At 37.2% G+C, this 72,089-nt stretch overlaps 1 protein-coding gene across 9 annotated transcripts; it reads right to left on the bottom strand.

The window, feature by feature from the left end:
- Window positions 1–28,418: 28,418 nt before the first annotated feature.
- POSTN (periostin) lies at window positions 28,419–66,610 on the bottom strand. 9 transcript variants are annotated; one of them, XM_074861017.1, is made up of 24 exons: window positions 66,478–66,610; window positions 64,865–64,963; window positions 58,408–58,472; window positions 57,010–57,167; window positions 56,218–56,382; window positions 55,232–55,378; window positions 52,524–52,665; window positions 51,145–51,357; window positions 50,850–50,984; window positions 49,846–49,994; window positions 49,173–49,309; window positions 48,238–48,368; window positions 45,284–45,414; window positions 45,011–45,113; window positions 44,570–44,637; window positions 43,947–43,992; window positions 40,879–40,926; window positions 37,465–37,560; window positions 36,763–36,852; window positions 35,072–35,149; window positions 34,574–34,654; window positions 32,292–32,378; window positions 30,200–30,241; window positions 28,419–29,648 (listed from the first exon to the last, which is right to left on the bottom strand). In XM_074861017.1, exons 1-24 carry the CDS (start codon window positions 66,597–66,599, stop codon window positions 29,608–29,610), a joined length of 2,574 nt encoding a protein of 857 aa, XP_074717118.1. In that variant the 5' UTR covers window positions 66,600–66,610; the 3' UTR covers window positions 28,419–29,607. The 9 variants fall into 9 exon arrangements, with proteins under 9 accessions (XP_074717118.1, XP_074717109.1, XP_074717110.1 ...); XM_074861008.1 differs by lacking the exon at window positions 32,292–32,378; XM_074861009.1 differs by lacking the exon at window positions 32,292–32,378 and having other exon boundaries at window positions 30,200–30,238.
- Between the last annotated feature and the right edge of the window lie 5,479 nt (window positions 66,611–72,089).

Raw genomic sequence — 72,089 nt, 5'->3', positions numbered from 1 at the left:
GCTTTCAGTGATGCACCAGGAAATGGTAGCCCTGTGCACAGCTTTGTAAAGAAACTGTATTTAAGTTATTTGATTTCTGAGAAAGCACAGAGCTCCCTTCTATGCAGTGGGTTGTCTGGAGATTGTTCTAAAAAGAATGTCAGCAGAAATAACTTCTGAAGTCATTCTTATATAGAGGTACAATTAGAACATCTTAAGCTTACTGTAATGTAGATGAAAGAGAACAAAAGTGAAGTGGGCGATTCCCAGTTGGTGAACTTGTCAAACGTGACTGAGAGAATTATGGGTGGTAGTCAGGAAAAAATGTAAAAGGCTTGCTGTGTCACTAGCCTGCTGCTTTGCTAGACTTGTTGAAGATTATCAGTGCCTTTGTCAGATGGAAAGATTAAATGAATGCTTTTATCATCCATAGTTATGCAGCAGTTTGCAAAGGACTGGCAATCCTGGTAAGCTGGCACGGCTCAATGTGTGACACCTCGAGACATCTGAGCTATCTCCAAATGTACCTGTATTTATTTTCTGATGTTGTCAGTGTAAGACACCCAGGGTAAACAGGATCAACCTTCCTTTATAGTAGGAAGCCTTCTCTTCTCCAGGCTGAACAGTCCCAGCTCTCTCAGCCTTTCCTCATAGGAGAGGTGCTCCCATCCCTTAATCATCTTCATGACCCTTTGCTGGACTATCTCTGGTATGTCCACGTGTCTTTAGTACTGGAGAACCCAGCACTGCACCCAGTACTTCATATTTGTCTCACCAGTGCTGAGTAGGAAAAGATCACCTCCCTTGACCTTCTGGTGATGCCTATTGCTAAATAAAAGCTGCAGTTGCCAGGGTATTTTGGGAGGAATTCAGTCTGATGTGTCACATCATCTCAGATGTGTTTGGCCTTTTGGGTGTTTAGAAGGAAGATGTCATTCTCGCAGGCAGAGTCAGCTGTAGGACATTTCCCTTGCCAAGACTGAGGTATCTTCTGACCTACTCAGAATTTCACATGCTGGGGCAATAGTCAATTTGTACAGTAAAAAATTGCTGTGCAGTTTAGCAGCCTTCAATATTTAGCAGGAATTTAGGATGAAGGTAGGAATGATAACTCTGGATATAGGGGCCTTATTTCTGCTCGAGTACCATTTTCCATAAGTGAACACCTATGTAAAACCTGGTTGTTGATCATGAGTTCAGTAATACTGGCAAACTGTCAGCTAGCATAGAGATTTCTGAGTTATATTACTAATGTTTTAGAAAAGGCTGGCAGACAGTGCCAGTAATGCAATTGTTGTTCATTAGTTCATTCTCTTTTGCTGGTGTTTGGAAAAGGGTAAATTCTATTTTTACCCCTCTTTAAATGGGAAAGGTTTTGATTTCCTTTCTACTAAGACACGGGTAATGTATTACTATTTGTAAAAATATTATCTTATGAAAGGTTAGAATATTTATCTACCTTTGTAACTGAATTTTTTAATCTAGACATATATTTTGAATTACAAATCTTGATTTATTAAGGCTTCTGGAAAATTGAACCATGACATTCTATTAATCATTAATTAAATACTTTTTGCAGATCATTTCAAATGAAGAAAGATCGTGTCCTTCTTTGGTGAAATGACAATGAAACATTATCTTTGCCAACTTCATAAACTTTGTGAGATTTTTAAAAGACCTCTGAAACCTCTGGTGCTGAGCTGAGGCCAATGTACTTAAAATGTGTTTACACAGTTCTGTGTCCAGAAATTTGCTCATTCTATAGATGAAGTGTCTAATTAGACTACAGTGGGACCACCAATGAATTCTTGGTGTGCGAGTGACTGAGTGACTAAAATACATAAAACTGTACTTGCAGTCATATTATGACCTAATTTGTTTTTTTCCCCAATAACTATTACATAAAAAATCATTATAATATATTATTATAGCAGGCAGGTAGTCTACCAGTTTGTATAACTGTGTGTCTTTTCACATGGTACTATGAAAATGCAGTTAAGGCTGTGCTAATGATTAACTTCTGGTTAATAAGCTGTGTTGAAAAAATTATTAAGGTATGAATCAACATAAAATGGAGCTCTTTTTGTTTTCTTTGTGAAATGAAAAACTAAAAATAGTATCTCCAGGTTCATTAAAAAAAATTGATAAGAAAACCCTTTGTTATTTTCAGCTGTTATTTAACCAAATTTTGTCACTTTTTGTTCTGAAATGTCTTTTTAAAACACAATCTGAAAAATCTAAAAATGCTGAAATATACACTTCTTCCATTTTAAATCAAAATTATTGTGTGAGCTTGATATTGATTTACATTGAGAATTAATCAAAATAAAATAACAGGACTTGGTTTACTATATTTGTTATTCATCTGCATACATCTCCCCCTTTCATTAAATACCATTTTAGCTTCATTAATTTTGGTCCTTTGAAGTTTTAAGATCATATCAGTAATGCAGAGATCAGCTGGTGTGACTACAAATACATGGAGACAAGAGATTACAAGGTTCTTGAAGAATCTGCAGCAGTATGACAATTGACTGATGAAGTTTTTTGTGTCCCAACACACTCTTGTATGGAATTAATGAGACAGAGATATTGGTCTGACCATTAAAATGGATCACCTGAGATTTCTGGGATTTTTTTGGAAGGCTTTTTCTCAAAGTATTTTTTGCATCCTTACTGCACTTTCTTTATAATCAATATAGTTTAAGTTAAGAAAGTTTAGCTTGATGGGCCCTCCACATGACCTAGAAAATATCCATACTAGAAGCAAATAAATTCAAGTTACCTATTCATTTCTTTGCTTTCCTGCTTTCATTTTCCTCAACAGCATGATCTGGGAGCATATCACTTAAACTTCATTCTATAAACTGGAGATTGTCTTTTAAAACATTTCCTTCCTCTTCATCCAACGAACTGTCAAGTGATTTCAGAAATACATTAGTAGCCAAAAACTGGAAAAATTGCTATTGCACTCAATGCTGAAATGCCTAGAAGTCTGGTTCCTGGCTCTGGGATGAGGAGTTATGATACTGGCTCCTATGGAGGAAGGAGGACTCCATCTGGACCAGGAGGACTCAGACTGGTTTCCTGTCTACCCTGTGAGAGACCTAACACAAAACCTGTGTTTTGAGCTGGACACAGGGTTGTTGGGTGCTGGGTCAACAAGCTACGTACTCTGGAAGACATTGCTAGTCCAGCCTTTGAGTTGATACCTTTAAAGTTCTATGGCCCAGTGGGAGAAAGCAGATGACTATTGGAGGCTGGAGGGAGGGGTCTGCTGAAGTAATCACCTGCCACCTTACTCACTAGGTCTCCTATGGTTATGCAAGCGCTGCAGTTGAAATCTCTTCCTTGTATTTGAGAAACTCCAGGCTCTTTGAATGATTTATGGGGTTATGTGAAGCTATAAATCTTCTGCTGCCGCTAAATGCAACAATGATACTGTTTGTATAATAACTTGCGTCAGCTTTGCTTGACCACATCTGTGTCAATGCCAAATTGCTGAATGACTGAGTAACAGCTGTGTGGAGAGCGTGACTGAAATAACACCAGGTTCTCTGGCCACAGAGGAGGACTGTCCCAGCTTCAGTTGGCTCCTGAGGAATTACCAGAATTTTTATAAACAGAGCCACCAGAGCTCCAGTTAACTGCTAGCAAAGCGACCTCATTTGAAAAAACTAAAATAAAAAAAATCAAAACTTACCTAGAAGAAATATCCACCAGTAATGTCCAGCTGACCTCTCCTTAAGGAAGATCATTCCCCTTCACAGTGTGGCATACGTTTCTCTCCTGCCAACCACCACCAGTGTCTGGGCCATAAAGCCAGAAAAACATCAAGAGCTCATTCTCTTTTGTCAGTGGCAAACTTAAACTGAAAATTCTTCAGCGTTTTTGGGGCTCAAATTTTTCTTTTTCACCTCTGAATTTTGGATTGGAGCCAAAAGAAGAAATACTTGACTACCATGAGGTGCTCTATTTAGCTTTTTCCCAGCTGACAACAGAAGTGCCAGAAAACATGTAAGAAATATTGTACTTGGTGAAATTTACAACCTGCTTCTGTAAACTCGTAAACACTTGGATAAATATAACATTTGGATGAGCTTTTGTTTTAGAATAAAATATTTGGCCTGTAGGAGAGATGTGTGTGATTTAATGGATATGCGCTAAGACCAGTCTTTGACAAAATAAACGTATTTTCAAATGGTTCATAAGCTGCCCATATGATACCTAATTGCAGAAGCAAAACAGTAAATTTGCGACTGGATCAGTGCAGATTATTTCAAAGGCATGTCAATAAAAACTTTTCCTATGCAACACACCATCTTACATTTTTTTGTACAGTGTGTATATAACATAAGGAAATTGTTTTAGGAATGTTTAGACAGTTTGCAAGAGAATAGTGGCAATGTTATTTTTAATGTGGCCCTCCTCTTGTATCCAGAAAGTCTGTTACCTAGAAAAAAACCCCATTTTTTGGACATGAGTTGTAATTACAGAATCACAGAATCGTCTGAGTTGGAAAGGACCTTGAACATCATCTAGTCCAACCGTTAACCTAGCACTGACAGTTCCCAACTACACCATATCCCTCAGCGCTATGTCAACCCGACTCTCAAGCACCTCCAGGGATGGGGACTCCACCACCTCCCTGGGCAGCCCATTCCAACGCCTAACAACCCGTTCTGTAAAGAAATGCTTCCTAATATCTAGTCTAAACCTTCCCTGGTGCAACTTGACGCCATTACCTCTTGTCCTATTGCTTGTTACTTGGTTAAAGAGACTCATCCCCAGCTCTCTGCAACCTCCTTTCAGGTAGTTGTAGAGGGCGATGAGGTCTCCCCTCAGCCTCCTCTTCTCCAGACTAAACAACGCCAGTTCCCTCAGCCGCTCCTCGTACCACATGTGCTCCAGACCCTGCACCAGCTTCGTTGCCCTTCTTTGGACACGCTCGAGTAATTCAATGTCCTTTTTGTAGTGAGGGGCCCAAAACTGAACACAGTAATCGAGGTGCGGCCTCACCAGTGCCGAGTACAGGGGTAAGATCACTTCCCTGTCCCTGCTGGCCACGCTATTTCTGATGCAAGCCAGGATGCCATTGGCCTTCTTGGCCACCTGGGCACACTGCTGGCTCATGTTCAGCCAGTTGTCAATCAACACCCCCAGGTCCCTCTCTGACTGGCAGCTCTCCAGCCACTCCTCCCCAAGCCTGTAGCGCTGCTGGGGGTTGTTGTGGCCCAAGTGCAGCACCCGGCATTTGGCCTTATTGAACCTCATACAGTTGGCCTTAGCCCATCACTCCAGCCTGTCTCTCTGCAGAGCCTCCCTACCCTCAAGCAGATCAACACTCCCACCCAGCTTGGTGTCATCTGCAAACTTACTGAGGGTGCACTCGATCCCCTCGTCTAGATCATCAATAAAGATGTTAAACAGGAGTGGCCCCAAAACCGAGCCCTGGGGGACACCACTCGTGACCGGCCTCCAACTGGATTTAACTCCATTCAGCACAACTCTTTGGGCCCGGCCATCCAGCCAGTTTTTTACCCAGCAAAGCGTGTGCCCATCCAAGCCATGAGCAGCCAGTTTTGCCAGGAGAATGCTGTGGGAAATGGTGTCAAAGGCCTTACTGAAGTCAAGGTAAACAACATCCACAGCCTTTCCCTCATCCAATAAGCGGGTCACCCTGTCGTAGAAGGAGATCGGGTTTGTCAAGCAGGACCTGCTTTTCATAAACCCATGCTGACTGGGCCTGATCATCCGGTTGTCCCGCATGTGTTGTGTGATGGTACTCTGGATGAGCTGCTCCATCAGCTTCCTGGGCACCGACGTCAAGCTGACAGGCCTGCATTGGCCATGTTCTAATTCATGGTTCTCTTTGTTATTTACTATATACTAAAAGACTCTTTCCTCCAGAAGTCCTCCAGGATTGAAGTCTCTTTTTCAGGATTGGACTGAATTCTATCCAATCAATAGGACTGAAAATTCATATTTTCTGTTTTGTCCCATTTTAGAAACACTTCTCCCAGTGTTCCAGTACTTCACTCTTCTCCAAAAACTCTTCAAGATAATCTCTTTTTCTTCTGAGATTATGCCAGTTTCTTTTATCTCCTAGAATGAGATTCATCAGGTCCAACCAATTTGAAGACATTCAATTCTCAAAGTACTTTTTTGTTCTGCTCTAGAGAATGACATTTGCTCTTTGTGACTGGAGTTAATTTTGATAGGCAGAAGTCTGACCTACACAGGGAGCACTATTGCAAAGGATTGCAAAAAACTTCAGGTTGACTGGCAGTTTCCCCCTTCAGTGTGACTGTAGACCAACATTTCCATCACTCTGTCTGCTGCTTAGGAACTCAGAAATTACATCCTGGTGCTCTCATGGTGTTAGTCTAATTTAGTTTTTACCTTGTCTTTTCATATATTCACTCTGAATGGTTGGATTATTTTTTAGTAATTGTTAACACTTTCATCTTATTTCCACTGTCTGTGTGTTTGCTGCTTGTGCTGAAGGGGAATGAAGAATTTATATGCAAGTCAAGTTACTGTCTTACTGCATTTTCTATTTTTTTAAGCTTAGGCACAATCTGTACTTCTGTTGTTCCCTTTATTTAGTCTGTGGAAATGCCACCTCCTTTAGCTTATTTTTCACACTTTTATATTTCATTTATCAATACTTTCACTTGTCACTGTCCAAATGATGAGAGCAAAGACATTGCTCTCCAGTTAATAAACTTAGACCTGAAGCTTATATGGTCTATTGAAATAAAGTGGGTTTTGTCATCGCTTAATTTGAGAAGAGAATAGAAACCCAAGAGGTAAAAAACCCCTATTGATGAACATTTTAGGAGTAAAAATTAAATTCTTAAACAGGGAAGGATTTTATTGATATGAAATAACACATGGCAACAAACAGGGAAAATTAGATTAAATGCAAATAATGGATATAAACCCAATATTTCTCAGTAAGCAATAGTTATGACTTAGTGAATTGTACAACCCAAAACAGGCAGAACAAATACAACAAAGCATTTAATTACACTGTTGTTATCTATTATAATATATTTATTTATATTGTATCTTTAAGCCAGCAAACACACACACAGTGTAAACCAAAAACTGCGGAAAACTGCCAGATGTGGCTGTTCAAGAAGCTGAAAGATGACAATGAAGGTATATGAAGTAATGAGAGATTTTTAAAGGACCTGGCTGGTGTTTCAACAGCAGCTGAAAGTACCCATCACATTGCACAGCGGAAGCATGTACTTCTTATAAATGTAGAGGTAAACAAATAGTACCATGAATGTATGAGTCCTGATGCTTGTGACTTTCTCCTGTGTTCTTTCTATCTGTATAATGAAATATTTGAATTCATAACAGAGGAATCACATTGGTTTAAGCCTGCCTGGAGAAGTAAGGTGGGTATTTTTAATCATACACCTTTATCGTTAAAATAAGACATGTTCTCCTATCTCTTTGAGCTCCTGTGGTGAGAAGTCTGATGGAGGAAGACTTGATTGATTTAGGTAAAAGTACTAAATAAGAAGCAATGAAGGGGAAGTTTGAAGCACTAAGCATTTTATAGGGCACTGACAGATTTCTGTGTATTTCCTGGAACTGCATCACTGAATTTCAGGCACTAAAATCCATATAAACTCGTGCTAATAATTTGAAAAAAAAAATCACACCAGAACAAATATACAACTCATAAGGACTTGATAAATCCCAAATTTTTAGCAGAGAAACATTTAACCAGATACTTTTAAGTCTGATGTGTTCTTTGGCAATATATAAATAATTCCAGAAAGTCTTCAGTACAGTTTGATGAAGTGTTTTATAAAGTATTTTGCTGATTTCAAGTGTGAAACTACAAATCATTTCTTTGAAATTATATTTGTGGCATGTAAAATCAGAAATCAAGGTTATTGATTTCCCAAAGGTCCCTAGGGATGGAAAGGGAGGATTACACAGAAAAGTTCTATAAAATTGGAAGAATAAAATCACATGTGGTGACAATCTGTTTGTCTAAAATTCAGGGCAAAAATAAAACTGCATAAACACATTTTCTCATAGAAAGTTTCAATTTCTTTGGGGGAAAAATGGAATTATTCTGCACAAGCACAAAATATGTTGGCTGAGAAACTCCCATGGTGATCTCTCCTGGAAACTGAGCATAGATACCTCACACAACTGTCCTCCTGCTCCAAAGTCAGGAAAATAGACTTGTACTACCCGTGAAACACTGCAACAAAAAACATTTCCATCAGCAATTTTTGACCACTGCTTGGTGACTCCTTTACTGGGCAATTTACTTTTATGGGGAGACTGTGTATAGTCATCTATAATTAATGATTCTGATTGCTGTAGGGTTTACTGTCTTCTGCACTGACAAGGGAAAATAGCCCTGGAGGACCACATTTTTTTGCACATCTTAGGGGTAAGATAATGGACCGTTGTGGAAAAGTACAGAAACAAAACACTCCAAGATACTGAATGGCTCCATGAAGCTCCTGGTATCCCAGCTGTCTCTTATCTTTCCTAAGAGTTTTTTTAGTTACTATTATTACTGTTATTCAGTGTTACCTTGTGATTTTGTAAAGAAATTTTAATTTGGTTACTAAATATTTATAGTTTATGTAAGGAAAAAATGTAATTCAATAGAATTGATCTCTTCATGATAAAAAAACTTATTTAAAGAATATGATCTGATAAAAGAGGAAAAAATAGCTTGCTTTCTATATAAACATGATAAGAACTTTCTTGGATGAGGGTAAATACAGGTCCTTTTCCATTACGAAACACTTTTTAGACATTGCAAAATCTCAGAGAGGCCAATTAAGTTTAAAGAGGTGTTTTCTCGGGACAGACATGATTGGTGATTGTAAGTGAGAACTATAAAAATTAAATGCACAATAGAGGCTAAAGAGTGGACTGTTAACATTAAAATGTAGACAGATCACCTGTTCAGCACGATTGCCTGTGTCGGACAAATGTCTTCAATGTCATGCAGGAAATGAAATCAGTTTGCAACAAAGGGTGCACTTCAAAAAAAAAAGGAGACTATCTGGTTGAAGGTGAAAGTTTAGAAATGATCACCAGTTATTTAAATGAATAAAACACTTAGTAGTAACAGAATTTAAAATGACAGTCTTTATACTGAAAGAGAAACATTCAGACTCGTTCTATGAACATATCAGCTCTGATATTTTTATACCCAGTTTTAGTCCACATAAATCATTGTGACTCATTTTAAAGCTTCCTGTTACTACTACCTAGGTAAAAAGCTTGAACAGCTTGTAAAATATGCAAATCAAAATTATACAACATGTGAATTAAATGGAATCTTTTACAGCAGATTTTTCTTTACAGAAAGATTGATAATAGTGGAAACTACTATGACCAAAACACTGCAGGTGTCTGCATTTTTGTTGAAGTCTGTGAATTGGGTATTATCCAATTAATTAGTGCTATGTCTAAAATCCTTCACACTAGAAAAACCCTTGAATAGTGAAGTATACTCTCTCTATTGTCTATCGTGGCAGCTATTTTGAGATGAATTGTCGGAGTGCTCAAGAAAAAACTTACCTTTATTTTCTCTCACAATCAGGGATCAGACTCCACTGGCAGGACATTGTGGCACTTGAGGTGAAGACCAAAGGACATGAGGAACTGAGAGATGGGAGAGATTTTCTGGTGAAACAGTCAAACTGACCAATTGTCAAATTTGGCAAAGAAAGTCCCATCAGAGAGACCCTCATGCTTTTTCTGTCTGCATATGGCAGTACTTCGAACTCCTACCTGAAGGAAATATATGATAATGATATTTTTATCTTAACTAAATCTAAGCTTGTTCTTTACAGTCTTTTCCTTCATTTGTTTATCCTTAAAGACACAGACAGCTCTTGGAGCTTGACTGTCATTCAAAAGTCAGTGAGAGCTAAGTGCCTAAATGTTCTGTATTCCTTCAAAACATATATCCTGAAATGCCAAATGTCAGAATCTTCCTTTTATATTGACTGCAATCCTGTTAGTCAATTATCATGAGGATAATTTAGGAAATTCTCTATGAATTTTCATTCTTTGGAAAATGCTGATATCCATAAATAATATTGTGAAAAGTACCAATATGGCAGGTTTCCTTAACTGGTCCATTACGAAATCTGCTTTAGACTAAAGTTTCTATATACAGTCTTGGCTTTTTTCTCACATCTTTGTAGAAACTGTTTAGAACTGTTTAACATCTTTGTTGGCGACATGGGCAGTGGGATTGAGTGCACCCTCAGCAAGTTTGCTGATGACACCAAGTTGTGTGGTACAGTCCACATGCTGGAGGGATGGAATGTCAACCAGAGTGACAGGCTTGAGAGGTGGGCCCGTGCAAACCTCATGAAGTTCAACAAGGCCAAGTGCAAGGTCCTGCACATGGGTCAGTGTGGGTGTGCATGATGGCTTACTGAACTTTCCGCCCACACTGACAATGGAAAAGTAAAACCAGCACTCCGGAAGATTAACGACATCTGAAAACGAGAAATAGTTACAAGAAGGCCAGAAGAAAAGAATGTGCTTGTTAAGGAAGAAACTGATAAAGAAGGGACCTTTTGGAATTGCAAAAGCAGGAACTTATCTACTGGCTGTGTGCGGGTAGCAATGTTTGTGGAAAGTACCAAGGGGAGATGTTTTTAGAATGCACAACGGTATATAAGGGCTTGCTGCTATTTTTAGAAGGCACAAGAGTATATAAGGGCTTGCTTGCTAATAAAGCTTTGAGCTTGACTTCCAACCATATTGATTGTCTGTGGTCTTGTCTCCTGTGGCCTGCACGGGATTTCGTCCCCACAGGTCGGGGCAATCCCAGGCACAAATACAGGCTGGGTGATGAGTGGATTGAGAGCAGCCCTGAGGAGAAGGAATAGGGGGTGTTGGTTGACAAGAAGTTCAACATGACCTGGCAATGTGTGTTTGCAGCCCAGAAAGTCAATTGCATCCTGGGCTGCATCAAGAAAAGTATGGCCAGCAGGTTGAGAGAGGTGGTTCTCCCCCTCTACTTCGCTCTTGTGAGACTCCACCTGGAGTACTGTGCCCAGATCTAGGGCCCCCAACGTAAGGACATGGACCTGCTTGAGTGGGTCCAAAGGAGGGTCAAAAAGGTGATCAGAGGACTGGAACACCTCCCCTATGAAGACAGTCTGAGAGAGTTGAAGATGTTCAGCCTGGAGAAGAAAAGGCTCCAGGGAGATCTTATAGCAGCATTCCAGTACTTAAAGTGGTCCTACAGGAAAGTTGGAGAGGGACTTTAACAAGTGCATGTAGTGATAAGACAAGGGGTAATGGCTTTAAACTGAGAGGTTAGATGTAGATTAGATATAAGGAAGAAATTCTTTACTATGAGTGTGGTGAGACACTGGAACAGATTGCCCAAAAAAGTTGTGGCTGCCCCCTCCCTGGAAATGTTCAAGGCCAGGTTGGATGGGGCTTTGAGCAACCTGGTCTAGTGGAAGGTGTCCCTGCCCATGGCAGGGGGGTTGGAACTAAGTAATATTTAAGGTCCCTTCCAACTCAAACCATTCTATGATTCTGTGAAACTAATATTCCTTATGGCAGAGCTGTCAATTAAAAAAATATAGTGGAAATTTCCTGACCTCTCTCTCCTTTCAACAGAGATTTTTTTTGTCCTTACTCTTTGCATGTGGCATATACTCTCTTACTCAATATGAAGAGCACATATGTTGTGAACGGTTCAACATTTCATTTAAACAAGAAGGCAAGCAGTATCTTTTATAGTTTCCCTCTTTAACAAGATAAGATGATGCCTGAACCAGACATGGTCATAACTTTTGCACATGTAATGTGTATATAAAGTTTTTGTATCAGTGACCTCTAAGTATTTTTTGAGGCCATGAGGATTTATTATTATTATTAGACTGCAGATAATACTCTTTACCAGAAACAACAGAAACAATGCTTTCTTCTTATTATTAATTATGTGTATAGGACTTGTTGGCTACCTTTCTTCATACAATTTCAAATTATAAACACTCCCTCGAACTTTTTTACATTTTTACAGCTAGTTAAAAATTCAGTCTGTCTAAATGTTTTGGAAATTAAGTCTAAATACTAAAGATTAATTCTGACACTGGATACCTTAAAAGACTTTAATGAAGATAGCCGAATAGTGTGCACTCTGTGCATCACGCTTATGTTCATTACAATGTGTCTTCCTTTTTTGGGTGAAGAACACTCACTCAGGGTAAGTGAGACAAAGCAAATTCCCAATTTAGAAACATGAAATATTCCCTGGATAACTCAAGTGTTTTTGTTACTGTGAGAGACTGAAATGTCAAAAGATCACCTCGAAGCTTGCTTGTATGTGTGCTTTGAGTCACGGGGTAGTGTAAGTAATGCCTCAAACATTCATCAAGGACCAGCTGTGGCCTTTGTAATTAGTCTAAGGAATGTCATCCAAGGAAGCAGGACTGTATCAAAGGAAGCACCCTCCCACTCCCTTGCAGTTGTATTGACAAACCCCTTAGATAAGCCTTAAAGAGGGGGAAACATGGATTGAGTGAAACTAGGTGTTTCTCATCAAGCACAAGGACCACTGATCACTGGTTCCATTGTGTAAACCCGATGCTTAGTGGCTCTATTGTGTATGCCAGATGACATGCATACCTTGCAAACGACTTTGCGACTTCACCAGTGAGGAGGTGATAAGAACTGATAAGGGGTGATCATTTTTGCCCCAGAAGCCAGATGATTGCTCAAGAAGCATGAAGTCAGCAGATCTGTGTGAACTGAGGCAAAAACAAAGCTGGGCAGAGCGAGCACAACCACTGATTCAATTGTACAACGTGTGGTGCACCCCATTCCCCCTCAATGTATACTCAGAACTCGTGCTCCACGTTTTTCCTCATCTGTCATGGAAATGAGTTCATGGAATACCTGCCTCTCTTTGTCTAGTATGCAAATCAGCTGATAAAATGAGCTTAAAAGGCATCAGAGAGCTTTGCTGTGTGTGCACCCACAATCGAAGAACTGAAGACTGAGGACCGATGGGATGTTGCTGGATCCGTGGTGGTGACTATTCTTTTGACTATTCTGGATGCTTGCTTGGTTTCTGTCTTTTCCTTCCATTCTGTCCTATGGCTACCACTCTTCACTTTTAATAATAAAAACTGGTTTGGGTGTACAGCATTTGACCTCATTTGTGTCTTAATCTTGCTCTTAGGATCATATTGAAACCTCCCCTGACATTGGATCAGGACAATTACTTACTAAAAAGGAGAATGAATTCACTATACAGAGCTTCACTCTTGCACAGATTTGAGCACAGCAGAAAGCCTTATTACCAACGGTTAGTGTGCCAAAGGCTTTCTACTGGCCCAGGCTGTCTGTATCTGCAGGCAGAGGTACACAGGGTGATCACACCAGCAGCTGCACTTCCACTGGTTTGTGGAAACAGTCAGAAAGTGTTGAAGAGTGATTACATGAACACATTCATGTTGGTCTGCAAATCACTCAAAACTACCATTTCGGCTAGCACCACGTATGGTGCATTTTCATCTGAGACCAACTTGTGCATTGAGTCTAACCTAACTACTGATGTGTGGAAACAAACTCTACAACTCGGGGTGAGTTATAAAGTAGGTATGTTTATTCTGGCACCGGGGTGTAAGGGGATTTCTCTACAAAGCTTGCACACCAACAGCACATTTTACCAGAAACTTATAGAGTGTGGACATACATATTCATTGGATTACATAATACAGATATACATATGCATAAGTAAGGCTGAGTTAGTTCAAAAGGCTGGTGTCAGCAGTTTATGTTATCTTTGCGCCTGCGCATTGCCTCCTGGTGGTCATCTTCGGGGGTCTTTTGGAGGAAGGCTTACAGTCTTCTTCACCTTGTACTTTTCCTCGGAGCATGTGCAGATTCTCTTAGCCAATTTCTTGAACAAGAGTGGTTCCAGCCGGTTTGCCACCTCTATCTTATATAAAAGCACTAGCTTATTAGTTTCTACTGTCCATATAGACTCAACTTGTTAGAACACATCTGCTTTCCAAGGACATGTCTCTTATTTTTGCCATATATAGTAATTCTTGGTAAGTTTCCACAGAAAACTGCTTTGTTTTGATGTACACAGTAGTCCTTGGTAAGTTTCCACAGAACAGTCAGGGCAAGCAGGATTATTAAGCAATATTCAGAAATCATTATATTTTGCTATAAGTAAATAAGTTGCAAAACAGGTGATCATTTCCTTGTATCACTACTAACAAAAAATATTGTGATACAAGCAATCTAACAATATTGAGACTGAGACGAATTAGAGGGAACAGAAATCTTTCCCAAGTGAAGCTTGGGGAAGGAGATATGACTTTAGTGATGGGGACATACATTACACAATATAACCTGCCATGAGGGATGAGATCAGGGCCATGGTTTCTGCCTCCTTCTCTTTTGCTGCATTATTAAAAATCTGTCGTGGCCAAAAAACCCAGAGCAAAATATTATCCCAGAGTTTTCTGTCAGGACACAGGAACTATCCCTGCATATGAAGATTGCACTGGATGATCTGGGATGTTTGGTCTCTTTACTACATGTCTGGCTGACTACGTTATGATATGCCTCAAAGTAGCCCTGTAATCAAGCGAACATCATGTCTTCATGTCTTCTGATGCAGACTTGTAGGATTCACCTATCCTTAGATCAGGCTCTGGTCACCTAAAGTCCCCAGCTGTGTTTTGCCCCGGTATCTTTCCTTTCCTGCTTTTATGGGTAGATATGTATTTTAACTGTGTGGGTGGGATCTGTAGTCTTCTCAAAATTTTGGTCACCTGCTTGTCCACACCAGGTTGCCTGATACAGCACATCACTGTTCTTGTGCCCATGTATTTGGGTTTCCTTCTATTGGAAAATGTAGGCTTGTGAGATGATGTTATATATTCAGGTTTTGTCCCAGTTTCAGTAACAGTGTCACAAATGTGCTCTCAGGTCTGGAAAGAGAAAGCTCTCCCAGGTTCTCCAGTTCAGGTGTATATATGATGTTTTCCAAATCAAAGCATTGCAGAAAGAAAGTCTACTGTAAGAGAAAAGTGTTAAAAAATAGCTGGACAAGTGTCTATTGTGTTGAAAGCTGTAGTAGATAGTAGTGTTTAACCAGGCAGGTCTCCACAGGAAGCTCTGTGTGGCCTTGTGTGATTGCCTGAACAGCCCTGTGCTGCTTTCTTATCAAGCTTGAGCACCTGTGTTTTCTCAGCCCGTAGGCTTTCTGACTATGCAGTTAGATAGTAACTATACACAAGTGAATAAATCTGCTTCAGGGACACTGTGTCGTATGAGGACAGTGGTTGTACCCATGTTGTTCAGAGACAGCTTCCTTTACAGTGAATTGGCTCATCCACATAGTACATGAATCCAAGCTTTCTCTAAACCTTGTAATTCTTTGGTCTGTGCCTTTCAGTCCAGAGTGTCAAAACCAATGTGAAGTCTGTGTTCAACCCAGCAGAACTGTGTGTCATGAAACTAAAGGCAGGTGCTGAATTTCTTGGCATATAGTGTGAAATCATGTAGGAGGGAATGAGGATGGAAAGCCCACTGGACGTCTGTACATAGGGCAGAGAGAGCACACCTTGCCAGCCCAGTAGTGCCTACGGACTCAGGACCCAGAGTGAACTATCAGTGACAGCCAATTTTTGTCTTAGAGGGAGCCCCAAAGATGTTGTAGGAGTAGACTAACACTTCTACGCAATGGACAATCAGGAAATTCAGAGATACCTGCTGAGATAAGTTTTTGATTGCATAGAAATACAAAACAATCAGACCATAGTCTGCTTACCAGTGGCTCTCCAGTTGTCCTGTAATGATCCCTATATGTTTGCTCAAGCAAGTATTGTTTGCTTTCTTTTTTTTTCAGTAACACCATTCTTCAAGTATACATAACCCCACCATAAAAATTCCCATAATGAGTTTGCATCCAGTACTCATAAATTGTTACAGTTCTATGTCTGTCACCTGACTTAAATCTGATATATTCACCCTAATGTTATACAAGTATTTTTTAAAACACAGAAGGGACGTACTGACAAGCTGCTAAGGATATCTGATGTGATGAAAAGGATGGTTGGGTCAGGAGGAAAAAAAAATCCTAAAAGTGAATTAGCTGGGCCTGTTTCAGGGAGCTCTGGAACATCATTATCCAAAACAGAGACTTTCTTTGTTAGAAGAAACACCAGTAAATCAGATTCTCCAGTTACACTGCTGTTTCAGTAAAAAAATTGGAACATGAGTAATTTACACCAAACTGTGTTTTAACTAACCACATCTTAGACCATATAACCCAAATGTTCCATTTCTCACACTGGTATTTGAAGGCCAGTCACTTCTTCAGCTTTGTATAGATGATAGTCTGTCATGGTTTAAACCCAGCTAGTGATCTCAGAGAAGAAAGAATCCTGAAACCACTATCCAAAAACCCCAATGCAGCTTCCCAATCAACCCTTCTGAGCATGATGTTAGATGATATGGAATATTCCATTGGCTGATTTGGGTCCATTGTTTTTTCTATGCTCCCCCCAAGCTTCTTGTGTATCTGCGCACTAACAGAACACGAGAAGTTGAAAAGTCCTTGATTTCTTAGCTACAACTAAAAGCATCAATCATTATCAACATTCTTCTCATATCAAATCCCATACTAAATCAAAAACACAGTACTATTCTAGCTACTAAGAAGGAAGGAAAAAAACCCAGTTAGCTCTATCCCAGCCGAAACCAGGACATAGTCGTAATTGCAGACCATTCTTCTTCCTGGCTACTGTAAAGGCTAAGAGCCATAATCTGTCTATTTACTGTAGAGCAGATAACAGACTTGGGCATCTACCTCCATTTCTAAGTCCAAGAGGAGAGTGATAGAGATCCAAACCACCCACCCACCAGGACCTCCCACCCACAGCTCCCTTTGTTGTAGTTCGCAAGTGCTGGGAGCAAGGCTATCTGATATATCAACCCACTGACACCATGTGTTTAAAAGTTTATTCAGATTCAGAGTCACAGTTCCTCCTCCTTAGGTAATATAATAAATTAAGTTTGGAGAGACAGTATAAAGAAAAAAGGAAAAAGACTATGATGTAATCCTGCCTCCACTAAAATTAATGACAAAACTCCCACCGGTGTCTGCAGGGGTAGGATGTCTCCTCCCAGATAATATCCACCTACTGTCTCTAATCAAACAGCTCCTAAAATCTTTGTCCCAGCCATACTTTTTGCATCTCCCAAGTTAAGCTTATGAAATGACCTATCCTGCTGGTACTGTGTGGGTCAGTTAATGAATGGTTCCACTTCAACCCTGATGAAGGGCTTGTGTACCTGGAAGCTTGTCTGTTACCTGCAGCTGTAGCCATTGCCTGAAGAAAAATCTCTTGCTTTCCTGTAGATTGGTGAAAGTGACAAAGAGAATAAAAAAACAATATTGGTGTCATAGCAGGAAACATAAATAATTAAATTATAGAGGTAAAGGTTTACCATATTGAATAGTGCAGAGAAATTAACGTAGGGGAATCTCTGCCGCGTACTAGGGAGGAGGTTAGTTAGCCTGATCATGATGTTCTTCTGTAACCTGAGAGTACTTCTAAGGTGCTGGACTTGTGTATGTCATGCCATCACTCTCATGTTCAGGTGAGCCTGGGTCATAGAGGGATTTCCACCCCACACTCTGGTTTCACTGAGGGGGACGTGGTGACCAAGGGGGAGAGTGGAGCGAGGTCAGCTTCTGATAGTGGCTCATCACTCATGAATGAATAAAATTGCATCCAGGAATAGAAAACATACAAAAAGTCTGGTTTGTCTCTTCAAAAATTGTTACTCCTTATGTGGCAATTTTCCACTGCAAAAATATTTTTAAAGGCATTCACACAGAAACCACAAAAAGATCATAACCTCACAATCTGATTAGATGACAGTGTCAGCAGTACTAGAAGGTGAGTCATAAATGTCACCAACTGATCCCTGTCATGATCCTTGTTGACCTGGAATTTTGGATAGGGAGAAAACAAAGGATCCAAACCAGCTGTTTAGCACTGGGTCTGGGATCTTAGTGCTGAAGGTGTCATGCATCATTGTTGGTGTCATGCATTTTAATGGTTAAAACAGAATCCACTATTGAACTAGACTTGAGCAGAAGGAGGACAGTCCCTGATTAGTATTTGGTTTGGTTCTTTAGCATTTCTAAGCCACAGACACATAGGTAGCATCTGTCTCTGGTTGCTTATATAAAATTTAGAGGCTTTTTCACTTAGCATTTCAGAGTGGCTGGTCCTGTCCTAAGCTCATTTGAATTATCCTACAGAACTGAGCTGAAAATTTTGACATTTGTAGTTGAGTGCACAGTTACAAAGTGCACAAAACTATCCACATGGTAAACTCATTGTGACTGTGTATAGGTTCTGTATAGATAGAAGAGGCTGACACAATCTAGTTCCCAGTGAACACACTGGAGATGCATATACTTTGCACATATGACTTATTGTTTCTCTATGATCAACTAATAGAACCTGATTTTCTCTTGGTATTTCAGTCAGCTGTGCTCCTACTTGCAAGCAATTCTGTCTGTGAAACCAGAAGCCTAGGGGCTTTCTGAACTTTGATTCTCAGGGTCTAGCTGCCAAGACACAAATGACTTGACATGGTTTTCTGCTTCCTGATTGCTGTGGGCAGCTCTGGTGTCCTGGCTGCTGGGGGCATATGAAGACTTTCCAACCAGGAAGGTTTTCAACAATGAAACTGAAAAGAATGCTGAATTTTAGAGTCAACCTCTGCCACAATTCTACTGATATAACTACTTGATTCATGAAGAGTGCAAACAATACATGAGATAGGTTCTCATTACACTGGTGTTTGAAAAATGCATTTGATTTTGGACAAGGAGCGAAATACATAGGTACATTTCCAGCTCATAAGGCATTTTTCAAAAATGCAACTGAGTCTTTAAGTATTTTTCAGAACTCTCGTTGACCCTGCTGGAGTAGGGGGTTTGGACCAGGTGACCTCCAGAGGTCCCTTCTAACCTTAAACATTCTGTGCTTCTGTGGTTTCATGAACCACATATCCTGAACTAACATGGCATCATTAAGAAGGCAAAAAACCAGTGGCAGACCTGTGAGGCCATCCACAAACTAAATCAAAGTCAATAGTTTGTTCAACACCAAAATAGATCTCCAATTGTACAGATATTTCAGGAAAATATGGGTAAATCCATTACTGTCACATTAACAGGATTTTCATCCTTGTTATAGCTAAAACATCTGTCTTTTCTGCTGAAGGAGTACTTGATAGAATATATCTGCCTAGTCTGATGTCAGGTAAGCCAGAAAGGGGATCAAAATATGGGAAAGTGGCTCTGAGGAGGGTGTGAGAGAATGACTGTGGGAAGGTACCACTCGTCTGGTCAAAGCATTATAAACTCTAACAGTGGGGAACAATCCAACCTTGGCAAGGAGATTGATAACATGATCTAATAAGACTTTTCCATATGTAATGTCTCTGATCTGCAGCTGGAGAAATAATAAATACACAGTTGATGTACAGCTATTTTGTTCCAGACTTGCTTCTGTTTGGATTGTGGCATGACATCTCCCTAGGTCATGTTTTCAGAGTCCTTTCTGGTGACTGGAGAGGGAATAGAGTACACATTCAGGTGTTGTCCCAATAGAGCTCGAGCATATTTGGGATACACATGAAGATTCACTATCTTGGAAAGGCTCCTGAGGCTTCTGCAGACTTGTACAGGAGGTGTGTGCCTTGCAGTGGTCACAGGCACTTTTGCCAAGGTCTTGACACTACAGAATAAGCCTTTCCAAAGACAACCTCATCCATACCCAATTTCATATAAAAATGCAAAAGAAAAAAAAAAGCAATATACATCTTAATATAACAAGCTCTTTGCCAGGATTCCTCTTTAAAAATTGTGCTTACTGTATTTCCTGTCTCTGACCAGCTGGGATCCAGAAATGAGTTATCCTTCTGCCCTCCCTGGAAAGAACAGTCTTTCCCAATGAAATCATATCTGTTTTTTTCTAGAGATGGAACAAGAGGTCTCAGCAGACTCACTCACCACTCCATCTATATCTTCCACTGCTGTATGGTTACCTGCTGTATCCACTACTTTGTAATCAAGGTCTACTTAAAAGACAGAAACAAACCCTACTAAATCCTCCAGACAAATGGCTCTAGGTGTCTGTAGACAGATGGATCTGTACTTGCCATTGAGAGCTGTGGCATCTGGATTCGTTATAGATCATGGTGACTGACAGTGACAGGCAGACACCTGAGATCTGGGGGATTGCAGGGACGCTGACAACCTTAAGAGGTTTCTTAGACCTCATTTGCAATATAGTCAACAGCCTGAAGAGCCTGTGGTAAACTTCTGCAAATCATACCTCAAGGCACTCCTGTCTATGCCCCTGAAAATATCCCCATCTCTTAACAGTAGTTTTTGCATGGATATATTTTTCTCAATTAATAAACATGCTGTTTTAATTCTGTTTAACATCACATTCACATCACATGGCTTCAATGTGGCCCTGATTCAGGCCACATGTTCCATTGTGGGAAATACAGCTGTTGAAGAAACTGTTAAATATTTTGATGAGAAAAAAATTAAAAGATAATTGGACTAGCAATTATAGGGATAAATGCCTGTGATTCAACCCAGACATGATTAAAACAACCCTGAGAACTATCAGCAGCAGTTATATGAAACAAATTATTATAAAGCAGGCATGCAGTAAGCAGCACTGCTCATAGCTTAAACATCCAACACACTGTGACCAGCACCATCTTTCATTTCGTAGTGGCATATCCCAGAGGTCAGTACTGGGCTCAGTATTGGTTAACATCTATATTAATGACTTGGACAATGGGACAGAGTGTACCCGCAGCAAGTTTGCAGAGACTACAAAATGAGGCGGCGTGATTGATATACCAGATGGCTGTTCTGCCATTCAGAAGACAGGCTGGAGAAACTGGCTGACAGGGATCTCATAAAGTTCAACAAAGACAAAAGCCAAGTCTTGCCCCTGGGGAGGAATAATCCCAGGCATCAGTACAGGCTGTGGGTTAACAGGCTGGAAGGCAGATCTGCAGAAGAGGACATGGGGTCCTGTTGGACAACACATTGACTATGGGTCAGCATGTGCCCTCATGGAAGAGCAGGCCAACAGCCTCCTAGGTGGCATTAGGAAAAACACTGTCAGCATATCAAGGGAGCTGATCCTTCCCCTCTACTCAGCACTGGTTAGGCCACACCTGAAGTACTGTGTTCAGTTTTGGCTCCCCAATACGAGAGAGAAATGGAGTTACTGGAGTGAGTAAAGCAAATGGACAATAAGATAATGAAGCATCTGGCAAATGAGGAGAGTCTGAGAGAGCTGGGACTATTCAGCCTGGAGAAGAGAAGGCTCAGAGGGATCTAGGAAAATTCATGAATACCTGAAGGAAAGGTGTAAAAAAGAGGGATCCACACTCTTCTCAGAGGCTAGCAATGACAGGACAAGAGGCAATGGGCAAAAACTGAAATGCAAGAAATGCCATTTAAACATAAGAAAAAGATTTTTATTGTGAAGGTGGTCAATCACTAGCAGAGGTTTTCCAGAGAGATTGTGGAGTCTCCATCCTTGAAGATACTCAACACCTGACTGGACAGATGCCCAAGCAACTTGCCCTAGCTGCACTTGCTTAGGCAGGAAGTTTGAACTCGATGATTTCCAGAGATGCCTCCAAGCTTCAACCATTCTGGGATTCTGTGATGTCCTGGGGAAGTGTAAAGTTTATATTTTTTTTCTACAAATAACTTAAATAATGTGGTTTGTAGATAAAAGTGATCACCTTTCACAAGGTGAATCTCACACATTTTTTACCAGAGGTGAGTTAATTATTGGAAATCAAAAAAAAAAAAAAAGGTGGCAGGACACTTGATAAAAGGATGTCTGAAACTAGTAATTTTTTCTTTTTTGTTCCCCCCCACCCCCAACCCCTACATTTGAGTATGCCAGACCTATACAAATATTACAGTACCTAATTTTTACTGGCTCAGATGAAGTTAAACATGAGGTACAGTATATAAAAAGAGGGAATTCCAACTATCCTAGTCCATAGCTACATCTGTACTATAAATAGTACAAAGTACTGGACAGAGTACCCTGCTGATAGAGCACTCTATAGCATGGTTTTGGCCATGCAAACTTGCCCTTTTTGAGCCATTCCCATGCATTAATCTGTGCATAACAGATTGCAGGAAATGTTCCAACACACAGCATAGACAAGGCTGCACAGATTTTGCTTTCTCTCTTTCTCCAACCCTGCCGCAGCAGACTTTGCACTCTGTTAACTCCTGCACACTTTACCACAGTGCATACAATGCAAAACTTCTGTGTCATGTTAAAACAACATCTTCAAAAGCACCATGTTATTTCACACACTTTAAAGCAGGGAGGGGAAAAAAAAAGCATTCCCCCCCCAGCCCCTGACAAGAAAATTAAACCACAGGGGCACCAGCTGGTAAAAGAAGCTGAGGACAAAGTGCTGTGTAGTGTGAACGCATACTGTATGTGCCACAGGATCTAAACACATGAGCAAAGTCTTTAGTTCTGTTTTTATTTAGCAATATAGATATGGAAATTAGAATCATAAGTCAAGAAATCTGAGCAGGCAAGTGATGCATCAGATCAGAAAGTGAAGCAAGAATACAAAACCCAGCTTTATGATCCAAAGTGTAATTGCTAATGCCATTCCTCTGAGTTGCATGTTCCATCGTAGAGGTTACTTCTGTTTAACAAGGAAGAAATCTATAAAAGAAAGCTTGAGCCCTGTGACATTTAAAAGATGTCATTTAGGATGACATTGGGAATAAATTAGGCTATAAAGGAGACCAAAAAGGCTGAATAAAAAGTTACGCTACCTTTCAATTAATATTGTGCTGGGCTCCTAATGATATAGTGTCATCCTGATCTTTTATGAATTACTTCTACCACAAAGAATTATTCTCCACCCCATGCAGAATCTGTAGCTAATATTTCCTCTTTTGTTCTAGCAGTTAAACACAAAACTCATATATCGCTGAATTATTGATTAGTGCTGTTTAAAAAAAAAGGTAATATATTAATGCAAAAATTTTTGTATATGTCAAAAATAGATTATTGCTATACTGAAAAAAAACCTCCTGGCAAATTTTGGCAAACTTTTATACCTTCATACTTGCATTTTCCTGAAATGCTATAAAAACATACATTTGGAGAAAGGTGACACAAAGGAGAAGGCGAGCTTTTGAAATCTTCACACTTGTGGTTTATGCAGAAGAGGAGGCAAACCTTCCTTTAATAATTGAACATGAAGCCCTATGCCATTATGAATTTTGAAAAGGCTTTCTACAGCACACACAGTCCCATTACAAAGAGGATGCTATCTCATGCTATCACGAGGAATTTCTGCAGCTCAGTACTCAAAGAAATCAGGTCTTCTTTTATTTGAGCTCTGCCTAGACTTTGGTATCCCTACTCAGTCCCTCCATCAGGGATTGGCATTTAGCAATTCTGAGCTTCAGACAGAAAAAGAAAAAATCACAATATACATTTATCTCTCAGGTCTGCTGCCTCCACAAATTACCTTACTAAAATACTTTGTGGACAAAAGATGGAATTCATTAATTCAGTGTTGCTATTCTAGATCTTTTGACAGATGAATGACGTGAAAAAAGATATTAGGTTTACATTGAAAATGGTCACTTGCATAGCACGTTTTCATTTGTCAAAATGGAAATGGTAAAAAAAACCCTTCCTGACATTATTTAAGATTTCACACCACTGTCTTTATAAAATGACTATCTATTTGATTTTACTTAGTAGCTTTTTATAGTTATTTATGCAAAAGAAAGAATCTTGCATGTAAGAAACTTGATTTTCAGACCTAAAACTCATCAATCATTATTCATCCAACAGAGATTTGCTACAATGTAGGGGTAGTCCATGTTCGAGCTTGTGACCTTAACACCCCTTTTTATGTGATGGATGTTCAGATGGTGTAGGTTACAGTCCCTCTACCCTGGAGCAGATGTTTACTTTTACTCATATGAACCTAAATTGCTAAATTCTATTGACTATGCTGGGGCTGTCATTGACACTAGAGGGAAATGCTGATAATTACCTCAGATAGAGAAATATACCTTGTAGACACTCCATGTTAGTTGAGAGGAACCTAATCTCCATTTGTGGTTGGCACCCGTGATGGATTTTATTTTTAAAATATATTACCACTCCTTTCCCAGGACTCAGAGATGCACCTTGGCCTTCCTGAAGCAGTAACTCTGCTCAGATCCCGCACTTGGCTAAGGAGAGCAATGAGCACCTATGACTGGGGTGAAGGAAGTACAAACAAGGTCTTATCCAGTCTCTATCTTTTTTAAGGCAGAAAGGCTACTTCAGGTTCCTAAAACACTGAAACCAGGGAGTTAAGGAGAGGAATAGAGACAGAAGAAGGCCAGCTGGCCCAAAATTGGTCACAAGACTGGTATTATACACACCATTTATACTAACCAATAAAAAAGATGAAGGCCTGTTTCCTGACTGTAGGGAAAGTGGCACTTTATGACTCTCTGTGAGTCTCAATACTCCACACTGCTTAAATCAAGGTGGCCTTGGCTATGCTTCCTGTTGGGAACAGTCCTTTCTCTTCAGTGTCCTCTGAACTATGTCCAGACACTACTTGGTTGTCATAGGCAAAACCCAGTCCAAGGAGTGTACTATCAACTAAATAACATGAAGCACCAAATGTCAGTGCTCCAGCTTGTTTCCCCTCTCTCTTTAGTTTGCTAGCATAGACACAACTGTAAGTATTAGCCTGGCACTCTCCCCTTCCCATGCAGTAGTATTGTATACATTGAGATTTCTGACACTACCATAGTATCACCTTCCTTCTCCAGTTCATATATATGAACATATTTCTCACTTTGAGTGGCATGTGGAGGTACCTAATGTTTATCTGGCATCCTTTGGAAAAGAACTTAAGGAAATGTAGGTCTGCCTGATGACAATGTGCCCAGCTAAAGGATATAATCTGCTGCCAAGCACACCAGGGCAGTCAGTTTGCGCATTGTTCATGGAGCACCCAGATGGATCAGAAGCAGAAGATCAGGAGGCATGTCACCTCTACCAGTTGTCCTATTAGTATAGCTGCTTTCATAAAACCACAAAAATTACCACCATCTGAGTAACAAGATGTCATTTTTTTTATGGCATTTTGATGTCAAATGTTAGCTAGTGATGAGGAAACCAGAGGTGTGATCTGGAAAATGGTGAAATGAACTGGAACTCAGAAGAGAGGATTTAATTTTCTCTGTGTCTCCATATGTGAAACTGACAAAATGGTGATTTTTTTTTAGATGGTTGGGAATTTGCTGACTTGCTCTTGTTAAAACTAGACAGGGAGAAATAGAGCTGGGTGAATGGTTTTGCTGAATCATGTAAAGAAAGAATCAGACATTATTAAGAATAATTTTTTTTTCCTTTTTAAGGCCTTGTTTCATCAGTCTTGAGGTCATGGGTGAGGGTACACTGATGGGAATGTGTATAAGAGTATGGAAAGATTTGCACATGGATGTCAGTCATCTATTAAATTTTGGACCTCAGCAAATTTCGGATCATTTTGACAAAGGGGTATTGAACACAGAAATCTGTATGAAACAGCATATGATTGTGGTGCTGATTTTAATGGTAGTTTATTTTATGTCTTTGATCCATTTACTTTTCACCTTTAAGGGAAACATTAAACAAAGTTTTGGTTTGGAGAAGTCGATTTTGGTTATTCTCTCTTATTCTTTATCATAGCCAAATTTGGGAAGTGGGTTTTGTATGTATCATATATTATTAGACGATCAGTTTAGGAATGTTTTGACTACATAGATCCATGACAAAAGAAGTGTTCAGGTACTCTTGCTGGTCACTTCACATGGGAGATAAGAGAATGAGGAAGGGAGGACAGGAGTGACCATTTTATATTCAAAAAAAGCATATTCAGTGATCTAGAATAAGGCCTATTTTCTGCCATTGCTAGGTCATGTATTTGCTTACCTCTCAAGTCTTCTCCAACAGTAATTATAGTCATAAGATGCTTCTTAAGTTTTCAGTCTTCTCCTCTGACATATCTGTTGTATAAGCATTGATCTGCACCTCAGCTTTAACATTATCTGAAAAACTTTCTTTGTTGAAACCTTCACTCAACACTGGAAAGATTTTTTTTACTCCTTAGGGATTCCTTTCCAATTACCAGTTTTGTGGTTGAATTATTTCAGTGACATTGAAAAGAAAAAGCCTTTATTGCTGTGTCAATTTCAAGGTCCTTCTCCATCAATCCAGGGGTTGTTACTATGATGATATCCATTTTGTGGACTGTCACAATTTGAAGCTGCTCTGAACCCTATATTATCATAGCTTTGGGGTACAGACTTACTTCTAATTTCCTGGAACATTACGATTCGCTTTCTCTCCTGGATATCACTGCAGATATACCTCAGTGCCCTCTATTCCTCCTCTTCTGCTGTGTTGTTTCTCACATGGCATAGGATAAATGAATGGCGATGAGAGCACTCTGTCAAATACAGACAATGAAGGCCTTGATGAACAAAGAACAAAGATGAAGAATTAGGTATATGGTGATACTCAAATGTAAAGTATTAATTCCAGGACCATTTTGTCATGCACCTGTAATGTCTGCTTTGTAGCTTCTACTTTTTTTCATCTTACCCAATATATGAAAAACATTCATCATGGTCTTCTCTGTTCAATACTTGTCAAATTATGAATATTTATGAATATTCACCCTCCTACATCACAAAGAAAATATGTAGATACAAATCCTAGTTTCCAGAAAATTACAAGGTAACAATTGAATGTGTAATTCTAGAATTTCTTTATTTTTAAAGCACTATATATTTTTAAAGTCTATATAGTGATCTTATAGATCACTTATGTGCACCTACTGTTGTCAAAATTGACAGACATGTGAACACTGCTGCTTACAAATTCTTTGGCATCAGTTTTTCATACAGGACACCAAAGGAAGCAGATAAAGCCTTTTGAGAATTCCATCACCAACTCATCCAGGCGTTCCTGCTCATTCCTCCCAAGAGATTATAAGGAAACACCAAAAAAAAGAGTGAGTTCTCTGTTATTAGTAAATATTCTGACTCGGTTGTATGCTAATCCCTTGTTGAATCACATCATATTAGTTTATGTTACTATAAGGTGAGGGGAAATAGATAACGGGGCAGGAGGATTTGTAGTCTCAAAAGTTCTCCGTATCTGTTCTTTGGTAAAAGACTGTCTGTGCTGAGACAGAAATTACTAAATATATGAAAAGCATTTAAAAGAACATGTTGATTTTCTTTCTACATTGAGTTGTGGAAGGATTCTTGTTCAGATAAATAGAAAAAGCAACTCCATCAAAAGAGATGTTAATGTACAGTGCAACTGGGCAGACACCTTCTGTGGTCAAGGAAGGACTCAGAGAGATGGAGTGTGTCAGGGAAATAACTATTCATGGAGGAGTGCCCTTTATATATTCTTGTATTTCACCTGGATTATATTCATGAAGGGTGAAGTACAGAAAGGTATTTTAGTGACTACCAGAGGCTTTGAAATGTTAGCAAAGCAGAAAATATACCAAAATTAGTATGTTACAAATTTATTCCCACTTGAAAAGATAAAAATGTACTACCACAAAATAGGTTTTAATCCATTTTCTTGCCTCCTCACGCTTCCTCCCTAGTTTCTGTACATACTTTATCTGTCAGTTCTATCCCATTTTCTTCCCCATCTCCTACTCTTTTTTGGGAGAGGGCAACACAAACACATTCCTCCCCTAACATAATTACTGTCCTTTAAAATCATACTTGACTGACAGTTCATGGTGGCACAGCAGTGAAGAAAGCAGATTGAAGATAATGAGTTAATGACAGTCAAAGGCCCCAGACAAAGGTGACAGCTTCAGTTCACCCTGTAGGCAGTCCTAAGAGCTCTCATTCTCTCCTAAAAGCTCTCTAGCTCTTACCAAAGTTAAAAGCTGTCTTTCCCCCAAAGTACTGTGATAGTAGGTACTGATGTCACATTATTGAGACAGTAACATCCCAGTAAAGCTACACAACATATCATTCCAATGATCAGAGAGGTTTACCCTTCAGGGACTAGTGCTTGTGGTATGTGATTAGGGAATTAAGGAAGGTTTTTAACTGTGTTTAAGGAGAGTGTTACAGTTTAAATGCACTAGTATATGCTAAGCGAGAAAGAGATGCATCAGTTTGTTTTTGTGAAAGCATATTTTTTGACTAAAAACTACACTAAAAGTTTAAGAATATTTAGAATTCACTTTACTATTCAAAAAGTATTTATAAATGAAAGCAAGCACAGTTCATCCAAATCCTTTATTAAGTATTTCAAAAGAGAAGTATGAAAGCACATTAGATAACTCCTCTGAAACTTTGGTCTGCAGAATTAAGGCACTTTGAGGACATTTTTCTACTCCATGAGTAATTGTTATCCAACTTTTGTTAAAGGCAAACAACTTTTATGAGTACAAAACTAGAGTTATAAAATTAACATAATTTACAGAAAACTCCACATTAGTACCAGTTATTAACAAAGCATGTTTTGATATAAAAGCTTTCAGACCTAGCCTCATTTTTGTAAAACCTTCTTCCATGCTGAGTTAACTGTTTACATGCATTTTATTTATCCCTTTTATAATCCACTTTAATAATCAAAAGACACATTTAGGGAAAAAGTGGGAAAACACTTTAGAATCTCAGTATATGTATTGGTATAAGATTCCTTTAATGGGAATAATTTTTCTTGTAAATAAAGAAGTCAACATAATCTCAAATACAGTTCAAGAAGCTCATGTTTGCTTTTTTTTTTTTTTTAAGAGCTTCCATGAGCCACGTTACTAGAAGGCATTTGGATATGCAATGTAGAACAAAAAAAGGATACATTTAATATAAGGCATATTTGTTTGTTTAGAAAAGGTAACATTACTGGTGTCATTATGACATTAAACACGTAATGAATTTCGACTTATAAAAAGCATACAATACTACTGAACCAAAAGTGCTATGTCAACATCTCATATTTCCTTAGATTACTCTAAAAGTCACCTGAAGTAATTTTTTTCTAGAAATGTTCTAATTTTATTTATATTTCTTATTTATTGGAAATAATAATAATAAAAAAATACACTCTGTAATGTTCCCTGCTCTTTTTGAATCCAATCCTGCAAACACTTACTAGCCAACATAAGAAGGAATCCTGGTTCGACAGAAGTTGATAGTCTGCAACAGTTCCAGGATCCCACCCTGCAGAGTGCTTACCGTCAAGAGCAGTTAAAGCACCCCCAATAGACTACTCCTCCTGGTGAGCACTGTGCTAGCAGTGAGTATCTGCAGCTTCACATCTTTTTGTGGATTCATGGTTCAGTTTACATTATGTTATCAAAACAATGTCATTTTCTAATGTTCTCATCTTTTTTAAAACTGGTTTATCTTCCTCTCAAAGACCATGCTGTTAATTTGTAATTCAGTGGAATTTCTGTCTTGAAAAGCTTTTAGGGATAAGCCAGTCTTGCCCTCCTTCTTGCTGTTCCCCCTGAAAAAATGGAAAAAGAAGCATAATTATTACCTATAATTATATATAATATAGTTACACTATATACTGTATGTACTTGTGAAACAGATATGTGAAGAGGAAAGACGAAGCCTGATGCTTAATCTTTCACTCTTGTGCTGGAAGCTGGGAAATTACAATGATCTCTCAGCTTCTTACATAATCAAAATAATGTAGAATCAGTGAGCCACAAATCCTATGGTGGGCAATCCCACAGTGCCATTTTCACAGTGTTAGACTTCAGATTCAGATCTCACTTACTCACTGACTTATTCTAATCTGAAACACTGTTTGACCAACACATATAATCTAAGTCATTTTCAGATAGAAATATATATAAGAAAAAAATCTAGAAACCTAGTAATTAACAATACCAAGCTTTGTCAAAATTTCTTTTTTTTAAAAAAAGCATAAATGCAACTCTCCTTTTGAACTTAGTTTTCTTAAGGGTATTTTTTTCCCTCCTGACTTTTAAGATAACAGAATAATATTTGATGCATGTTAAAATGTTTAAATATTTGTTTTGCTTTTACCTTGTGTCCTCCTGGTTGGTTGTACTTTCCGTACAGGTGCTTCTAGAAAACAAAAATGTGGCTATCAGAAGTGATTTTTAAGAGCCTTTGAATTAAAACTCATTAGAAATGTTGAAAACCCATTGTTGACTTGCGAAGTTTGTTCTTTAAGTTTTTTGGTAAATTAAGAATTTTGTGCCATTAGCATGTTGACTTAATCACCTGAAACATGAATACTTATAATACAATTCACCCACTTGTGTTATGTGCAGTCATCCATCAAATCTTACAAATATTTCAAAAGTACTTTTACATTTTAACAGTATGTATTAATCTATTCTTCACACTGATCTCTTACAAATGGTTATGTGATGTAGGCAGGTGCCAGGATGTTTTGCCCATGCTCTTCATTCAGCAAACACCATCTGACACTGTCAGCAATGTACAAGCTCAGGTTAATGTCCAGACTGGGTCCTAGTCTCAGCTTTTGGCAGAGGATGTCCAGGTCTGCTACGTAGACATTACTTCAGGAATTATTTATAAGTTATGTGCTTGAAACTCAAACATCACAAGATGTTGGCCACATTTCCAGCTGGGTTTGGGTCTTGATGGGTAACTGAATTGTGAGTCCACAGTATGATTCCACATTTAGAGTTCAGTTAATTTTCTCAGAGACTTCTGTTTTAAAGTGTAGAGTAGAGCAAGGACTATTGATAGGTACCACTCTCATTAGCAGATATATCTGTTTTCCAAAATACCTACTCAGTGAAACTATGGACAGATTTTCCTCTTTCTCATCAAACCTTGAGACATTTTTTAAACCAGATGTCTCCTCATTGGAAAGAGAAACATTCCACAAGCATAAGAAATAGTTCTGTCACTGTCACAGAAATGTTATTGTGGTATTTTTCCTTTTTTACATCTTTGCTTAATCAGATGCAGTCAGTTGTCTTTTCATCCTGAGGTACAGAGTATATGAATGCATAGCCCTGAGGTACAGGCTTCACCTCATTACAGCTGAGGTTAAACACTGGGTATCTGCACCAATGTGATGATAGAAAATTTCAGGATCTGCACTGCCCTGACAAGGACAGAACATGGTCCATTCAAAGTATGCTTTCCATAGTTATAAGCTGTCCATACACTTATGCTTTCAGGCAAACCTCATGGTTGAAGATCACACCTGTCTGTCATTTTCAGGCAATAGTTGACTTCCCTGCATGCCTTGTACTACTCAACATTGAAGTAATACAAACGTTATGGTATATCTTCAGTATGTAGCATAGACTTCAAAATTTAAAAAGTAGAAATGTATTTAACTTCATTCTCCACAAGCCATAATATTTTTTCCTATGAATGTAGCTCAAAGGCTAACAGAATAACTTATTCTGCATTACTAGAATTAGAATTGGAAAAAGGACATACTACAAATACAAAAGAAACCCTAAACAAGCTACTTAAATTTGAATGAAAACAATTAAAAAATAATTGTTAAACCTGAAGAAAAAATTCCTGGTATAAAGTCAGGGTGAATTGTATTTGGCTCCTTTAAGAGACTCATTTTGGACCTCAACACCATTCAACTCTTTCAAACACAAGTGTTTCCTTCATTTAACATTAGGATAAGGATAAAGAAATTCCAAGACCCTGTGAGATATTTACTCAACCACAGGGTTATACTCCCTCCACCCTACACCCCCTTCACCAGGTTGAGAACCCCTCACATCAACAGATCATATTAACACTGACAAGGAATAACTCAAGTTAAAAATAACTCACGTGGTCTTCTTCTGGATGTGCTGCTTAAGGAAAAGGCAATTCTTATGGCGCGTGTTCCTTCAAATGTTTTAACCTAGGTTTTGTGGTTAAACATTTCCTCTTGTCTACTACGCTTGCCAAATCTTTTAGTTATTTTAGCCACAAGATAAGCCTCAACATTTTTCTCTGCAACGTCCGTGAAAGAATTCTTTCCCAAACTAATTGTAAAAGTCTTGTTAAAGTACTGGCTTCAGACCTGAGTAATTTTTGTGAATAAATACTACAAAACCCCACCTGGAATGATCACTTCAGACAGAGCAAGTCCTACTGATACTGGAATTTTAGACAAACTAACCTTCCAGATGGACTTTCTTGATTTCTCTCTCGATAATCTGTGGCTCTCCCTCAATTACTTTAGTAACCTTGGTGTACTCAGTTCCAGCTATGGTAAGCATCAAAAACAAATGAGTTAAATCTGGCATAGCATTTTTCCATATGCTAGGAGCCTTCCGTAGAAACAATGTAATTTGGGGGATGTAGGTGTATGCAGACCACCATGTTATTCATGCCGTAAGGTTCTGCTGATTTCCTTGGCCCTGCCACAGGTGATTCCTTTTCTATGGCTGAGAGACATCCATTGCAATCTTGGCTTGAAGTGTTGTTTCAGCAAAGACTGCCAATTGTAATAAGCAGCGCTGGATATTGTACGAGTAGAATTATAGCCCATACGAAATCATTCTTTTACTTTAGACAGTGGTAATACATTCATTTGTGACTGGACTTGGATTTCAATGTTTAGGAAATTTTCAGTAAAACAGAAATAATTTGATGTAGACAAGAGGGCCATAAAGCATTATCACCATTATCACCAACAGCCATAAGGCTACATGTGTATCTGCTTTTACTGGCTAAACATATGGTAAGGTATTATCATGGCAGCCAAGGGTAGCTGACTGGATAAATCATGGAAAAGATAGAGAAAATCAAATTAAAACAAAACACAAATCTGCCTATTTGGTCCATTCTGTAAAGCAGGATGCTTGTGCAAACTAACATATAATAGCAAGGGAAAATAGTAAGAATTCAAGAGACAATATTGTCTTTTACAAATTTACTACAGAGAAATGATTTATCTCTCTTCCATACACTTATAGTGTCACTGTAAAATGTATCTCTACAGATTATGTCTATTTAATTGTATACCTCTGTAACTGAAGATGATTACAATTACAATAGTAATTGTTAGATTCTGGCATCAGACCTGTCACAAGAATTTTGAACAGTTCCACAGATAAAGTTTGATCCTGCTCTTTATTGCCTGGTTGACACCACTAGAACATAGTCCAGTACAGAGAGGGTTTTTCTTGCTATAATTTCTTCAGTTTTCAACTTTCCTTTCAAATATTCAACACTGAAATAAGCATCTCCAGAGAGCAACTCTTTTCACGTGGCTGGGACACTTAAGATGAAAAACCCTCTGGAAGTTCCTATTTCTCTCCAATGATTATAGGCAAATCCTGGCTTAGATTTGTAAAACTAAGATTTAGATGTTTAAAAAGGAAGAACGAAATATAGTCAACAGTGCATAGCCATATCTTGGCTTTTCTCTAAGACTATCTGTATTATCATCTAGCATGGTTTTGTTTGGTGGAAAGCTGTTCAGCCATCTCTAAATTTTTTACTTATCCGAAGTTTAAGTCCCATGCACAGAATAGTGCTTTTGAAGGACTACAAGATCTAGCTCAGTGAACACACAGCTAGCTGTGAGCTACTTCACTGGTATTCATGTTTATAACTTACTAAAAAGTGAACATAAAATGAAGTGGATTCAGTTAATTTATGCCAAAAGAAACATTCATACATATTTTTGAGCTTCTGTCTCAGGTTTACACAACCATTTACTAAAAACACAACACTTGAATTCTCTTTTTTCATTCCCCATTGCTATTATAGATAGGTTTTCGAACCTACATTAAGCAGAGAACATTCCAAATTCATAGACAGAGATTAATTTCATAAGCACAAGTTCTTTTACCAGTTTTCTACAGCTACTGGTTATATATTGCCAAAACTGTTAGAATTAAGAGAGCAAGAAGGAAAGAAAACCATTCATTGGAATGCTATATTTGAAGAGAATTAAAGTTAATGCCTTGATATCCATCACCTCTAAGCATTGAAAGAATGATGCTAAACATGCCTTTAATTATTAACTTGAGGGCAATGAATATTCATTTCTGAAGAACTGATAAGTAAGATGAATTTGGCCTATTACAATACTTTCCACTTCATAAGTGTTTTTCACAGATTTAAATTTGCTGAAGAAAAGAGCTCACAACTAGTGGAATAAATCTTCATTGCTCCCCTGAGTTTTAATTAGACAACTTTTTAAAGACTGAAAAAAACCAAACAATTTTTATTTTCATGATCAATATAATAAAAAGATTGATTAATCAAACTTTGGTAATTATTTCCATTTCACAGACATCTGGCACTCCATATATGGCATTCTATTTTTTCTCCCATTAAAATTACACTTCCGCTATGTCAGTCTTTAAAATGTTGAGATCAACATATCTGAGAGGGGTTTCAGTTATCATGACCTGTTGCAGAAAGGTTAGTTATAATACACTGAATTACCTCCCTGCAGAAGTCTTTTGATTTCTTCATCTTCAAGTAAATGACCATCACCTTCAATAAATTTGGTCACCTTGGTAACCTCTGATAGGATACAGGTTATGGCAAAAAATTGATTTGCAGAAAACATTTGACAAGCCTTTTACAACATATTATTGAATTAATCCTGTCATAGCATTTTGTTGAATTACAAAATTAATCTGTTATGGTATTAAATTCCATGTAAAGTCTGAAAACACAATATTTTATGATAAACATAACATACTACATATTTGATCCAGGCAGCCTCAACTCTGGAGCTGACTGAAATGTGAAAATCAGAGACTCAAACCAGAATGTTAGATTTGGACATTTTTCAGGTTCTGAGGTTTAATCTGGCTATGATTTTGCAGTATGAGCATTTTTGCTGAAAACATGGAGTATCCATTCAGTAATTACTTCGGTAATATATTTTTAGATTTTTTTTTTATTAAAGTAAGGAAAGAAAACAAGGATACTAACCTTCTTCAAGTAATTTCTTTAACTTCTCTTCATTGTCTGTGCCACCTGCAGTAATTCTGGTATATTTTATTTCAGGACCTGGAAAAAGATGTATAAGACAGTGACTTTAATTGGATATAACAGGATTGCGTTTTAAGTTGGGTTTTTTTTTGTTTGGTTCCCCCCCCCCCCCCAGTTTAATGCTTAGGATGGTTCCATGGTTAACATGCTTTAATCTGCTTTTATGATAATTTTGTCTTTTACTGTGTCTCAAACTAAACTGAAAGAGGGTTACAAATAGTAGAGCTATTCAGGAAAGTACGTAAATTTAACATACTTACAGTAATATCTGCTCATATTCTTGAAGTAAAGACACAGTTTTAAACACTTTGTTGTATTAGGTCATAGAACAGGTATTTTCTAAGCACAAAAAGAGTCTGGATCCACTGTTGTAAATAGATGTTGTTGCTTTTATTACTGCTATGAATCATTTGAGAGCTTAACATTTGAGATTCTTTACCAGTTTCTACTACAGAGGGAAGAGAAGGAAATATGAGGTCTGAAATACTGGCATTTTACATTATATTGACCATTTTTAGTGGGATATTAGTGAAATTTGAATTTCAAAAATGAGAAAATGGTATTTTACCTTTTTTCCCCAGAAAATTTGTGTTGAAAAATAGTCCCAGTTTTATTCAGAAACCACCAACATTTTTCATTCAGTTATTTTCATCACAGTAAATAGTTGTATGAGAATAGCTTAAGTCTGGTTCTTTATTTCTCTCTTGCTTGAATGACTTCGTAAATTGAATTTTAAGATTTTCTAAATAAACTGAATATTAAGACTTTTTGCTAAGTCACCATGCTCCTATAACACTGTCTTTCCCTTACAATTGCTCTGACTGACAGAATTTTAATGGCAGCATTCAAACTGATATTTAACCAAGGGGATCAAAATGTTTTAGCAAAGAATTTGTGATGCCTTACTCCACTTTCAATTTCTGTGAAGTTTCTATGATTCTTAAAGAAATATCTCTGTAGTAGGACAAATATAATTGAAATTAGCCAAAGAATTTGAAAGTTACTGTAGTAGAAGACCAAGGGACATAGATGCACATTAACTTTATCTTATGTTAGCTGAATACAAATGTCTAACTTGTGGATGTCAGATCAGTCAAGGCCCCCTCTTACAGAGGAACAGAGAAGTTCTTTTTCTGAAATGGCTGTCAAGGGACCTTGGGATGACATGCAAAAGTAGGTATCTACACAATGAAGGTCTATCTTTGGTCAAATGAAGCCTGCCTGGAGATATACAACCCAAAAATTCAAGGAAAAGAAAAAAAAAAAATCTTTCTAAAGCAAACCAGACTAAAAAAATGCAATAGAAGCAGTCTCATCCTGAAATAGTAGCAAGAAGCTTGCAAAAGCAGACACTTTGCAAATACATTTAAAAAAAAAAAAGTTTTCACTGTTTCTCATGCTGTTAAAATACTGTTGCCATTTCTGTGTATGTGTGTGTAGCACACATTGCCAGAATTTGAGCCATACATTGTCAGTGGGAAGCATTAGGGAAAAATCATCTCTCCAGGGTATACAGTTTAGTCATTTCTCTCCAGGAAATGCAGTTTAGGCATTAGGACAGAACTTAAGATGTGTTACTTTTGTACATAATGGCAAACTTTACTAAATATGAATAGCTCAGCATAATTTACCTTGAATAATTCTTTCTTCTGTTACTTTTTTCTCTGTCACTTCCACAGGTCGCCCATCAATAATTTTGGTGTATGTTTTAATAATTGGTTCTATAAGGATTTTAAAATTCAAGACATCAATCAAGTGATGAATAGTGTTACAAGTACTGCTTTTGGGATGCTGAAACTTACTGAAGCACACAAGAAAATACCATAGCATATTTTACAAAAAATAAAAATGTTCAGAGGAGACCAAAGTTTCCTCCAAAGTTAGGATGGCCACATGCTGTTTTTCCTTTAAAAGCACCCTAGATGTGACCTTCTCAATGCCCCTAGCAAAGCAGAAGGCAAAGTTTACCTCTCTGTCTGATAAAATTGCCTTTCTATCATAGAATCACATACTGCATTTTTGATTGCAGAACAACAACCAGCAAATAATTCTTGACTGAGACAGATGTTATGTCAGCATGCAAAGCATTTCTAAAACTGTCTTAACTGTAGCTATGGGTCACAGCTAGGCAAAAAACCCATTTTTTTTTTAAAATGCATAAGTGAAAATGAAATTATGCAATAAAATTGCAACACTTCCAGAGGGTCTTGTTAAAAATAGAACATTTATCTAACATGTGACAAGAATCACCTACATTAAGTAGAAGCTGATTGGGAATAGTGTATGTTTCAAATTTTAACTAATATAAATTGAGTTGCTGAAAGCATACCAACCTCCATGAATCACTTTAGTTATTGTCTCCCCTTCCCTGACTATTTTGAACTCAGGTTCCCCTTCAATTAACTTAGTGAGCTGTGTGATAGATGGGTCTGTGACACAGGAAAAAAACAACAAGTTACAAATAGTCATAAAAATATTTATAGAATTCCATGGAGCTGAGATGAAGCTAGTATTATCCCCCCCTAACCTAAATAAACCAGATGACTCTAATGGAGGATTTTTTAAATCTGAGAAGCCATTTGCAGCAATGCTGTGCAATCTTGCAATTCCTCCTATGCCATCTTAAATTTAGATCCTATTGTACACTTCCTACGTACAATTGTTTTTTTTTACTTTCATATATCTGATATTTTTAACATCTGTTGACAAGTCTCAGGCAAAAAACAGATCCTCAGCAGCTGAAAGGAAGTCTTCCTCTCTATATATTGGAAAGAAGCCTACTCTGTGGCAATGCTGGAATCTTATAGCTATTGCTCTCCTAGTGATCAGCATGCAAACTATTGTGTGAAATTTTAGAAAAGAACTATATAGAGAAATGTTTGTTATTTTTTTTCCTACTAAATGTATAGATATCCAAGAGGAAACTAGGTCTTTTAATCACAATTCCCTTATGTTGTTTTGGTTTGGGTTTTTTTTTTATTTGGTGTTTTGGGCGCTTTTTTATTTGGCTTTTTTTTTTTTTTTTTTTTTAAGCTACCAAGACTGGGCCAGTGGTCACCCATCTTAAAGAAAAAAAATAAATAAACTTCAGAGATCAGCTGGAATGGCTGTAAGGATATCTGTCAGCATCAATGTCTATCATTCATTGAGTTACATGGGAGAGATCATCTTGATTTCAATGGCCTAAACAAACCTCTTAATCCTGTGCAATCCCTGTACACTGATCCAAATATATCTCTGTCTGACAGGCTGGAGCAACAGATAATAAACAAATTAGGAACATACCACTGATGCAGTCAATTAACAGGAATAACATGGTTGTTCTGTAACAAGTGTTACAGCAACATCTTCTTAAGAAGTTGCTGTAGCACACACTTCCCTTATTCCCTGTTCAGAGTTAGAAACTTAACACAGTCCATTTCTCTCCCTTTCCTTAAAAAATCCCTTAAGAACCTTTCTTTATGTGAATTTACGTAGAAGTCAATACTGCATAGATTTTTTTTTTTTTTAAATTACTGATCAGGATTTAAAAATAGATTTTTAATATGTGTGCCCAGTGTTAATTGTTGAAAACAGTACAATTCAGGCTAACTAGTCCTTCAGTAGTAACAAATCCAAGCATATGTTTTTGTTTGCTTTTGCAGCAGAAGATGATTGTCTAAGTTAGACTTCAGAACTAAATAATTCATTTATTTGCTGCAGATGAGGTGATATGATAGGATCATGATGATGTCCAGTTATTATAGAGCTCTATTAATCTACTCTGAGTTTTAAATAGCCGAACAATCCATTACTTCTTTTTTTATTTTCTAATAAGTCTGGCTGAAAAACATTCATAAATATTTTAAAAAAGCAATCTTACACATTTATTCACTTGCTTCTGTTTTGAAGTTAGACACATTTTTGCATGTTGAGAATCCATTAAATACCAAAAAACATTGATACAGGTGGTGAATATTAATGAAAACATGTCAGAGGGATAGTTATGAATGTTTATAAATCCTTTAATTTTTTTTTAGATTTCTAAATTATTGTACCTTCCTATGTGATTGATATAGCAGATGTACGCAAAACAAAAGGTAATGCCATAGTTTGCCATACTGCCTAGTCTAGGACCAATCCTTTGAACATTTAATCCATCAAGATTTGGGTTTCAATCAGTTTTAATTCTTTAGATTCCTTTAACTTGCCTGTGTATGGACAATGGAAGCACAACAGGTAGAAAACATTGAGACAGGAAAGGACAGACATCAGATATCCTCTAAACTTGGGGGCGGGGGGTGGTGGTTTTTCTTTTTGTACTGAAACCTCCTTTCCATCATGATCTGCTAGAACTTCCTGACATGTTGTGAAAATTAACATGCAACTTTGCCAACTTTTTTCTGCAGAAAATTGTGGGCTTATGTGGTTTTGATGAGAGCTGCCACTCACTTACTACTAGCAAGCTCAAAAGGGCCAGAATTGGCTTGATTGGGTCTATTTCTGAATCATCAACAGAAAGGCTGTATTGGCCAAAGATCATTCCCTGGAGTGTGTCCCAAAGCAGAAACACTGTACTGGCAATGGAAAGGAGTAACTCTTCAATACTCATGAACTTACAAAGTTATTTTTTCTCTCTCTGGTGAATAACAGTTGTACATTTGGCTATAGAAGGGTTCAGACATTTCATTTTTTCTTTAAAAAAGGGTTTTGTTTCAGTTAGCTTTCAACTTCTAAACATCATGTAAGTCATGTATATGTATATGTCCTGTCTCTAGATTCAACATAGAAGAACAGGTACTTTCAGAGAGGGATTCACCTACATCATAGGAAGATTTCTAAAATATCTTGGATGAATTACTATATAGAATCATCTATCCATTTATAGTGCTCTGTGGATCTGATTTAATGATAGAGACTAGGCAACAAAGATCAGCATATATGCTAGATGGTGTCTAATCCTAAATGAGACGAAGCACAGACAAGCTGCTGAAAAAGCAAGCTCATGTCACTTCTGCTGGGAGGAAGTCCTCCCAGAAAGAATGATTAAACAGTCTGGGTAAAATTTTTGCAAGACATTTTTAACTGCCTTTCTTCTCAGCTGAACTCAACTAGATTTCCTTTGAGCATTTTTATTTCAATAGGAAACTGGACCACATTAACAGTGTACCTGGGCTAGTGAAATCAATGTGTGTTTTAATTATGAATCACAAGTGATTTTGACATTTCCAGCCCACTTTTTATTCTCTTCAGTCCCACCACTAATTTTTAAGTCATGCTTTTGTCTCAAGAAACTGAAAAAGAAAGTTTGGCTAACACTCCTCTCCAGGCATCTGACAGATATTGGTATTTAGAACTGATTGAAAATTATAGAAAAATGAACTGATTTTTTTTCTTCAAAGTATAAGAAACAAATATACTTAGTTTTTTAAAAACTGTTTTAATTAAACAAAAAAGAGAAATGTTTTTATTGAAAGTATAGTAATATTTGGGGCACTTAGAAATTGAAAAAATATTATTTAAAAATATTTTTTAAATGCTCATAGAAAAAGGAGAAAATCCATTCGGGGAGAAGAACTGTGGGAACTTAATACAAAATATTTCAGTCAGTTCTAATTGCAATATTTGTATCTTTGCTTTTCCAGCAAAGTGCTGAACATCCTGGACTTATGTACAAAATGCATCCTGTTAAAGAAATATATACAATATATATACTGTATATGTATATGAACATATACAGAAATATATATTCTGAGGGCCTCATTTACCTTCCTTTTTGATGATGGGCTGGACGTTGCTTTCAATTATGTTAATTTCTGAAAGTATAGAAAATGGAATATAAAACACATTCCATTCTTACAGTTTCTTTATGGTAATGATCAGTTAGATTTGGTCTGGTCCAAGAATGTGAATAAAATCACAGATATTAATGGATAGAAAAGTAACTCAAAAGGGTCTAGAGTATGAATCTTGGTTCCACTTACTAAATGATGGTGTACACGGGTCACTTGCAGACAGAGTCTGCTGGCATGTTATTTGCCTTTGTTCATGCCTCATGACACCCATTGGTCATGAAACCCTTGACAATGTAAGATACGTAATAATAATGGCTCATACAATTCCCATATACAGATTTGCACAATTCTCTGACATATCTTAAATTCAAGTCTTGCCCTTATCATTAGGGAGCGGGAGCTGACCTGTTAAACAGAGGAAACTCTCTGACATTCAGGACTAACCTTACACTTGATAGAATGTCATGAAGAGCATGACTGTAGTGCCCTTGGGAGATCAAGCTGTCCCTTTACACCTAAGACAGATTCAAGTATTCACTGAACATCTCTGACAGATAGTTATTTGACTCATATCCATTCACTGGTAGAGGTCCCAGCCTTCCCGTTCCCGTATTCAACTACATCAACAATTACAACTTTCTTGATATCTGATATTGACCTCCTTTGCTTCAGTTCACAGGTATTACTTCTCATGCTGCTCTCAGTGGCCGTGGGAGGTACAATCATAGAATATCTCAAATTAGAGGGAACCCATAAGGATAACTGAGTCCAACTCCCTGTTCCTCACAGGATTACTTAAATTTAAACCATATGACTAAGAGTGTCATTTAGACACTCCTTGAACTCTGATGGGCTTGGTGTCATGACCACTTCCCTCAGGAACCCGTTCCAGTGACCAACCACCCTCTCAGTGAAGAATCTTTTCCTAATGTACAGTCTGAACATCCCCTGACACAGTTTCATCCCATTTCCTCTGTCAAGGAAATTTACTCAGATCAGCACCTTCCCCTCTGCTGTTCCCCTTAAGGAAGTTGTAGACTGTGATGAGGTCAGCCTTCAACCTTCTTTTCTCTAAGCTGAACAAACCAAGTGACCTCAGCTGCTCCTCATAAGTCTTGCCCTTAAGACCTTTCACCATTTTGGTTGCAATCCGCTGGACACACTCTAATAGTTTGATGTCCTCCTTATATTTAGGCACCGAAAACTGCACACAGTACTTGAGGTGGGGCTGCAACAGTGCGCTGTAGAGTGGGACAATCACCTCCCTTGACCAGCTAGCTATGCTGTGCTTGATGCAGCCCAGGACACAGTTGGCCCTTTTGGCTGCCAGGGCACACTGTTGACTCATATTCAACTTACCAGCAAGATAAACTATCCCATTTTTCATTCCAAGAGTCTTTTAACTTCAGTGTGTCTATTCTCAGTTTTCAAAAGCCTAATGTGATCATCTCCATTTTTACTGAGAAATGTGGGTAGAATCCTATAGAAATTTAACTATCTGCCTAAATTCATATTCCCTCACAAGCCAAAGCTTCAGCAGGATCTTTGTCTTCTAACAGTTTTCTTTAACAGATTCTACTTTATATGCAGAAACTAAATGCAAACCCTGAGACAGGCTACAAGAGAACAAAAAATGTTCCTTTTTTACCTTTACTCCCTAAAGAGAAAATGGGCAGAACAACTACCTCCCATACAAGCCTCATATTTGCATGTATGGGAAACAGGTACATTCTGTCCCATTGGAAGTATTTTTGAAAAAGAAAGCATCTCATTTCAGAGTTTCATAAGTGCTACATCTTGAAGAGTCAGTACAATACAGTGCTGTGTCTTGGAGAGAGAGACAGTTGTGACGGTCCAATGAAACTGTAGTTAATGTCTCAACCATCTGGTAAAGAACTTTCACAAAGGAAATGATTTCTGTGGAAACACTGAGGCTGTGCAGGCAATGTCAGGGAGGCACAGCAAGAAGAGGCGGTCCTGCAGAGGTGGGACCACATTTTTTGGAGGCTGAACCTCCCTATCTTGAGTGACTCTGTGAAGACCCAATAGAGAAGCCATTTTCACGATGCATGTGCCAAAAGGAAAGGTCAAACAATGGTCACACCTGCAGGGAGGGGGAAGTAACTCCCCAAAGACTCCCAAGCCCACCTACCGATTTCCAGAAGAATCTGAAGGTACAAACTGCACATGTACCAAAACCAAGGAGAATTCTAGAAGCGCAAACTGCACATGATGCCTAATTAGCCTAACGAGTCCAAGTGACCTCCCAAAGGAGGGGCAAGGAATTATAAAAGGACACAAGTCAAAGCCCTGGGTGGCTGTGCCCCTCCAGAACTGGATCCCTAGGCTGGCTGGACCAATGATGGAGCCAGGACTGGTGAAATCTTCCTTTTTGTCTTTCTCTCTCTTCCTCTCTTCTCTTTTCTCTCCCATTCTTAGTCTGTATGTCCACATATAAGGCAAGGCTTGCTTGGGCATGTTTAAGGCTTAGCACGGTATGTTATAAGATCTGCCACTAGTTGGTGTAAGTTTAATGCCTGTTGCAGAGGATGCAAATATTACTGACAAGGTTTCATGTCAAATATCTGCTGTGAGTGAATAAAAATTGAGTTTTGTGAACTGAAGATTCCCTGGTGTCATTTCACGTTAATCCTGATCTGTGAATCAGCGAATCTGAGTTGTCGTCCCATGAAATTGGGACATGACAGCAGTACAACTCTACTATGCACCAAGCACTGAACCTTGGCTAAAAACTGAAAAACAATCTTTTCCATATGTATCTTGCCTATCCCAAAGAGTTTGAACAGCTTACTTCAGAGTTTCCTGTCACACATCTGGAGAGGGAAAAAAGTACATACAGTAGCACAACAGCCAGAAACATTCTGCTTTGAGTCTTTCTCTTCCTGTGCTTCATTGGCACATCTTACTTTCCCAGAAATTACTTTCTTTTTGATTGAAAAAAGATTACAATTCAAGATCAGAATTGGCAACATTTAAAAAACAATCTCAAACCCATCTGGAAGTATTTAAAATGAACTTACTGTAAAACGTCAGTGGAATCTCTTTGAAGGTACTGTCACGAATGAACTATAAATACAGAAAAGTAATTTTAAAATTTAAAAGAAAGAAGACTTCTAGTTTCCAAATGAGTGTGGGTAGGATTGACTGCTTTATTGATCTAAAAGTTAGACTATGCTATTTGCCTAGGTTCTTGCATTCATTGTTGAGGGAGAATGTAATCTCAAGAGGATAGCTGAGACACATAAGAATGCCTATTTCTTTTCACAGGCTATTGAGGCTGGTGGGTTTAGTGACAGCAGTTTAGCCACTCAATATTTCTTTCAAAGAGGGATTGCCTCAAGGATTCAGAAGTGATTTATTTTGGTGGATTTATAAAGTGTGCCTGAGCTAAAGAGCAGATTTAGACCTGTTCACATTGGAGTTATTAAAATGAAAATATTCTACCACTATTTGGTGTTGAAAAACATAAACTCTAACTATTGAGTGCAGTGTATCATTTATTATTATATTTGGGTAACTGGGAGCTATTGAATGTGTTGTCTGCTGGATAAACAGAGGGACCAGAGAATCACTTATGAATTATAACATACACGGTCTCACAGATCCTGCCAAAAAGACAAAGGGATTATTATTTAAAGAGTACCTTAATTTGAATGTACTTAATCAATTTCTTCAGGATTGTGAGCAACTGATCGTTTCCAACAGGCAGATCTGACAAAAGAAATAGGCATGTAAGAGGAAACATACATGTGTGTTCATTTTACTTTCATGTACAGTGATCAGGAGGTGTAATCACTCTCAAACACTCATACAAGTATGTACTTTTACATATACATTCTTCCATATTGGTGGAAAAGATAGCCTGCAACATCTTGTCTTCCACATACTTGAATTTCACAGAATTTCAGAGTTGCAATGACTTCAAGCAAGTTTCTTCCACAAAATGAGTAGTGAGGTACATTTTCTGTTTCTTATTCCACGTAGGAATTGTCTCTTTAAATGAATTAACTTTAAGTTATTGCAACTACATGACATGTAAACAGATTCAGAAGAGTGTGTATAAATTCTATGAACAAATACTCACCTGCTGGATATAGGAGTTTATCAATAACATGAATGACACCATTGGTTGCCATGAGATCAGATTCTCTCGATTTCAGTTCATTAACCAGAAGAGTATCATTCACCTGGTAAAGGATGAAAAGAGAACAGAAGTTATCAGGGACATTAAAAAACAACTCCAAACACTAATATAACGTTCAGAGAAATGCATGCCGTTCTGTAACGTGGATGGACATAGAATGTCAAATCCCTGTTATGAGGCTGTATTAGGGAGACTTCTTTTACAACACTTAACTGTTTTCAAGTAGAGTTTCCCTCCTTGGATGGTTTTAAGAATGTTTGTCACACCAGGTTCAAAGCCACTTCCAATGAAAACTCCTTGTATCAAGTGATAAAGAAGAATATTCCTCAGAGCATTTTTGTCTCCTATTTAAATAGAAAATAAAAGTAGGAGTAAAATTTAAATTGTAATGGATAGTTCCTTCTGGAAGTTCAAAGGATTCACACAGGCTTGAGCTGGAATCAAGCACATTATGAATGAAACTACCATGAAGACACACAATCTGAATCTGCTAAAATGATGAAGAAAGAAAAGCAACCATATGACAAAAAGGCTCTCAGAACATAATCATAAAGATGCTATGAGAACTCCTATACAAAAGAACAGAAAAGCAGCCAGCATTTTCCCATTTTTCTGTATTATTTTCTCTTATTTGCTTGCTCTTTTAATCAGAATTTTTTGCCCTTTTCTTAAATGTGCTTCACAAATCATTCACAAACACAATAATTTCAGGACCACTAAGCAGTCAGCAATATCAAATTTCACCAAGCTACTAGATAAACTCCAGCTTTAACACTGTTGCAATTAAAGGGAACCATAGCTAACAATATAATTTTCTTGTGTTAACACCCTTCTAAGATGACTGGGGGTAACTTGCAACTCTTTATATGCACACATATTTTCCCATCTGGGGCAGGAGAAATTTGCTATTTACTTCAGGCAGAAAAGGAGTCATTTGGAGTGCTGTTTTTGTCTGTTCTTATAGAGAACAGATGCAGCTTGGAGAAGTTAGGAATGGGGGAAAAAAACTATTCTAGGGATGATTTCCATATTTCAAAGTTTGACATTCCTATTTGGGAAGAAAAGAAAAAATCCCAACATTTTCAGACTGTCTTAAAAAGGAAATGGATTCTGGAGCCCAAGTTAGTGTCCTGACAGGGCTCTCTGGCGGTCTGGGTCCATGGAGGTTCAGAGTCATAGGATGTGGGAATATCGACAACCTCGCCAGGAGACAGGGTATCAAACAGAGCAGTTTTAAAACACGCCTGCTTGCTGTTACATGGAATATTGACCATTCTATTACAAGTTTCATATTAATATTACATGCTGATATTGATTGTTATTAGGAGGTTCAGCCTTGATGAAATGGCACTGGGTATAGTGTCTCGTTACAAAGTTTTCTTTGTGTGTCTTTCAGTGAACATTTCCCTTTTCCTGCTTTTTGCTTTGATCACTGATATTACTGCAATTCACTTTACTACTGAAAAGCAATTAAATGCTCTTTTTTGTCCTACTAAAGTTAACACTGAGATTTTGTGACTGGACCAGTCATAGGTAGCGTCAAGTTACATACAAAGCCTAAACATGGCCATTCAAAAGCTGTTTTCACAACTATCAAATTACCTGTGTTCTATGTCACAGTGGTTACTGCTTAAAATAATATTTGTTTTGTGCCTTTCTTACAGATAAGCAAAGTATTTCTTTATATTCCTTTTAAAAATAACATTTTAAAGTTTAATTTTTATGGAGAAAGCAACATAATATCTTTAATGAAAGCCAAGACAGAATTGCAGGAAGTAATCTGACACAAAAAATTGACATTCTGCTGGAAAAAAAAAAAAAAGGTAAATTAAAATCTCGTCTGCCAAGGAAGGTAAGTAGAAACTGAGTCACAAAGATAGGAAAAGATAGTACAGGAAAAGCAGAATGGCAAATATAACTGTATTATTAATTACAGAAATAATCCAAAATGGCATTGACCTTGGGTGCAATGTGAAGCTGTGAACTGAAGACAAAAATAATAGACCTGATAAACTCAATCTTAGTTAATAAAATAAATATACAGTCTAATAAAACCAGAACAATGGCATTTATCCAGTTACTTCAGTTCACAACCTTGAGAGAAGCTTCATTTAATTTTATAGCTATCTAATGTTAGTCATTTAGGCTATCTGTTAATTTATGTTAGTCACTAGAGACACACCAGGCTAGAAGGTAATTTCAACCACTATCATAACTTTAAATGGCTGAAGAGATAATTCAAATTCACAGTGCCTCATTAGTGAGTTAAAAGTTGTATAGACCTGGGGTTGCTGCTTATCAGTGCTCTGAGCTGGACTCTTTAAAGTCATTAAGGATTCATGGGATTTGGCTTTATGTCTTTGAACTTTGATCTGAAAAGTGCAGGAACAGAAAATGTAACTGACCTTCTGGATGTGGGATTCAAGGCAACCACTCCTCCTGCACTTATGCACAAGCCAGATTCACATTATTCTTAAATAAACTAAAAGTATTTATAGTGCTTTGGCCACAGTCTACCCCTCTGGTGGAAGATTCTGCAGGAGATTTAAGTATTCAGTCTGCATTTCTTTTATGGAAATAAAGCATGACATTAAAGAAACTACTTGTAAATCTTGAGAAAAATCTATATAATTCCAAAATTAAAAGCGTAAGATGGAAAGAAATTACTTAAGTTGGCATTTAGCAATATATATCCAATATTTAACTTGTAGTGCACATGTGATATCAGAGATCACTGGGTGGATGCAGAAAAGAGGAAGGAAAGACAGAAAAGTCAATACCTTATATCTTTTAATGCGATAGTCACAACTGGAAAAGAAACATGATAGAAGAGACTTTTCAGTTTAAGAAAATCTATAGCAAGGTTGAATGATGAAAAGTTGAAGCTAATTAAATGAATACAGATTTTAACTTGGAAAGTAATTACAATTTAGAATAATATATCAGGGATTGAAACTGAAATTGAAATTTAAATTCAGGTTGTCTGCTTTTTTCCAGAAAGATCTTTTCTCTATTCCCTAAGGAATTAATCTAGGGAAGTCCTGTGAACTGCTCTATGCAAAAGGTAAGCTATTTTATCAGACGTCTTTTGTGTAAGAAATGCACTAACCACCTTTCCCATTAATTTTACCTTTGCTTATATTTCTGGTTTTTTTTACATTACTTACTTATCAATATATCCTTATCGTCATCAGTCAAACCTTTAAAGGCATCGTTAGTTGGCACAAACAGAGTCCATTCTCCAGGACGTGACAGAACATCATCTAGATCTGCAGCTTTCACCAGACTGAGGAAAACGCTGTTTACAACAAACAGATAAACCACAAATACGTTCTGTTGAAGTGTAGTAATTATACTTGGGTCCAGGCACTTAGTTCCCTCAATTTTTCTGACAGGCCATCAATCTCCAAACACTCCCACTATTTTTCCCAGAAATAAAGACAGTGGAGGAAGAAAGTAAGGGGAAAAAAAAAAAAAAAAAGGAAAAGAAAAAAAAGACTCTTAAGACTTTAAGAGTAGCAGAATGAGGAAAAAAGACTTGAGAAACAAAATATATTGGCAACCTGGATCAGAGCAGAATTCATCACATAAAAACCCCAGCAGATCAAAGAGATGAAGGGAGGTTGCTAAGGGTAGTTGCTCTCTCTAGGATATTGAGATACTTGCAGGGAGGGAACAGAAATATGTACTGGAAGGACAGGCAATCATGCTGCACCTATATGAAATTATACTACTCATTAATTAAATCTCCAGACTCTGCTGCATTTATAGCTCTGGATGTATCATCCAATCCCTTTTGTCCTCTTATTCCTCTCATTCTGGTGTCTTACTGTCTCCTATGTGCCATAAACAACCATTCTGACAAAGTCTGGGAGCCCTTTTGGCATACAGATAGATGAAAACACCCTTTGTTTTTCCTTCCCCATTGCCCAACAGGCCCCCTCCCCCCCCCCCCTTTTTTTTTTTTGAGGAGGTAATAATCCCTTCCCTGCCCCCCAAAATCCAACAACCCACAGACCACAACTATTTCTCAGACCAGCTCTGCTGTATATACAGTTACCCTCTGTAGGTAGATCTCAGTGCTGTCAAAACCACTACTCACCTAAAACGCTTATCATTTCTCAGCATTTCATGTAATGTCTTTTCTGCTGGATTGATGATCTGTCTGAAGATGTGAATAAAACCATTCCTGCCTTCTTTACTTCCTCTGACCATGCATGAATTTTCAATACATACAGCCTGATTAAAAGAGAAAGACATGTAGCTATTCACAAAATGATACACATTTAAATCTATTTGATAAAATGAGATGGATGCATGCTTCCCAACAGGCTCCTAAATTTAAAAACAATATTCATATCTATTTCCCACAGTCAAATTGTGTGTTCTTGCTAAGAAATCTGGTATTGCTTGGGAAAACAAAAGTAGCAAAATCTGGAGTAAGTTAATATGGTGTAAATATTTCCAAACTTGATTTTTTTGTTTCCCTTGATAAGGTTCTTAATTAGTTCTAAAAACTAGCTTTAAAAATTGGTAATTAATGGAGTGTGAAATCTGTAATCCTGTTTTGTTTTCCCAAAGGGTCTTCCATGCAAAGTTCCCATCAATAAAGATCAGATTTACATTTTTTTCCTAGCTTCAAAATCTTAAAGATTTTTGCTAGATAGTCATAATGGTAAGTGTTGGAGGTTTCATTCATCTTTGTCTTTTAATCTTGCATGACTCTTCTTTTTCATAGTTGGGATATATATTGTTAGAAAGCCCCGTTCACTTACTGTGCGATACACAAAGACTCTAAGCAGTTTTCCTCCAATTGTCTCCAGCTCTTGTCCATTGTACAGTTCATTGAGACCAACTTTCACTTTTATAATGTGATTCTGCAGGATTGTTTTAAGAAGGCGTTGATCCATCCTTAAGGTGTCATCTAGAAAGCCATTTAGATATTAATATATAGTGATTTATGTAGTGAATTTTCATTCAAATAAGGTTAACTGTGGATGCTATATTAAAAGATGATAGAAATACTTAATCTTTCTTTGAAATGCTTGAGTTAAGGCTTAGACAGATCTGTGTATACAGATAATGAATAGTTAAGTAGTTTCTGCAATTTGCTGTTCCTTACTTTTGACATAGTCTTGATTAATTACTGTAAATGATACGGCTGATGATTTATATGTGGGCCTGCTCCATCTTCTGAATTACTGCTGAAGTTCTTATTACAACCTTTTCTTTCTGCATGTGCACCTTAAAACCTTTCCAGATTTGCTTCGGTGGAGGTGAGTTAACACTCAGATTCTTGACAGAAGGGCAGAATGCCCATGGGGCACTTCTGCAAATATGCAAACACCTGTTTTCTAGTATATTTGTATCAGTTTCTCTCTGCTTTAATATATTGGAAAATACCAACCTTGTATAATTTTTTTGAGAATAAATAAATTGTGAATTTAATGCAAGTAATGCAAAGATTAAGGGAACTGGCAGTTGATTCATAGCTTTCTTTTCCAACAGTCTGTCTGTGCATGTTTTGTATCTTATTTTAGTGATACTATTTCCATTAACAAATGATACCACTAAAAACAAGCTGTGCAGCCTGGTGGTAAGGCTTATATTGTCTTTCTGCATGGTATGTATTTTGAAAGGACAAAGTATCTCTATTTCTCTATGACTCTCTTTCCTTGAGACTTAGAACAAGTACTGGGGCTTATTTGGAAAAACATCAGGGTAGCATATATTCTTGTTTATTTTGACATTCAGAGCATAATCCTTTAAGGCTACTAACCTGAGAAAGCACCATTCAGAGGTGCCAGGAGTGTGTATTGACCTTCTGGTCTTAGAGAAGATGCCAGTCCTAGCTGTGCCACCAGGTCAGTAAAAGTAGTCTGCTGGGCACCCCCAAGCTCAATGACTTGCTTGGCTGCCAATAAAGGAATAAGAAAAGGTATTTTAACACACAATTTATTCCTTTTCCTGTTTTGGATTCTCCATGTTTATCCATAACAATATATCTGAGGCAACCTAGGTAAGATTGTAGAAAACATCTTCAGTGTAAGAAGTTTTTCATACACATCACTGACCAGAATCAGGAATTAACACTTCATCAATGAGGTGGATAACACCATTGCTTGTCACAATATCTTTGCGTTTCACCATCTTCACTCCATTCACAGTCAGACTTTCACCATCACAACCAACTTCAACCGTGTTTCCTTCCAAGGTTTCATAGACAGCTCCACCTGTGATGGCTTCAGAGCACTGGAGAGTATTTAAAATATGGAACTTCATGAGAGCTGTAGAGAAAGAGCAGGAAGTTTATATATCGGTGTTTGGACACATTTAATTCACATATAGGTATGGGATAAATCTACACTAATTTAATAGTTTACTAGCTTATCCAGCATATTTGTTTATTTGCACTCAAAGATTATTGAGAGTTATTTATATGAGAATTGATACTATAGGCCTCTAAACAATACCTTTGGTCAAAAATCTTTGGCACCCCTTATATTATGAAAACTATACTGGTTATGCTGTGATCTGCATGTAACAGGGTATATAACTTGCTGACTGCAGATAATATGCTCTGAATGGACCTCTGAGTACAAAGCTCTATAGGCTATGCCAAGTCAGCCCCAGATATATATTTTGTTATGCCTTACTATATAAAGTGAGATTCTGTGTACTATCCTTTGTGGGTATCAAAAGAATCAGCCAAAACTTCCTGAAAGGAAACTAAAAAAATAATTTAAAAGCCACAACAAAAATACCATGTTATTTCAGGATTCTATTTTTAGCCAGTCTCATTAAAATTAGCCCAGATCCCTCTTTTCACCATTTTCCATTGAGATACTATACAGTGACTTAAGCAGGCTATAATGAAATGATGGAGAACTTGTTTAGTGAAGTGGAGCTCACAAATGAGAATAGAAATGAAGCCTTCCATTTCTTAGTGGACCGTTACATTACTGTTCACATAACAGAGTGAATCAGTTATTATTTAGTTTCATAGTAGTTCTCAGAAGAATAAGCGTGCTGACTGTTATAGTTTGCCAGTATATGTAGTATAAATTCAGTTCAACTTGCAGGACAGAACTTGCCTTTTGCAAGAATATGTCCTTTTTGTATGAAAGAGCTGTTCATGATAAAGCTATGAGAGAATCCTACATTCATATAGCCCTGCATTTCTAGAGGCAGGAATTTCTATCGGAACTATGCAGCTGAACTATTAGAAATATCAATGTGCCTATATTTTCACAGTTTCCTTTAAACTTTTTGAATCTAAATTTTCAGTGAATTTGAATCCTTAGGTAACTGGAAAAATCAGAGACAGAAGAAATAACTCCTCCTATATGTATGAAAGTACAGGTGCTTCATTTCAGAGCTACTAGGGTAATGTGGTTTCTACCTCCTGATCTACTCACCTGTATTTCTGATTTACAAAACCAAGGTTACATACCTTCAGAAGCTACCTTGTCACCCATGATCCTTTCTAAGACTCCCCTTGGAAGTCTCTCAAAAGCTTCATTAGTAGGAGCAAAGAGTGTGTAATGACCAGGCCTTCCAAGAGTATCCAAGACATCTGATGTGATGGCAGCAGCCTAGAAAATAAATTTGGTTTTTAACACTGGTTATTTAAAATATTATCAAAATACATTATCTATCTAGTTTCACCTAGTGCTTGCAGGTATGTCAATGTTAGACTGAGATGAAATCGGTGTTATAGAAAGACAAAAAAATTAGTTGACAGAAAGTAATATAAAATTAATTTTGTGGGAAAAATGTGTCTTTATATACCAAGTTACATCCTTAATTTAGCACACAGTAATCAATATATTCTGATAGAGGTGATAACAGGGCAGAAATTTTTATTATTACGGACTAAATTTTTAAATTAAAACAACATATAGGTTTTCACAAATTAGATCAAAGCAGTAATCTATCAAAGTTAAAAATTTGCCCCTGAAATAATAAAACATGTATTGCAGGTGTATGACTAATTTGATGAAATACAAGGAGAAGGGTTTGAATCACAACAGGAGGCTGAGGGGTGACCTCATTGCTCTCTACAGCTTCCTGAGGAGGTGAAGTGGAGAGGAAAGTGTTGGTCTCTTCTACCTGGTATCCAGGGACAGGATGCATGGGAATGGTTCAAAGATGCACTAGTGGAGGTTCAGACTTGACATTAGGAAACATTTCTTTAAGAGAGGTAGTCAAACACTGGAACAGGCAGAGAGGTGGTCGATGCCCCAAGCCTGTCAGTGTTTAAGAGGCATTTGGACAATGCCCTTAATAACATGCTTTAACTTTTGGTCAGCCCTGAAGGGGTCAGGCAGGTGGACTAGATGATCGTTGTAGGTCCTTTCCAGTTGAAATATTCTATTCTATTCTATCTCAGGCTTTGAGGGCAGGAAAAATTATCTCCACATTTTTAATCCCCAAAATTTTACTCAGCTATGGACATTAAAAAAGTAAAATGAAACACAGCTGATGAAAAATTCTCTACTTTCTAGTAGTGAAGAAGAGGTAAGCAGTCTGAACTAAATAAAACCCAATTCAATATTTTTCAAATAAATAAAATTTCCCTTTTATTCCTTAAATAAATGTTTTTAACTTGCTTACAAATCTGTGTACAACCTCACAATTTGGGTGTTTCTGTTACTGGATTAACCCTAAAGACTACTATAACAATATGTATTTCTTTGGTGGCTGCAACCTGTCCTCATTAGAATCAAAGACTGAAGAAAAAGAATAATGCAGGAAAAGTAATCAGAGATCTTGCGAGAATATATGATGGATTAAAAGGTTAACATGATAAAGTATGCCAATATAAATTATGATCAGATTTTCTAGAAAAAGAACATATGTAAAATTGAATACATCTGGACTTGAGTAAAGAATTTGCTCAGTTAAATATGAAATACTATTAGCTCAGCCTAAGACAGAAAGATAAAGTGCATGTGAAACTGGCAATCTGGAAGATGGGAATAACCATCCTAAAAGAAATGTCATATTAGAGTCTCCAGGCTGATTTTGTTTAATGGTTTCATTAGCACATTTTCTTTTGGAGCCAAAGTCATTAAAGTGGTATGAAGTGCAGAGGCACACACAAAGGAATTAGCAGGTGTATGTGATATAAACACAGACTTCACCCTTTGAAGAGTCAGAAAGGCAGAGTCCAATGTGATGCAACTGAAAATAAATAATCCAGGCATGTACCCTGGAAACCAGTAAGTATTTTTCAAGCAGAGTTAGGGAGGTATGCAAATTAATATAGAAGGAATAGGTGAGACCTTATCTAGGATTAGGTGAAAATGTCTGCTTAGAGTTCACAAAAGTTAAACCCAAACAGAAGAGATACAAGAGAGAATGCACAGGAAAAAATGAAATAGAGAGGGCTTCCTTTTCAACTGGAGACTAGAAAGGTGTGGCTTTTATATTCAGTTTTTTAAAGGGATTAAATCATGTGGCTGGCTATAACAATCATAGACTAGATTTGACAGATTCAGAGGGTCTTTTCCACCCTTCTGCCTCTGCATTTAAAATATTTTTTTTGTATTTATTGAACAGATGGAGAAGCAAAAAGGACAACAGCTCTTTGCAAAACCATGGCATATTTTTTTAAACATGTGCAGCATGAAATCCCATTAAACTAAGCAGACACATCCTCTAGAAAAAGGTGAAATTAGAAACTTGGACAGAAAAAGACCCTGCTTCCTCTGCAAGAAAAATCCTTCCTACATGAATCTACCAGTGTTCTGAAACTTGCCATGAGTCAGGTTCTGGAATTTATTTGAGTTTTCTACCATTTTCTGTTGTCCATTTTGGAATTATTCTTATTTTTCTAGCACCAGACACTGTAATTTACACTCACGTTTCATTACCTCAGTGCCTGATGAGAAGACACACTTTTTTATGTACAGGGACACATTATGTCCTATTGATGTGGTCTTATTTGATCCACAAAAGAGCAAAAGCAGACTCCTTATGTAAAATATACTTTGCCTTTTTATATAGCTAGATTTGCAATATTAGTTGGAGTTTTAAATTTAATTCATTTCTGTCTCTTGCTGAACTAACCCTTCCTACTTCCAGGTATCATACACAAACAGAAAAGAAGGAAAAACCCAAAAGACCAGAGAAACATTTTTATTTTTGTCCACTTACTCTAAGAGATGAAAGATCATCCTCAACTTCAATGAAATCTTGAATGGTATTTCCAACAGCAGTCAGGACACGATCAATGACATGAACAACACCATTGGTAGCAATCTGGTTTCCATGGATGACCCTGGCACAGTTAACAGTAACAACCTATATTTGAGGAATCAAGCAGTAGAAGATTAAGCATTAATGATCATATATTTGGAATGTGATACTTACAAATTGTCAAAGCAGGTACTGTACATTATGAATTCACTGTTGTTCTTTCAGTTTTTATTTTAAATTTTAAGTAAAACCTTGTAACATTTGAAAGGCTGACTAAGCTTCTGGAAAGCTAGCAGCAGATTTATTCAGGCTATGTTGATTTCATATTCATGTTTTATTTCTTGTTGTAATTATTCAGATTTGTTTTCCATCTCTGGTTAATATGGTGATTGTATAGGTTTTTACTGGTGTAAACTGTAGTCATACATAAACATTTTGATGCATTTAAGGTAAAAAGGATGAGTGACTTAACTGGGAGATTTCTAACATTTTAAAAAATGAATTTATTTCCAGCCAAATAATGGATGTGTGTCCCCTACAAGCTTAAATGCTTCTACTGTGCACTCCAATTCAAATAAAAGATCTGATTTAATATTATTTTTTAAACACATGAAGATTAATAGTAGATTTTGCTCTCAGATTTATTATGATCATATATTTTGACCACAAAAGGCTTTGTCTCTTAGGAAGAAAGTTCATTCTCATTCGAACTTTGACTTCTAAACAGCAAACAGCACATGTTCATTAATTCTTTCTTAGAGATTAGTCTACACAGCAGACAAGATTTCTTCAAGAGAATATTTATTTATTTTTGTCAGTGACAACTGACTTGCTAGATGTTGAACTTTCTATAACAAATTTTCTTATCTATAGAAGAAAATAAAGGAAAGAGTAAAGGCTATAACTGAATAATTATATTATGGAAAAAAAAAGATAATACTTACCCCATTAGGATAATGGTTAATAAGTAATTTCTGGTCATTATACATAGACACCAAAGTCATGCCATTCTTAAGATCTTTTGTCAGCATGCGCTTGTTTACCATGTGGTGGTGAAGAGCATTATACAGTTCTATATTTACATTGTCAACCAAATTCCTGTGAATTTCCTGAAGAAAGGAATTTAATTAATTAGCAGCTTCAAAACATTCTTCCAGTCAGAAAGACATACATATTGCTTTACCTTAACATATGCTTTCAATATATTCAACAATGGATATTTCCTGTTAGGAGACATGACTTTGATACCTATCAATCTGGCTCTACTTAAATGATGTTTTAGTCTGATTCGCTCGTAAATGAAAGACAAGAGGTCTCATTACAGTCAAGTAATTGGAGGAGCTTTGATTCAATATTTATTTAACTGAAAACATTACTAAAATAAGGACACCTGAATCACTGACAAAGTACAATTATACTCTACATCATGCAAATTCTGGAATTCCTGTCAGTTTGCTCAAAACTATGTTAATAACACTAGCAATATTTGTCATGCAAGTGCTTAAATAGGAAACACACACAGTTGCTTAGTACTTCTGAAAATAAATTCAGACTCTTAAGCTTCAGCAATGTATGTTAAATATGCAAGTCACTTCATTATAATTTGTGTAATGTCCTTTCATATCTAAAATATCAATATTGTTTCTAGTCTATCACAGACTAGCTGTTGAAGCTAAAACAGCATTAGCTGAAAGAGAAACATACTTTAACACATGCATGCGCACATACACACTTACTGAATTTAATTGTTCCCATGCTTCATTGCTTGGTGCAAAGAAAGTGAATGATCCTCGTCCCTCAATCTCTTCTCTCAGCTTTGATATGTCAGAATACTGTTGTGTGGAGATAGCTCCCACAATACCCAGCGTACCATATACATGATCAATAGGAACAACTAAAATAAACATATGAATACTGTAAACTCTTCAGTCATCCAGTTTCTCACAATCAAATATACTTTGTTTCTTTTGTTTGGACAATAGTATTGCCTTTCCAAAACGGTTTAAATCAATATTAAACCAATGTGTTTGGATTAAAATTCCATTGTCAACATACTCAAAACCCACCCAAACATATCTGCTTGTTATTCATTTTTTTGGTTTGCTTAATGAAAAATTAGATCAAACAAAACCGAATATTGTAATATTTTCTTCAGAAGAGTTGTCTTGTTTTGTGCCAACCCAGTCTGAAATGGGAAGCTATCCACTGAGGACAGGAGTAAATTCCATCTATAATAACAAAAATTTCAATGGAGTGGGTCTCATTTGGTCATGGTAGACCAGAATTATTCTTATGTGGCATCTTGCTCTTCTTCCAGTGTGTGGTTAAACACTGCTTCATGAGAACAGGATTCATCTCTCCTAATTCTAGGCATCTAGAAGTGAACCATTTGCATGAGAGCAAGTAGTTCTTGGCTCTTTTTATTGTCATGGAGCAGAACAGGCAATGCCAGAGTGTGACTGACCTCCTCCTAATGTAAACATCTAAAGTGAGATTAATTCATCTAAACAAACTGAACTCTGCCTTAGATATGCCCAACTCTATTATTAAATGTCAAAGGATTCATTCAGACAGGGATCTAAATTAATGAAATATATTCCTTCTCAGATTACTCTCTTGCAATGAATTTTATTTATGCAAAGCAGAATAGCACAAATAGAAGAAATCAAGAATTCTTGTCTTCGTTTTCACTTCTTCTTGGTTTATTTAAAGCGTATAACACTCCTTTAGTAAATAAGATTCAAGTCTTCTCAGGAAAAGGAATAAACATAATTTAGATATCCCACACCTCATGTCTTGGGTTTCTGACCTCAGTGGTATGCTTTAGGTTATTCTGGGGTGTGATGGGAATAGGAATAAAAGTTCTTCTTTGGCAGCTTTGGGAACTGAAGACACTATCTTTTCTCTCCAATCCAGCAGCTGGAAGGAGCTGGGTAATTCAATTTAAACTACATAATCAAATTCAGTGCTGGCTGATTTTCAACTGTGTTGGCTGGATGTAAATGAAGCCATGTATTCTCAGGCAGTAATTCTTAAAAAAAGGCAATAATTTCTCTAGATGACCATCACTGAAAGTCTCTTGTGTTGTAATGTTTCTCATATACTGACTCATCCATACAAAAATAAGCTTGTACCTGCAGGACATCCTCTCATACCATCCATCTTCATATAGCCAGGACAGCACTCATATAAGACAGTTCTGTGGGATATAGAAAAAAGCACAATTAAATAATATACAGGACAAGGACAAGTGTATACTAATTTTAGTTGGGTCTAATTTTAAATTTTTTTATTATTAATTTTTCATTGCTAAGTACACACTCTCCAGATCTTCATTCCTTTTTTATCTTTCAACTTTTTCTGTATAGACTACAAATTGGTGTATTTTACTAAATGCAAGGCTTTTGAATTTATAGAATGACTGCCATCATTAAGTTTAAGTGCTAGGAAGGAACATGGGATGGGATGTGGAACTTATGTAGAGTTACTAAAAGATGATGTGACTAGAAGAGCAGCTGAAGAAAATTAATTTAACTGGTCTATTTGAAAAGATTAGATGGGATTGAAGAAAGGGCAAAATAAAGAAAGTGACGATATTGAGAGAAATTGGTGGCAGCAGAGTTGTAAAGGAAAAAAAAATTAATTTAACTGAACAGAAGTTAAAACGACAAAACTACATGAGGACATCTACATACTGGATATAGGAACTAAGCAGGTCTTTAGGAGAAGGTCCTGTGGATTGTATGGTGGTAGAAAGTGGGATGGCAGAACCTCAGTTTTTCAAGGGAGACTTTGAAGAAGCTCAGGAATGAGAGTGAGAACTAATTAAGAACAGACATAAAGCAGGTTATAGAGAAGGAAGACACTAAAGACTGGATGGATGGATGGATGGATGGATGGATGGATGGATGGATGGATACAAGCAAAAGTCCACTGGTAGATGTAGTGAGGATGAAAACCAGACTACAAGAAATGTCAAACAGAGTTAAAAGAGTATGTCATCACAGTATATATAGAATTTGGCAATACCAGGGACCAGGAACTGTTATATAATGATGACAATAAAATATTCTCATTCTTGAATAAGTGTAAGCTATACATAACAGCAAACCTGGGTTAACCGATAATTCTATACTGTAACACTCAATTTAGCATTGATGGTCTTCTAGGATATAATGTCTTCTTAATTAATATGACAGAAACAAAAGCTCTACTATAGATCTGCTTGAAAAATTCTCCTCTCTTACACGAAAGTGAAAATTCACTAAAGTTATCACAGAGTTGATTCTGGCTCCTCAGGAGAGGGAACGCCAACAAATTATACAACCTTACCAAAGTCTAAAACATAAACTTTAAGACATTAGACTTCAGATATTACTTTTCAAATTGTGGTACACTGTGAATGACAAGGAAAAATTGCCATCATGGTTTTACATAATAGATTTCTTTTTATAGATGTGACTGATGTTTGCAGTGCTAGAGTTCTGAACACCAATTCCTTGAAGGTTTTTGCTGAGTCTTTACCACTACATTCCAGCTTTTAATTTGTAGACTCTTTGGTGGCAGCTGAGTACACTTCTCTCATTTTTCACAAACTAAAACCAACAAAACATTAACCACAAACACATTAAAATGAACAGCTTATTGAAATGAAAAGTTGGACTTAAGACCTTTGACATTCAAACTACTTGAAGAGATTAACAAATGAAAGTAGACTGGAAGAAAAATAGCATTACAAAGCATGATTTTAAAAGTGAGCATTACAGTTCCATAATTGACAGCAATCTGATAGAGCTCATGAAGCTTAAATAATTTTTTCAAAAAAACATAGTCTTCCATTGCTCTGTGTTATTAAAATACTTTGTCTCCATTCCCTCATATTCATATACACACATGACATTGTGCCATGTGCATCTTTTCAACTGCGAAGCCTTATACTGAAAGTATTTGTATAGTTCTTTTTAATACATCTCTTTCTTTAAAACAATTCACTGAATGGCTAGTTCTTGGGAATGCAAGAACAGCATACAGTTTAGGCCACATATTTTCTTACTAATAAGGAAATCAACCTTATACTCTTGCTTCTGTTTCATCCCTGCCAGAGGCTAATTAAAAAAAAAAAAAAAGATCTAATTAAAGAAAACTGTGCAGCAGAATAGGAGTCAGAATGTTCTCCCAGCTATGTGAACTGCTTTGTCATGAGAAAACATTGTTTTTCTTCCATGGAATAGAAAAGATCTCCTCCTCACCCCATAAGCAGCTATGAAAGATTGCAGTCTTAATCAGCTTTTGGAAAAGGGAAAAAGGAAGCCGACTTATAAGCATAGAATAAAACATGGCAAGGTTAGTCTTCTTACCATATCCAGCAATGACACAATTAATGAAAGGCAGAAAATTGGCTGAAGAACATAGTTAAGAAACAAAATGCTTCTTCAGCCAAGCATTACAAGATCAGTGCCTTTTTACCATGTAACTTGTTATGCACAGCCGAGGCTTTTTTTCAGACATCAAGGATTACTGTAAGTTCCTACTTACAGTATTCATGTTTCCTTACAGTTGACTGCGATTAAAAGGTCCATATATCAGCTGTGCTCAAAACATAGTGAGAAAGATGGAATGGGAGAAAAGGGGCCTGTTTGGAGGATGCCATGTTAAGGTTAGAACCAGATAAGACTCTGTGCAAGATGCAGTTCCTCAACACTACTCATGTATAGACACAGTACAGAGGGAAGTCCCATCTCACACCGTAGGTTATCTTCACCCATATTTCCCTACTAGTTCAATATAAGATGATGCCCAAGCAAAGAAAGCCGTTACTCAGATAACAAGCAATGCTGCATTCTTGAGTTTTTGGAGGCTTTGGAGGTTTTGGTGTTTTTTTTTTTTTTTCTTTTGGGGTGGGTTTTCTTGTTTGGTTGGTTGTTGGGGTTTTTTTAGCAGAGTTGTTCTGATCTCATCCAAAGGAGTATATTCCAAAGGAAAAAGGGACAGAGCAACACTACGTTACATCCTTGTTATTCTTGGCTAACAGAGTCAGTTTTCAGTTTATTCAGATCAGCTCTGTGACTCATCTGTTTCTAGTCTTGCTGGCATGGAGATAAAATACTGCAGAGAAACAGTGGAAAGACTTCTGGTCAAATAGATTTTGATTTTAGCAAATCTTTAAGTTGCACCCCTATTGGAAATTTATAGAAGTAGATAGGAAGTGTAAATAGTAAAAGCATTCTTAATGTTTTATAGATCATATATACAAGTTAGGGAGGAGTTGTTAACATGGAAATATTAACATGAGAAGATCCATTGTCCTTTGGATTAGCATTCTTATTACAGTAACCTCTTTAATCATGTCTGCATTTCTGTTTTGAGTACACAGAGTGTAAAACTTCCATTAACAGCTAAGACTAAGTTATAACAGATGCTCTATTACAGACACAGAAAAACCCCTCAGGAGTTCTATACACACAGTTTTCCCCCTCTAGCCTTGCCCTTTGAGTGCTTGTACAATGGTAGGAGTGTTAAAAGAGGAGGGAGAAGGTAGGTGATAGTTTTGTGTAGACTCTCATGACCAAATCCATCCAGCTCCACTGATCAAGATCCTCCTCTGTTTGGCTGTAGCAGGCTTCTTGACTAGGGCCTTACACAGGCTCTGTAAAATGTTTTACAGCTTGCATTCCTCTAAATTCTAGTCAGTGAAGAGAAAAAAGTCACCACCTGACTTTAGTTCAGTGAGTCCAAACTGCCTATTGTTTCAAACTATTTTTCCTGACACATAAAGGTATCTATCACTGCATAACTCATTTTACTCAGCAAAGTAATTAAATCCCTGTTAGAGTTGAGAGCAGACTTTCTCTCGTAGGAAGACACAACATCTGTCTAGGAATAAAACCACAGGAGTAGGTTGTTTTCCAAAACTGAGAATATCCAAGTTTCAGTCTAAGTTGTTTTCAGGAAATACCCTTCTTCCCAATGTGTCTACAGTGGAATAAAATGTAGTGCCAATGAAGTCAGTAGTATGGCAGACTCTACTCAAAAGGTGAAGTATTTTGGATGACTTGTAACATGTCCACTGAAGGAAAAGGGAAGTCAGTATTATAATGCCACCTGGAGGAGAAGGGAAGATTCTAATAAAAAACTGTAAACCTATGGGTCCTGAAAAAATTGAAGGTAGTGGTAGGGCAAAGGACCACACACAGTCTAGTTTGACTGGAAACTGATCATTAGTACCATCATCAAATGCATACAAATCCACAATTTGTATAAAAAATTAGTTCTAACCTCTCTGGATTTGCTTATGAAAACAAAGCCAAAATCAAAATAGGAGGGACTGGTTAGGATTCCAGACAGTCAATTATATTCTAAAGAAATTTCTGGGGATATAGAATAATCAGATTTCTTGTCTTGGTAGGATGTTCATTATGATTTGTTCTACATCCCCTCTAACTTACTGCTGTTACTTTCTTCCACCTCCTTAAGTAAGCAATTAGCTAATAAAGTTTACAATAGCAGAAAACTTAGGGTCACAGCTTGGTCCATGAAAATCAGGTCTTTTTCTTGGCTCTAATGGGGCTGTGGTATCATTCTTCTTGTCTAGACTGACTTTAAAGTTGAGACTTCAAAGCCATGGCAGTGCTTGAAAGGCAAGATTGTGTGTTGGAATCAGTGTCTCACTGTATTGGAAGTGTAACTCAGCTCCATTAATTTATGGTATGCTGTCAGAGCACCGAAAACATTTTCTCAGAAATAAAATGGAAGAAAACTTTCTCCTACTATATCTTCCCTCAGTCTTTTTCCTAAAGATCTTTTCCAACACTGTTGTGACATGTAGCATCTTTCAGGAATCTCAAAAAATGCAAAGCCTCTGACACCCAACAGCAGCAGAAGAAATCACAATCCAAGCCCTTATCAGGTCCTTGCCTGACTACTATCTGATTTACATGTCTGGTTTTAACAGTGCAAAAATAGTTACTAAAGGCATTTTCTCACAGGACAGCTGAACCAGCCGAAAAATAAATAGGAAAAGGATACTTCTTTATGTCATATATGTAGATGCACTGAAGAGAGCATGAGAGACTGTAGCCATATTAGTGATACATACACACTGCACAATTTTTTGTGCTCCCCCTCATTCTCCAGCACAAACCCAGATTGTATCTGCATCAAATCTTTTTCAACATAGAATTCTTTGACTTTCTGTAAAGGACTGTTGAATGAATTTCATACAAGTTTACAAAGTCTTACAGTTTTACTTTGAACTTAAAAGTATCCAGTTTGTAAAAGGCCACTTAGATTAAATGTGAGCTATGTGTAACTGTTTAAAGTTAAATATATATATTTATTTTCCAGAATTTATCAGTTTCTATATTTAGAAACACTTTAAGCTTGAAGAATGGATTGGAAAATGTGGAATGTATTTATTCATTACTTTGACAATCAGGAGAATAAGAATATGACTAATTCATTGCAAACTATCTGTCACTTCTTGTTCAAGATCTTCCATCTAGTTCATTCAGTGAATTATTACTGAGTGGAAAAACGTTTTCAAGAGAATTTAAAAGCTCTTTTACAAAGAGAGTCATCTTCAACTGGCTTATGTTACTACCACTGTGGATATTTTCCTTCCACATTAACTTCTGTTAAGATAGCCTTTCTCACAGAAACAAAAAAATCCTTATTCTATAATACATTAACATCTAAAACAGTGGTTGATGTTCATTAGGAAAGTTTTAAATACAAATCTTTCTTTAAATGGAATTAAGTTTCTTAAACATGTAATTTGCACCAGGTTTCAATATAACAACATCTTTATGTCTTAGTACATATAATCACTCAGTGACTAATCAAATTGTGTACTTAAATATTACTCGGGCATTTGGAAGAGTTTTATAGGCTTTCACTAAGAGGCTTCTAATGTCCTAAGACAGTTGCAATTGAAGCCTGGACTCCCTGGTCACTCAAGCCTTTCTGAAAATGTCGCCCCAAACCTGTTTGGACCCTGTAAGAGAATAGGGAAAATAAAAATAATGATTTCCTGTGACAACTACTGCAAAATGACAATTTATATACACACATAGATTCCAAAAGAATGCCAGACTCACACAAATTTAATCTGTACTCACAACTATATTTTGATTTTTTTTTTCTCTGTGGAGAGGTGTTGTCTGAGCACACAGCTCTGCTGGGTAGTGCTGAGCTCTTTTCACAACTGGACTATTAGGTGCCTCTGTGTTTTTGGGTAGGTGACTTACATCATATCTCTTTGTGTTTAAAATAGAGCTATGAATACTTAACTCAAAGAAGCATTGCTGAAACTAATACTCTGAAGCCTCTTAAACTTGAAAAAGACTATATACTATGCTGTCATTTGCAGACTTTCCACTCCTTTTATGAATGTTTTTGGCAACAATTATTGCATCAGTCATCCAGGTGGTTTTAGAAGCAGCTAAAGAGAAGCTGTAACCCTGTAAAATTATGAAGTCAATTCTTCCTGTGCCTGCATTTGAAACAAACAGTTTTTCTCTGAGAAAAGGAGAGTTTTCTAATTGTACATTTTCTCAATGAATGGGGAAGAGTTTTGAAACAGAGCATACTTACGCTTTCTTTCCACAGATGGCTCCCTGGTACCAGTTTCTGCAGGTGCTGAAGTATTTCTTTTTTGTTCCCATAACTTGTTGAAGGGCACAGACATTTTGGCTATGGGTGGGAGTGAGAACCATTTTAAAAATAAGTTTCTGTACATCTTCGGAAAAGTTTTACATAAAATAACAGCAGATATTATTTCTGTTGACCAAGAGTAAGAAATGAACATCTGGCTTTATTTCCCAGGGCAGGTGTGTTTTCAAGCATCCACAGTGCAAGCTCCCAGGACTGCCCAGCTAGGTTCCTTGACAAGCCCACCCTCCTGGCAGGGACAGAAGATTCCCCTCTGCTCTAGCTTGACCCTCTGTCTCTGATAGGCAGTGACTGCCAGCTGTGCCTAGTCAAGTCTCAATATGCCTTACATTTTTCCCTTCCCCCTGTGAAGTGAATTAATTACCACCCACCAGAGAACAAGCTGTGAATACCATCAGTCTCTTTTCATTAAAGTTTTTGTCTTGTACACATCTGTGCAGCTGAAGGTCATGGGGAGATGGGGAAGAAAAAGTGCCTTGTTCTTTATGTAGAAGGAAACCCTGTCTTCTGTAAATCAATCAGCTATTTTGATTACCAGCCGTTTGGAGTACCACAGGCACCTAAGCAAACATTCTGGGAATTACTGGGATCAAAGGGTAAATTGGCATGTAAATAAAAGGAGTCACAGATTTCAAATGAGGAATACTTTTTCCTTAGCATGGTAGTGTACAGAAGACAAATTTCTTGAGGGCAAATTCCACGGAACAAAGGCATTTTGTCACTAATTTTTATACTTCTACAATGAAAAAAAATCATCAGTTCAAAAGTTAGAATCTACATTTTACATCAGTGGGAAGCCAGTGAACTTTTTTTATTTGAAAAGTTCACTCTGTGTGTGTGTGTGTGTAGTAGACAGAGGAAATTCAACAAAGGAGGAGAGGATGGTAAACAGTTCTTATTCACAGAACGTTTTTTACTTAAAAAGACTGAAGGAAAGTATCTTTAGAGACATGTGTCTCCCTGACACCAGCTGTTCAAATTATTTCCACATCTCTGAGCAGCCTGGCTTGTAATCATTGTCTTTTGGGTACCCTGCCGAACAGCTTGTTGCATTGCTCCAGTGGGAACAGAAGTTTTACAAAGGGGTCCCAGTATATATTACCATGTTAGAGAGCATTTAAATAGGGTTCATGATTTTCATCAGGATGGAATAAAGAGAGCAAATACTGTGGGATAGGTGTCAATTCTATTCAAACATTTGAAAACATATATTAAACATATCTGACATCCCATTACATTAATTGTGAACTATAATTAACTTCAGTGACTCTAAAACACATGTATTTTATCTGTTTAGAAGTAGTGATTTTAGATTTTTCCACATTTTATTAAGTTTAATAGTATTCTGTCTCCTTTGGAAACTCCTTAAAAAGTTTTTTATTTAGGAACAATTCTTGTAAAACTAAGTGAGAAAGTGCTTGAATGATAGTAAGAATTCATAGTGAAAAATCACATTTAATGTAATGCAAGAAGAAAGAGGAGAATAAAGATTAACAAGCTCCCTTTTAAAATAGAAATAAAACCCAGTTACTTACCCTTGGTCGCGTGCCCTTATTCGACTATGAGTTAGAATCTTGTCATAGTGAGCAGAAGCAGCTGCTTGTTCAAAAGCAGACAACAAAAAAGTGGAAAAGGTGAATAAGAAAAAGATCTTCATCTTTAGTCCTCTGTGGCTTCTGGCAAGTCTAGAAGAGAGAACTGGCAAAGGGTCTGGAGAGCTGACAATTTATATACATGTTGGAAGGTGGTGGGAGGAACCACAGGATCAACCTGAAACTTCGTACCACCCCCCTCAGAACAGCAGCTTTTGCTGCCAGCTTCAGTGACCTAAATTAGTACCATACATTAACCATATAAACCATTTTTTTAATCCCCAATTGACTAATTTCTTCCTTATTACAGAAGGCTTAGCATTTCATTCTGCTGACACAACAGCATAGAAAGTTTGAGAAGTTTAGACTTTGACTTATGATTTGGTATTTATAGCACTGAAGCATCCAGAGGTCGTGATCATTGCGTGTGGTTTTGTTCAAACCCGGAGGAAGATGCTGTCTGTTCCCAGAAGAACTGCACTGCTTTCCTTTGTTTTCCATGTCCTCACAGTTATCAGCTATGAGCTGTTTAACTAGTGAAGTTGATGAAATTTCCAAACAATACTGTTGTCAATAACCTGGAATAGCATTTTTGTCTTGAGAAAAAAAGCTGTATTAACACGCTTCTGAAGTAGTTACACGATCAAATGCAGTATTAGCTTAAATATTAATTTTAATTCTAATAATAACAGTTGCTATTACATAATGCTTTTATTCAGAATTTTATGTAATCATATAAAAATCACTATCTCAAAATTTTAATATATTCCTTTCTATACTTATTAGTCAGTCCTTGGGAGCCTCTTGTGAAGTAAATGGAAAATGTAATTCCAAGCTGTAAATGAGGTAACTGTAGCAGAAGGGTGAAGTGACAGGCTCAAGCCTCCAGTGAAGTGACAGTCTTAAGGCTCCAGGGACAGTTGGCATTTTTGGACTGCAATCCAGGAGTTTGCAATTTTCATGTCAAGGAAAAAAATTTGCCATTTATACAGAAATGTTTGCATATGAATAAAATTTCAAGGTATAGTCTGTAGATTATTTTAGATCTTTATGAAAGTAAGGTGAGTTCTAATGGCAGGACTTTGCTGTAGCTTCTTCCTCCAAACCAGAGCAAGTAGTGAGGTGAATAACTGGAAATGGATGCAGTATTGGACTGACACACCTGGAACCAACCTCTCTTTATAGAACAGACACAAATGGGGCAATGAGTAGTGGGAAGAGACAATATTTCCTATATATCATCATAGGTAAAGATTATAACTAGACACAGACATATAGACATTTTATGATTAAGGTCATGTCTTACATAACCATAGTACTTCATGGTTTCTAAGGTTAAGAGTAGGGGCATTTGATTAAATGGTAGGTGGACTTCTTTTCTACTGCGATCTGTATTCATCCTACCTGCAAATGACTCAAGATAATTCATGGAAGTATCAGCATCTCTAGACTCACTGTGTGAACTCAGTAAAACTCCATGCCTGAAACCATCACTGTCAGATCAGCTGATGGAGATGACAGGTCAACTCTGTGATATAATATTACAGGTTTTAGGAGAATGTCACTGCTGCACTCCTTCTATTCTTCTCAAAGCTTTTTATCTCTTTCTGGTCTTTGCAGCAAGAAATACAGTGAGAAATATCACCTCTTAAATGTCTAGCTATGACATTTCAAGCTGCTAATTGGCCTCAGTTTTTTACCCTTTGCAGTTCTGGCCTCAGTTGATTAGCCTTTGCAGATCTCAATCTACAGATGAAAAATTAGAAGATACTCTATTGAAGTAACTTGTCAAACTTCGGAAAGTCCCAGAACTGTCCCAGTAACCTGTCTTCTGTGCCTCCCTCCTGAGTCTCTCAACTCTCAGCATAGCTCATGTTCTTCTCTTCAACACTTTACCATGCACATCAAAAAATCAGTAGTAATTAATGTTGCTGCATGCACTGAGCTCCTGTTGTTTACAGAGCTATCCATCACAATTAAAGAAGCAATCTGAGCAGGGCAGGTATTTTTATTTCCAGATTTTTCCAGCTTTCTTATTAGTGACCCAATCTCAAATCGCAGACAACCCTGTTTGTTCTCTGCGTAGAGTACAATAGGCTATAATTCTTAAACTGATAGGTCTTATTATTAACACCTTACTCTTCTCTGTTTCCACTTGTCTTTGATTGTGATAAGAACTGGACATAATGGGAACACATAATGTTCCTAAGACCATTCAGCTTCCCCCTTCCACACATTAAGGTTATAAATTTCTGCTTTCCACTTCAGAGGTATAGAAGAAAAGATCTGAAGGATTGTTAGATGTGAAACATAATATCAAACATGGTGGCAGAAGTAATAGGGCAGCACAGAAACTGGTGATGAAGAAATGTGCAGATATAAAGTCATATTAATTAACCAGATTAAAGGATAATCAACATTAAATCTTATAGCAACACTGGTGACATCATCATATTTAATGAGGCAAATGTGAGTAAAATATAGTCAATGTATACTTAAAGTTCACTGAAATAAAATATCCTGAGGAAAAAAATAATGATCATAAGCTTGACTTTCTGAACAATCTCTAAATCACTGAATGAGTTGTTCTGGTGAGTGGTGTAAAGATGCACAGATCCTAAAATAGATAAAGCTCATCTTTAACTGGATTTTTTTTTTTTTTTTTTTAATCATCAACCCAATGGAAATTGCACAAACTTACAATTTAAAAACTTCCGGGGAAAAAAAAAAAAGGCAAACAGCAAAAAGCTTCGAGAAGAAACAATACTCCAACTACATGAATCCTATTCCTCATTTATGTTTGTGTTAGCCTGGATATAAACACAAATAATAAAGCCAGGCTCTGTTTTGCCTGTGATATAATGGCGTGCTGAACAGCACACCAGAGTAATAATTTTCTAATTTGCCAACTAAAATACTGTTCTGGTTAACCAATACTTTATTCACTTGTGCTCTTTGCTTTTTTTTTTTTGTTGTTGTTGTTTATTTAGCAAGGTGGCTACCCCAGTAAGTATCCACCTTAGTTTTTTTCTTCCTTTGGCTAAATACTTAGTGTAATATTATATTTCCTAAGGAAGGTGATGTTAAAATTCTAATTATAAATGTTGAAAATCTAATTATAAAATGAATTAAAGCACCTCATGGATGTGAATTATTATTGTGGTAATAAACTATTTTATTATCCACAGCAGAAGAAGCATAGCCAAAGAAATACCTGGAACAAGTATAGAACAAGTGTTGATTTCCATCTTCCACAAAATGTATATAGTGTCAGGAAGAAAAGTCTAGGGTATCTGCGATTCTGAATTGTTTCTTGTATTTCTCTAGAGACCTCTAGTGGAGAGAACTCTATAAAAGTCGTTTTCTCAAAGCTGCGTTGTGTTTACACAAGAATTTATTGTATGATAAAGCGGTTTATTTTATTATTCCTAAAGAGGAATAGTTTAATTATATGATGAAAGAACCCTTACATTTAAATATTTAGGAGTTTGAATAAGTGCCTTTACATCAAATTGAAGTAACAGAAGTATCTTATTAGTCATTTGTGGCTAATTCTACTGATGATGTGCAGAAAATTAGCAAATAAGAATGGAAGGAAATCAAAGCTTTTTCAAATACTCTCTTCCCAGTTAAAACCTGCAGATGTTTCAGATCATTTATGTTGTGTGTCATCTGTTATACATATTCTGCTTCTTTATTTTGTAACTACTTTATGTGTTTACTTTTTATTGTGCATGTGTCTGTGCTCAGTGGAAAGAGCAAATGGGTGAAAAAGTTTTAAAAATAAGAGAGAGCAACTGCAGTTGCTGCTTGGTCCTTAGTTTTCCTTGGAAACCTTGATTGAGCAAATTTGGGACTTTTGTCTTTAACTTCATTTAGATCAGCAATTTGCATCTGTAGTAACCTTCAGTGTCTCCTCTTAAAAACTAGTTTGTTTTTAGGAATGCCATCAATATGTACTAGAAGAACCCAAGCAACCCACTGTCGTTTTGGACAAATTAAGAGGTTGATGGTAACACATGTATAAGAAATTTAGTGTTCGTAAATGCAAGGTGATACACCTTAGAAGTGAAGGGTTTAGTTGTAAAAGAGTTCTGTGTCAGTCACAGCTGGGGTACATAGCTTCTCTGCATATCCGCCTTACAGGAGTGTTGTAAGGGAGCTGCAGTCAGGGAAAAAAATATTTAGCACCTGGTGGTTTAGTGCAGCACCACTTAGGAACCCCATCAAATAAAGCATGAAAAAGCCATGTAAAAAGTCTTCTGTTTCCTTGAGAGTATCTAGCAAAGAACCATTGGGGATAAAGATGTAAAGCATAGTCAGTTTAATTTAGTAAGTATTTGTACCTTCTGGAGATTTAGATCAGACATTTTTTTTTAAAAAAATGTACAGGGCATGGTAAGACTGACTGCCAACACGAACTACCAAGGGAAGTGAGTTTCCCTTCTGTAGTGAAGGGCCCAGCAATGCTTAGACCAGATGCAGCCTGGTGTCCACACAAACTCATATAATATGCAGGGGTTTTAAATATCAAATAGAGGGAAGAGGGGTTGGTGTTTACATGGATACAAAGAAACCCAGAGTTATAAAGTAAATACCTAATAATATAATAATAATAGTGATAGTGGTAATAATAATACCTAAGGAAAAGTTTGTAAAGGAATAAAATCAAGCTTGGTTTGACTGAAGGCAAGATCCAAAATGTTAAGTGTGTTTCCAAGTGGATGGATTAACACCAAAGCATTCACTGAAGGGTTTCTGACATAACTGCCTGGCAAAGGTTTGTTGCTGTCAACTCTTTCCTTTCCATATCTATTTTAGTGAAGATGAATCCATATATAACTATCACCACAAATGAGAAGTGGAAATAAAACTCAATGAAGTAACTAGGAAAGACTTGATGGTGGATCCTGTGAAGAGGATGATCATGAGTGCTTGTGTTGACAGTCATAGTCGGTCTTGTTGGGAAATTAAATAAAATAGTACAAGAAGGCTGCTAATTTTTTCACTATCACCAGTGTTTAGAAGCCAGTAAACCTTCTTAAGTTACTCACTTATTCTCTGTCACATCAGGGTTTTACTTTAAGGTATCCTAACTCACTTCAGAAACATCATGACCGTGCTCATCTGACAATTTTTGATGTGATCACTTTTCAAACTAGGGTTCAAATCACCTAAATTTTAGCCATCTCAAAGTCAAAACTAGTCACCTTGGCTCCCCTTTTATCCTAGATGGAGAGGGCAAGTCAGATTTTAGGTGCAGATAATTTGTGTTGTCAAGTGCCTTTCTCCTTTAACAGCAGAGCAGATGAGGTAACTGGTTTGAACTAGACTTCTAACGTTTAGGCAGCCCAGTGTCATGTGAGAAGAATCCTACCCTTTGCATCCTTTCTTGGGTGGTTTGCTTTTCAGGGAGTAGGCACTTGGAAATATACTATGTTGAATAAGATTACTTTACAGTACAATATGTTTTCTGGTGATCAGCTGGGTTATTAGCTTTTTCCTCTACTATTTCCCAACCTAATGACTAGCTCCACAGGGCCTCTTGTTGGTAT

Source organism: Strix uralensis, chromosome 2 (genome assembly GCF_047716275.1).
Source record: "Strix uralensis isolate ZFMK-TIS-50842 chromosome 2, bStrUra1, whole genome shotgun sequence".
Classification (NCBI taxonomy): Eukaryota; Metazoa; Chordata; class Aves; order Strigiformes; family Strigidae; genus Strix; species Strix uralensis.
This window is presented reverse-complemented; position numbering and strand designations above follow the sequence as displayed.

What these genes read in the sequence shown, in the direction of transcription:
- POSTN (XM_074861017.1), bottom strand. Translation starts at nt 66,599, where the DNA reads ATGAAGATCTTTTTCTTATTCACCTTTTCCACTTTTTTGTTGTCTGCT. An exon ending in AGAAATGATAAGCGTTTTAG is followed by an intron (nt 48,369 to 49,172) that starts GTGAGTAGTGGT and finishes TGTTGTAAACAG; the next exon opens with CGTTTTCCTCAGTCTGGTGA. An exon ending in CGATAAGGATATATTGATAA is followed by an intron (nt 45,415 to 48,237) that starts GTAAGTAATGTA and finishes CTATTTAAATAG; the next exon opens with GAGACAAAAATGCTCTGAGG.